The sequence below is a fragment of the Mustela lutreola genome, chromosome 15 (assembly GCF_030435805.1).
Source record: "Mustela lutreola isolate mMusLut2 chromosome 15, mMusLut2.pri, whole genome shotgun sequence".
NCBI lineage: Eukaryota > Metazoa > Chordata > Mammalia > Carnivora > Mustelidae > Mustela > Mustela lutreola.
The window spans coordinates 49,291,326-49,357,276 of record NC_081304.1 but is presented as its reverse complement, the minus strand read 5'-3'; the positions used below and the strand labels follow the sequence as shown (position 1 = coordinate 49,357,276).

Here is a 65,951-nt window from a genome sequence, read left to right as displayed (position 1 = left end):
ACCTTCAGTGGCCAAACTGGAGCAGTTTGAGAAACAAAGTAAATGATGCAGTGTTGGATTATAACCGAAGTATCAGATAAATATGCATGATTCCATGCTGAAATTAAGAAATGACCGAAGAAAGAAACAAAAGAGAAGATACAAGTGTTCACAGAAGAATTCCGAATAGTTTATGTAGCTATTCCCTGCCACGGGAGGGAGAACGAAATCTCCCTGCCCCTTTGAAGGTGGCCTAGACTTAGTGACTACAGTAGGGGAAGGAGAAAAATAAAGTTTACATGGAGAAACCTGGTAAACAGGTTTAACCTTAACCAAGTGACGCTTGACATCACCAGAGTTGTGTAAATGTTATGTACCCCTGATATGATATTTTTGAAAAGGTTTTATTTATTTACTTGTCATAGATCACAAGGAGGCAGAGAGGCAGGCAGAGAGAGAGGGAAAAGCAGGCTCCCTGCCAAGCAGAGAGCCCGATGTGGGGCTCGATTGCAGGACCATGACCTGAGCTGAAAGTAGAGGCTTTAAGCCACCTAGCCACCCAGGCACTCCTGATATATTTTTAAAACATGTATTTATTAGGGCGCCTGGGTGGCTCAGTGGGTTGAGCCTCTGCCTTCGGCTCGGGTCATAATCTCGGGGTTCTGGGATCGAGTTCCACATCAGGCTCTCTGCTTGGCGGGGAGCCTGCTTCCTCCTCTCTCTCTCTCTCTCTCTCTCTGCCTGCCTCTCTGCCTACTTGTGATCTCTCTGTGTCAAATAAATAAATAAATAAATAAATACTTAAAATAAAATAAATAAAAAGTGTATTTCTTTTATTTTTTTAAGGGAGAGAGCAGGGCAAAGGGCAGAAGGAAAGAAGAATGTCAAGCAGACTACCTGCTGAGCACACAGCCTGATGTGGAGCTCAATCCCATGCCCCCAGGATCATGACGCGAGGAAAAATCAAGAGTCAGTCACTCAACAGACTGAGCGACCCAGGCGCATGACATGATTGATGAGAAGGACACTTCACCTCTATTGGTGGCCTTTCCCAAAGCTCCTAAACCCAAATCAAACCTGAGCAAAAAACATCAGAAATCCAGATTGAAGGGCATGCTATCACATTCCACAGGATATCTGGCTGAGGACGTGAAAAAAAGCAAGAACTTAGAAACGGTAAAACAGACCAGCAGATACCGGGGTGCCCTGGACTGGATCCTGAAACAGAAAGTGGAGGTTACTGGAAAAAGTGGTGAAATCCGAATAAAGTCTGGATTTTAATTAATAGTAATACGCTGGGGCGCCTGGGTGGTTCAGTGGACTAAAGCCTTTGCCTTCGGCTCAGGTCATGATCCCAGGGTCCTGGGATTGAGCCCGGCATTGTGCTCTCTGTTCAGCAGGGAACCTGCTTTCCCCCACCTCTCTCTGCCTGCCTCTCTGCCTATTTGTGATCTCTGTCTGTCAAATAAATACTTAAAATATTTTAAAAAATAGTAATACACCAATGTCTGTTTCTTCACTTTGAGAAACGTATGACAGCATTGTAAGACTAACAGTAAGGGAAACTGGAGGAAGAGTAGACGGGAACTCTCTGTGCTGCCTTTGAAACTTTTCAGCAAATCTGAAATCATTCCAAATTAAAAGTTCATTAAAAACATCAAACTTCCACTTTCCATTTGATCCAGGTATCCCACTCCTAAATCTCACCCAACAGAAATGAAAGCATGTGTCTATGTATCTACACAAAGACTTGAACTCAGATGTTCCCAGCAGGTTTATGGGTGATAGCCCAAGCCTAGACACAAAACCAGCGTCCATCACCAGATAAATAACCAAATCTTCACCCATCTATGGATGGAAGACTATTTAGCAGTAAGAATAAATATAAATCAATATAAATGACCACATGGGTGAATTTCAATAAGGTTGAGTGAAAAAAGACACAACAACATATGTACTGTATGGTTCCATGACATGCAATTCTAGGAAAGTCCAACTAGAGTGACAGTAAGTAAATCTGTGGTTGCCTGGAGATGGTGGGAAGGGAAAGGGGTTACCAAAAACACACACCATGATATGTTCATCATCTTAGTGGTGATGTGCAGCTGCATATGTCAAAACTTTTCAGACTGGATGGTTTCCATGAGTATAAATTACTGTATGCCAATTATACTTCAATAACACTGGGTTTTTGTTGTTGTTGTTTGCTTTTCTTTAAAATAGAGATCCTGAGTTTAATTCTGGACCCCCTACTTCCTAGCTGTATGACCAAGAGCGAATTGGTTTATCTCTTTGAGCCTCACTTTTTTCACCTGAACTGATAATACATTTAATACAGAATGAGAAGAGGGACTTCCAGTTATGGCAGCATACAGAGGTAGTCAAGTATGTATCTACACAAAGACTTGAACTCAGATGTTCCCAGCAGGTTTATGGGTAATAGCCCAAGCTATTACACACACAAAATGGGCACACACACAAAAATATAAAATAAAAAACAAACCAAAAAATCCCACTACACACATGCGTGTGCACACGTGTGCGTGCGCGCGCGCGCACACACACACACACACACCCTACTGCTTCAGGGCACCAGAAATCCACCAAAGGCAGACAACCAAATGAGAAGCATCATTTTTTAAAAACTGCTGCAGCTGAGGATAGGAGCAGTGGGAGTCCCTGGCCCTGTCGACTGAGGCTCCTCTCATCCTTCACTCTTCCAGTTTGTCTGGCAAAAAGTGGTGGTTCAGTTGGGAAAAATGAACAAACAAACCTGCAGCCTTGCCAGCTTGACCCTCCAGACCAGTCAGGAATATGACAACAAGATCCCGAAATGGAGAAAACCATAGAAAAGCTGACCTACATGCTCCACCCCTCCCTGGCTAACTGGGGAGCTGTGCAGGAATGAGAGAGGCCAGGGACAAATGAGAGCCAGTGGAGGCTTGAAAGGATTCCTAACCCACAAACAGGTTGGTCAGCAGAGGATGGGGAGTCTTATTGGCTCAAAAGTATTTGGGTTCAACCTCTGCATAAATCTCTGGCTGACTACCACATTAGGAAGACCCAGTGGTGACCTCTAGGAATGAATAAAACGAAGACTTAAAAAAAAAAAAAAAAAAACTAAGCAGACATGCCAATGCCACCCTACAGAGGGAGAGACTCTACATGTTAAGTCCAGGCAAGTTTTCAAATAAAAACAGCCTTACAAAAATAAAATAGAATCCAGAATTGCTCTGCTATATTATCTAAGATGTCCAGTTTGCAACCAAAACTTAATAGACATGCAAAGCAACAGGAAAGTGTGACCAGTGTGTGGGGAACACAGCAGCCAATGCAAACTGACTCTGAGTGGACACAGGTGTTGGAAACAGTAGAAAAAACACTTCAAAGCATGTATTTATAAATAAGTTCAAAGAATTAAAGGAAAATATAATGATAATCAATAGATACTCATTAGAGAAATAGAAATCATTTTTAAAGTCTATGCAAACTGCCAGTTTCCTCAATTGTAACCAACAACTCTGGTTGGAAATGTTATAATGGGGAGGCAGGGGCACCTGGTTAAGCATCCGACTCTTGCTTTCAGCTCAGGTCATGACCATGGGGTCATGGGATCAAACCCTACATTGGGTTCCACACTGGGCATGGAGTCTGTTTAAGATTCTCTCACTCCTTCTTCCTCTGGCCTTCTACTCATGCACACAGGCTCTCTCTCTCTCTCTCTCAAAAAATTGAGAAAAAAATAATGGGGGGAGGCTGTGCCTGTATGGGGACAGAGGATGTATGGGAAATCTCTGTACCTTCCCCTCACTTTTGCAGTAAACCTAAGACTGTTCTTAAGAATTTAATTATTGGGGCACCTGGGTGGCTCAGTCAATTAAGTGTCTGACCTCAGCTCAGGTCCTGATATTGAGGTCCTGAGATCACATCCCACATCAGACTCTGTGCTCAGCATGGAGTCTGCTTGTCCCTCTTCCTCTGCCCCTCCCCCTGCTCATGCTCTGTCTCTCAAATCAATAAATAAAATCTTTAAAAAATAAAGAAATTAAGTCTCTTACATCATGCACAAAAATAAATTCAAAGTGTATTAAAGACCTAAATGTAAGACCTGAAATGATAAAACTTCTCTGACATCAGCTGTAAAAACTTTTTTTCTAGCTATGTCTCCTCAGGCAAGGGAAACAAGAGCAAAAATTAACTATTGGAACCACACTTAAATAAAAAGCTTTTGCACAGGAAAGGAAGCATGAACAAAATTAAAAGGCAATTTATTGAGTGGAAGAAGACATTTGCAAATAATATATCCAATAAGGAGTTAATACCCAAATTCTACACACACACAAAAATTCTGTTTTGGGGCTCCTGGGTGGGTCAGTGGGCTAAAGCCTCTGCCTTCAGCTCAGATCATGATCCCAGGGTCCTGGGATCGAGCCCCACATTGGGCTCTCTGTTCAGCAGGGAGCCTGCTTCTCTCTCTCTCTCTCTCTCTCTGCCTGCCTCTCTGCCTACTTGTGATCTCTGTCTGTCAAATTAAAAAAATCTCTTTTTAAAAATCCGTTTTAAAAAAATGGGCAGAGGAACTGTATAGACATTTTCCCAAAGGAGACATCCAGATGACCAACAGACACATGAAAGAATGCTCAACATCACTCAGCATCAGGGAAGCGCAAAACAAAACCACAGTGAGATACCACCTCACATCTATCATAATGGTTAAAACAAAAAAGACAAGAAATAACAAGTGTTGGTGAGGATGTGGGGAAAAGGAACCCTTGATCACTGTTGGTACAAATGTAAGTTGGTGTGGCCCCTGTGGAAAACAATATGGAGTTCCCTTAAATAATTAAAAATAGAAATACTATACGATCCAGTAATTCCATGACTGCATATTTACCCAAAGAAAGTGAAAACACTAATTCAAAAAGATATATATACCCCCATGTTCATTGAGGCATTATTTACAATAGTTATGCATGTAAGCAGGCCCAGGGTCCATCAAAAGATGAATGGATAGGGCACCTGGGGGGGGGGGTGGTCAGTTGGTTAAGTGACTGCCTTTGGCTCAGGTCATGATCCTGGAGTCCCAGGATCCAGACTCCCTGCTCAGTGAGGAGGCTGTTTCTCCCTCTAACCCACCCCAATCTCATGCTCTCTCTCTCTCTCTCTCTCTCATTCCCTCTCAAATAAATACACAAAATATTTTTTTAAAATGATGAACGGATAAAGAAGATGTGGTATGTATATACAGTGGAATATTACTCGGCCATAGAAAAGGACAAGATCTTGTCATTCACAACAACATGGATGGACCTCAAGGGTATTATGCTGAGTGAAGTAAGTCAACCAGAGAAAGACAAATACCATATGATTTCACTTATGTGTGGAATCTAAACAAACAAGCAAAAACAGAAATAGGCCCATAAATACAGAGAATAAAACCACTCATTGCCAGAAGGACAGAGGTGGAGAAATGGGCAAAATGAGTGAAGGGGCATGGCAAATAGAAGCTTCCAGTTTGGGAGAGTAAGTCATGGGGATGAAAGACACAGCATAGACAATATAGACAGTGATATTGTAATAGGGTTGTAAAGTGACAGATTGTAGCTACATTTGTGCATAATGTGCACACGCGTCCAATCACTATGTTGTACACCTGAGACTAATGTGACACCATGTGTCAACTACAATAAAATAATTTTATTTTTTTAATTTTCTTAAAGATTTTATTTATTGAGAGAGAGAGTGAGAGCGAGGGAGATTACAGAGGGAGAGGGAGAAGCGGACTCCTGCTGAGCAGGGAGCCCAATGTGAGGCTTCATCCCACCACCCTGAGATCATGACCTGAGCTGAAGGCAGAGGCTCAACCGACTAGGCCACCCAGATGCCCCAGCAAAATAATTTTAAGGGGCGCCTGGGTGGCTCAGTGGTTAAGCCGCTGCCTTCGGCTCGGGTCATGATCTCGGGGTCCTGGGATCGAGTCCCGCATCGGGCTCTCTGCTCAGCAGGGAGCCTGCTTCCTTCTCTCTCTCTCTCTGCCTGCCTCTCTGCCTACTTGTGATTTCTCTCTGTCGAATAAATAAATAAAATCTTTAAAAAAAAATAATTTTAAAAATTAAGTTTTTTTAAGAAAATCTATGAAAACCATGTATCAGATAAGAGGTTAGTTTCCAAAAGATACAACTAGAACTCAATAGCTGAAGAACTCAATAGCAGAAGAAAATTAACTCATAGCCTAGAACTCAATAGCAGAAGAAAATGAACTCATATTAAAAAATGGACTAAAGGGCGCCTGGGTGGCTCAGTGGGTTGGGCCGCTGCCTTCGGCTCAGGTCGTGATCTCAGGGTCCTGGGATCGAGTCCCGCATCGGGCTCTCTGCTCAGCAGGGAGCCTGCTTCCTCCTCTCTCTCTCTGCCCGCCTCTCTGCCTACTTGTGATCTCTGTCTGTCAAATAAACAAATAAAATCTTTTTTTAAAAAAATGGACTAAAGACTCAAATAGACACTCTAAAAGAAACATAGAGTTGGCCAACGGGCACATGAAAAGATGCTTAATGTCACTAATCATCAAGGAAATGCCAATCAAGACCACGACAAGACCTCACATGTGTTAGGATGGCTATTATCAAATAACAAAAGACATTGGCAAAGTTGTAGAGAAATTGGAGCCTTTGTACACTGCTGGTGGGAATCCAAATAGTTCAGCTGCTATGGAAAACAATATGGCAGCTCCTCTACAAATTAAAATAGAACTCCCATATAATCCAGCAATCTCCCTTCTGAGTATTTATCCAAAAGAATAAAATCAGGACCTTGAAGAGATATTAGCACTCCAACATTCAGTGCTCCACTATTCATAGGAGCCACAACGTGGATGGAAACAACCTAAGTATCTATCAGAAGTTGAACAGATAAAGAAAATGTGTTGGTGTATACATACAATGGAATATTGTTCAGCCTTAAAAATCAAGGAAATCCTGTGATATACAATGACATGAATGAGACTTGAGAATATTGTGCTTAATGAAACAAGCCAGTATAGAAGGACAAATACTGCATGATTCCACTTACATGAGATGTCTAAGAGTCAAACTCGTAGAATCAAAGTATACAGTGGTGATTGCCAGGGGACTGGATAGAGAAGAAATGGCATTGCTAATCAATGAGCATAAAGTATCAATTGTTCAAGATGAATAAGTTCTAGAAGTCTGCTGTACAACACTGTTCTATAATTAGCATTACTCTATCATACACTTAAAAATTTGTAAACAGGGTAAATCTCGTGCTGTATTTATTATACAATAAAAGGAAGTTTGAAAAAGAAGTCTAACTGGAAATTCTGGATTTAAAAACAATTACAGAAGTAAATTTACTAGAGGGATCTACAGCAGTTTTGAGATGGCAGAAGAATGAGTGACCTCAGAGATAGATGGAGAGAAATCATCTAATCTGAAGAATAGAGGGAAAGTAAACAGATCAGAGGTCTGTAGGACACTGTTGAGCATCTCAACATACCAGCAATGGGAGCCCCAGGAATAAACCTGAATCAATGATGGTTGAAAAAATCCCAGGGGTGCTTGGGAGGCTCAGTTGGTAAGTGTCTGCCTTCGTTCAGGTCATGATCTCAGGGTTCTGGGAACGAGCCCTGAGTCAGGCTCCACACTCAGCAGGGAGTCTGCTTGTTCCTCTCTCTCTCCCTCTTCCCCCCACCTTGTGCTCTCTCTCTCAAACAAATAAATAAAAATTTTTAAAAAGAATGTCCCGGGGCACCTGGGTGGCTCAGTGGGTTAAAGCCTCTGCCTTCTGCTTGGGTCATGATCCCAGGGTCCTGGGATCGAGCCCCACATCGGGCTCTCTGCTCAGCAGGGAGCCTGCTTCCGCCTCTCTCTCTGCCTGCTTATGATCTCTGTCTATCAAATAAATAAATAAATCTTAAAAAAAAAAAAAAGAATGTCCCAAATTTGATTTAAAAAATATTAACTGGGGTGCCTGGGTGGCTCAGTAGCTAAGTGGCTGCCTTTGGCTCAGGTCATGATCCCAGGATCCTAGGATTGAGCCCCCACATCCGGCTTTCTGCTCGGTGGGAAGCCTGCTTCTCCCCCTCCCATTCCCCCTGCTTATGTTCCCTCTCTCGCTGTGTCTCTCTCCATCAAAAAAATAAATAAAATCTTAAAAAAATATATATTAACCTACAGATCCAAGAAGTTTAACAAACTACATGTAGCTCAAATGCAAAAAGACCCCAGAAAGAAGGTGAAAATATTAAAAGCAGAAGAGAAGGGGTGCCTGGGCGGCTCAGTCAATTAGGCGACTGACTCTGGATTTCGTTTAGCTCAGGTCATTGATCTCAGAGTGGTGGGATCAAGCCCCATGTCGGGCTCCATGCTGGCTGCAGATCCTGCTTAGAATCCTCTCTCCCTTTGCCCTCTCAACATCTCTCTCTCTCTCAAAATACTTCTACTACTACTACTACTACTACTACTACTACTACTACTACTACTACTAATTTTAAAAAAAATTTAAAGCACAAGAGAAAAGCAATGCGTGTACGGGAAAAGAACAAGGACCGCATTAGCACAAGCAATTCACATTTGACCAGTTATGAGAAACCATGGAGGAGAGAGTGCAGCGGAGTGATACATTCAGAGTGCGTGAAGAAAGACAAAAAACTATCCACCGAGAATTCTAAGCCAGTGAAAATATTCTTCAAAAATGAAGATGAAATAAAAACATTCGCAGGTAAAAAGGGAGAGGATTCCTTCCCAGCAGGCATGCCCTCCCCAAACCACTGAAGAGCTCCTTCGGGCTAAGTGAAGAGGACACCCGTGGAGCTGAGACCCACAGGAAGAAATGGGGGCACTGGGAATGGTGAAGATAAATGATTGTGATCTGTGTCTTCTCTTCTCTTCTCTTGTTTTCTTTTTAGCACACAAAATAATTTTTTTTAAAATATTTTATTTATTTACTTGAGAGAGAGACAGTGAGAGAGAACATGAACGAGGAGAAGGTCAGAGAGAGAAGCAGACTCCCCATGGAGCTGGGAGTCCAATGCGGGACTCGATCCCGGGACTCAGGATCATGACCTGAGCCGAAGGCAGTCGTCCAACCAACTGAGCCACCCAGGCGTCCCAGCACACAAAATAATTTAAACAATAATTATAGCACTGTATTGTTTGGTTAATGTATACAGATGTAATACACATGATAATAATAGCACAAAGCAGGGAGGAGGAAATGGAGCTGTACTGGAGTAAAGTTGCTACATTTTTCAGAATTAAATCAGCATTAACCTGCAGTAGCTCGTGATAAAAAAAAAATTTTCAAGATGTTATTTGTCCGAGAGAGAGAGAGAGAGAGAGAGCACAAGCGGGGGGAGCGGCAGACAGAGGGAGAGGCAGGATCTCCACCGAGCAGGGAGCCCAGTGTGGCACTAGATCCCAGGACCCCGGGATCATGACCTGAGCCAAAGGCAGAGGCTTTAACCCACTGAGCCACCCAGGCGCCCCTAAGTTGTGATAAATTAAAAGATGCATATTTTAATCCCCAGAGCAACTTAAATAAATAAGTGAACAAACAAATGAATAATAAAACTTTAAAAAAGAGGTTTAAAATAAGAAATTAAAATTATGTACTAAAAATATTCTTTACTCATTCAACAAAAAATGAGGACATTAAAAACAGGAGCAAAAAGACATGAGACACAGTATAAATATAATTATGCCACTGATTTGAACTCTTCTAAATAGTTTAAATGGCAAATTTTAGGTTACATATGTAACCACAGTAAAAACATTTTTAAGTCTTGAGGCGCCTGGGTGGGTCAGTCGTTAAGCATCTGCTTCTGCTCAGGTCATGATCCCGGGGTCCTGGGATCGAGTGCCACACTGGGCTCCCTGCTCGGTGGAGATCCTGCCTCTCCCTCTGTCTGCCGCTCCCCCTGCTTGTGCTCTCTCTCTCTCTCTGCCAAATAATAAAAAATAGATAAATCTAAAAAAAAGATTTTTAAGTCTTAAATATTTTCTGTATGTCATATAGAAACATATAGGCATACAGAAATGGACATAATAAGAGATACAGAAAACAGCAAAATGGCAGCTGTGCATCTAACCACATCAAGGATTCCATTACATGAGGGTAGACCCAGAACTCCAAATCAAAAAGCAGAGAGTATCAGACACACTAAAAAGGCAAGCTCATACATATGCTGTCCACAAGAGACACACTGGAGACTCAAAGACACGAACAGGTTCAAAGTAAGAAGATGAGAAAATATGCACCACTCAGATGGCAACCATGAGAAGTGGACCCGCCATATTGACAGCAGATAAAACAGACTCTAAAACAGTATCCAAAATAAAAAGATAAGACACTAATTTTAGCAGGAGTTAAAAAGAGGTTTTCTCCTTTCATCTTTTTTTTTTTTTTAAGATTATTTATTTATTTGACAGAGAGAGATTACAAGTAGGCAGAGAGGCAGGCAGAGAGAGAGGGGAAAACAGGTTCCCTGCTGAGCAGAGAGCCCGATGCGATGCGGGGCTTGATCCCAGTACCCTGGGATCATGACCTGAGCCGAAGGCAGAGGTTTTAATCCACTGAGCCACTCAGGTGCCCTCCCCTTTCATCTAATTGACATGGCATATTATGCTGATTGTCTTATGTTGAACCATCCTCACATCTCAAGAATAAATCCCACGTGGCCATGATGTACAGTCCTTTTATTATGCTATTTGTTAGTATTTTGTTGAAGATTCTTGCATCACTGTGTATAAGGGATATTCATCTGTCGTTTTCTTGTAGTTTCTTGTCGTTTTCTTGTTTTCCTGGCTTTGGTGTTAGGATTATGGTGGCTCAGAATCCACTAGGAAGTATTCTCTCCTCTTCAAGTTATTGGGAAGTTTGAAAAGATGTGGTATTAGTTGTTCCAGTGTTTTGTAGAATTCACCAGTAAAAAGCAGGACTTTCTTTCTTGGGAGATTTTTTTATTATTATTATTACTGATTCACTCTCCTCACTAGTTATAGGTCTATTTGTATTTTCTGTTCTTCATGACTTTGTCTTGGTAGGTTTGTGTTTCCAGGAATTTGTCCACTTCATCTAGGTTATTCAATTTGTTGGCACACAATTGTTCATAATGCTCTCTTATAATCATTTTAATTTTATTATTTATTATATATATATATATATATATATATATATATTCTTTGTTAGAGGGAGTAATGTCACTTTATTTTTAGATATGTATGTTATTATTTATTAGAATAGGTATAATGTCACTTTCACTTCTGATTTTAATAATTTGAGTCTTCTCTTTATAATTCATCTAGCTAAAGGCTGGTCCATTTTGTTAATCTTTTTGAAGAAACAAATTTTGGTTTCATTAATTTCTCTATTGTCTCTCTGTGCTCTATTTCATTGATCTCTGCTTTTTTTTTTTTTTTAATCCAGAGGCCGGAGTGAGGGAAAAAGAAAGACACAACAAGGAAGAAACAGTCTGATCTTTCTTATTCAGGTTTCAGCTTCCCTGTGCAGTGAGCCTTCCTGCAGCTTCCAATTCAATATCACATTGTTCTCTCATTGCTCTCTCTTGTTCTAGTCACAGTGAACAGTCTCACTTGTCTAAGTTGTTTGTTGTTCAACTTTCTCACAAGATGTTAAGTTTCAAAAGAGCAGGGAGTTGTATATCTAGTCCCAGAATAACGTGTGGTGTTCTTAGGCACTCAAAAATATTGTTGAATGGAGGAATTCAATCAACAAGAAAAAAGAAAGGAAAAGAAGAAGAAGGAAGTAAATAGTGTCACACATAAAAAAAAAGGACAGGAATCGAGAACAATAAACCACTGACTCAGATGTCACTCAAGGCACCAAATCCTCAGCTGTCCCAGAAATCATTCCTTACCAAACAGTTCAAAAAGAACGTTTTGAAAGAACTATGCTTACTACGTAGTCTATGCATTGCAAAATCTTGTTGGATTGCAAGTCAGAACATCAATTGCATTTTACACACAGCGCTATTTTAACTGAAAAGGGGTAGAAGAGACACAACACTTTTTTGATTTTAGATCTTTGTTTTGCTTTGTTTTAATGTAAGCAGTTTTATCTACAAATTTCCCCAGTACTGCTTTGCTGCATCCCATGTTTTGGTATATCGTGTCTTCATTTTCATTCACCTCTGAGTATTTTCTAATTTCCCTTATGAATTCTTCTTTGTCCACTGATTGTTTAAAAGCACGTTGTTTTGGGGCGCCTGGGTGGTTCAGTAATTTGTTTCCAAGTCTTGATCTTAGCTCAGGTTTTGATTTCTGGGCCAAAAGTTCAAGCCTGTCAGGTTCCGTGCTCAGTGGGGAGTCTGCTTAAAGATTCTCCCCCCACTTGTGTACTCTCTGAAATAAAATCTTTCAAAAACGAAAAGCATGTTGTTTAACTTCCACAATTTTGTGAATTTTCCCGTTTCATCTTACTGGCTTCTAACTTCATCCCACTGTGGTCAGAGAAGATACTCTGTATCTTTAAAAATCTACCGAGCTTTAATTTGTGACATCACATATGGTCTACCCTGGCAAATTACCCAAGTGTCCTTGAGAAGAGCATTATGTGCCACTGTTGTTGGGTGGAGTGCTCTGGTCTGTCTGTTAGATCTGGCTGGTTCATTGTGCTTGGCCCTCTAGTTCCTTATCTTCTAAGTCTCATTCTATTCATTACTGAGTAGAGTATTTAAATCTTTTATTATAGAATGGTCTATTCATCCCTTCAATTCCACTTTTTTAAAAGATTTATTTATTTGATAGACAGAGAGCACAAGTAGGCAGAGAGGCAGCCAGAGAGAGAAAGGGGGAAGCAGGTTCCCTGCCAAGCAGAAAGCCCGGTGCAGGGCTCCATCCCAGGACCCCGGGATCATGAGCTGAGCCAAAGGCAGAGGCTTTAACCCACTGAGCCACCCAGGCGCCCCCATCTTATAGGTGTTTTTTTTTTTTTTTTTCTCATTTCCTATACTCCTGTCTTCTTTCAATGCTTTTTTTTTTTTTTTTTTTTTGTAGTGAAATGCTTAAATTCCTTTTTAATTTCCGTTTGTATATAGACTATAGCTATTTTTTCTGTGGTTGCTCTGGGGACTACATTTAACATCCTAAAGTTAGAATGCTCTAATGTGAATTTATAGCAGATTAACTTCAATAACATACAAAAACTTGACTCATTTCCCACTCCTTTTGGTTGCTGATGTCACAAAATTACATCTTTATACACTGTGTACTTCAAAATATAAACTAATAATTCTTCTAAATGCATTAGTCTCCTACATTATGTTGAAAAAAAAAGATCTGGAATTACAAACTAAACTTAAAATAATACTAACTTTTGGGGCGCCTGGGTGGCTCAGTGGGTTAAAGCCTCTGCCTTTGGCTTGGGTCGTGGTTCCATGGTCGTGGAATCCAGCCCTGCATCGGGCTCTCTGCTCAGAGAGGAGCCTGCTTCCCCCACCACTCTCTCTGCTTCTCTCTGCCTACTTGTGATCTGTCAAATAAATACAATCTTTAAAAAAATAAAAAATGGAAAAATTATAATACTTTTACATTACTAATGACTTTTTCTTTAAAAATCATTAGTAATGTTATTAGTAATACTAATTGATTTAGTATTGATTTAGGAAGTATTACTAAGTCATTAATAAGTCTTATTAATCTAAATTAATAAGTGGAAAACAAGGAGTACAGTTATAAGCAATTGCTACAATACTAGCTTCCATAACTGCCCAGGTTCTACGTTTATTGAGATCTTTATTTCTCCACATGGCTTTGAGGTGCTGATGGTATCCTGTCATTTCACCTTCCAGGACTCCTGTGAGCATTTCCTGCAGGGCAGGTCTAGTGGTCACAAACAGTTCCCTTTTATCTGGGGATATCTTGATTTCTACCCCATTTTGAACAGTTTTGCTGGATATATGATTCTTGGTTAATAGGGTTTGTTGTTGTTGTTTGCTTTAGTGCTTTACATACAATGGCAATGCTGTCCTCTGGCCTCCAACATTTCTGATGAGAAATCTCTATGTATTCTGACAATCTCCTGTGAGGGATGATTTGCTTCTCTCTTGCTGCTTTCAAGATTTGCTCTTGTCTTTTGGAAGTTTGATTAGAATGTTTTCACTGTGTCACTGAGTTCATTTTACTTGGGAGTTTCTGAGCTTCTTGTATATTTATGTTCCTGCTTTCACCAAATTTGGGTAGTTTGTTAGCCATTCTTTCTTTGAATGTTCTCTGCCCCTTTCTCTCCTGGGACTTCTGAAATGTACATGTTGATCCTTTTGATGGTGCCCCATAGTTCTCTTAGGTTCTGTTCACTTTTCTTCAGTTTTTCTGTTAGGCGTCAGTGATGTCCACTGTCTTATCTTCATGTTCACTGACTCTTTCTTCTACCTGCTCATATTGGCCTTTGAGCCACTCTTATGAATTCCTCATTTTAGTTGTAGTTTTCAGCTCTGGATTTTGTTTCTTTTTATTTCCATTTTGTTCACACATTTTCTTGGCTTTTTTCACATTTTCCTTTAGTTTTGTGAGCATTTTTAAGACAGTTGTTTTAAAGTCTTTGTTCAGTATATCTGCCATCAAATCTTTCAGAGACAGATTCTGTGGATTTCTTTTCTTTTTGAATGGGACATATTTTCTTTTTCTTTCTATTTATTTGAGAGAGGGAGAGATCACAAGTAGGCAGAGCAGCAGGCAGAGACAGAGCGGGGAAAGCAGGCTCCCCGCCAACACAGAGCCCGAGGCAGACCCCGAGATCATGACCTCAGCTGAAAGCAAGGGCTTAACTGACTGAGCCACCCAGGTGCCCCACTTTCCTTTATCTGGCTTGTGATTTTTTGCTGAACAGTGGACATTTAAATCTAATAATGTGATAACTGAAAATTAGATATTCCTCCTTCCCCAAGGTTCCCTGTTTTTTGTCTTTTATTTTTATGGTTGTAAGCTTTCTCTTTGCCAAGGATCAGACTGAGGTATAAACTTAGATTTTTCTCAGGTCTTTTCTGAGCCTTTGCTTGCACATGCAGTTTCTAATTTCCCCTGTACATGCACTTGTTTTTGAATGCTGTTGCTTTTTTGTCTGAATTTCCTGAAAGGGGAAAGACACACGCACAACTGAAGGAAGGGGAAGGGCATTGGACCATTAAGTCTCCGGGCAGCCAGAGTGGGAGGGGCTTGCAACAATGACTGCCATGATCAGAAGCAGCAACCAGTGATCAAAGCACAGATACCCCCACAACTGTAGTCTAGGGTTCTTTCCACCCACCACAGCTCCCATACGGTATATGCAGCCTGCTCCAGGAATGCCAGCACACCTGCTGGGTGGCTGGGTGGGGGACAGGTAGTGCTTCTGTGCTCTGAGCTGAAATTGATCAGAAGTAACCACAATGTACAGTCTAAGTCTCTTAGAATTTACAACCCTTTAGCAGACCTCAGTTTCAAAATAGTTCTATCACCAGTGTTATTTTAGTCATAATATTTTGTGACTGAACCCACAAAAATTCTAGGTTATCAAATCAATAAAACCATGTAGTCAACAGTTTATAAAAATACATCTTTATTGTGTTTCAATGTTCCTGCATGATAGATACCCAGTCATATAAACTTAGTTTCCATGTTAAATATAAGTTAAGCAAATACACACACACACACACACACACAAATTATAAACAAATCAGCAAAATTGCTGGAAAAATCCCTCCAAGCCATGAATCCTTATTAAAAGTGCACATTGGGATGATTAAACTATCTTAAGTCACCATACTCTGAAAATTGTTACCTGTAGCCAAATCTAAATGTTTAAAGAAGCAATAAAGGGCAAAGTGACTTGGAATAAAACTACAGTTGGTTTCTAAACTTCACGTCCAGTGAGTCAGGAAGTCAAATGGCTCCATCTGACATTTCAGCAAAGTATCATCTTTGTGTAAAAAGGATCAGGGGCCTGTCTGCAAGCCACAGGGAAATGTCAAAGCAACCACAGGAGAGCATGGCCAGAAGACTTCGTAGTCACATGGTTCCAGAACATGAATCCCAAAGATGAGGCAGCATCTACTCCACCCCAGAAGCCACCCCAGCTCAAAACCAGACTGCTAACAATGACTACATGAAAATTCACAACTGCAGCAAAACATACACGCATTCATATTATAAAACCTGGAAAAGTCTTGAATTTCAGAATAGAAAGATTCAAACATGAACCTTGAGAGGTTTGTTACTGCGACCAAAATACCCAGGTTGGGACTGGCCTGGCATGTTTCCCTGTAAATTTTGAGATCTAAATCCTTGAGAGCCGTAAGATGCATGTTCTCCTCAGTCTTCTCTCTCAGGGTGCTCAAACACAAGGGACCCACTGTCCCACGTTTCCCACAGCCCCTTTCAGGGTTAGAACAATTCAAATAGCTTCTGGAAGGGTGCCGAAAACTATACCAGGTCCTAATCCCACACAGAGGGCAAAGTCTGGCCCCCAAAGTTTCCATTGCTCGCTAGGAAAGGGCTCCATGCCGGCAGTTCAGAGACGAAAGCAGTCTGTGACTGCCATCAGAGACCCGTCCGTGAGCTCAGCGGCAAAGATGGCCATCAGCACTTCTCCGAAGGTGAACATGGGATCAGATTCGCACCGTGGGGTCAATTACGAGGCTCTGAGGCTGTGGGGCTGCGGACTGTGGACATGAGGTGCGACTTGTAGGTTTTGCTCAGGCCCGTCATCCAGAACTTAAGCAGCTTGACATTGTCTTCCTCAGATGCTCCGAGAATAGTCAGGAGCTTCTGCGTATCCTCTTTGGGTCGACTGTCCACCTTGGTGAATTTGAAAAGGACCTTCACTTTGCTGAAAAAAACCAAAAACACAACTCTCAGACGCCACAGCAAAATCACCACAGTTCAGGTAGCGAGGCCTGAGGGCTTCAAGACCAGCACACGGAGTGGCCACTCACAGCTGTGTGCTCCAGGACTTCTCCCTGGCCCAGCAGTTCTAACCCCGCGCCGTAAGGCCGCTGCCTCAAAATGGGGGACCCATTTTCTTTCAATTCATTTAAGGACTTTGTTGCTCCTCAGCTTCACTGTATTGCTGGGAATCAGGACAATGTCTGACTGAACTGCATTAAAAATTACTAACAAATTTTATTAAGAAAATAAAGTAACTATTTAACTTTAATAGAAAAGAAACATCTGTTATCTGGCTTTTGGGTTTTTTTTAAAAGATTTTATTTACTTGAAAGAGAAAGAGAGAGAGAGAGAGAGAGAGATGGAAATGGAGCATGAGTGGGAGTGGAGAGAGAAGAAGGAGGAGAGGGAGAAGCAGCTCCCCGCTGAGCAGGGAGCCCAACACGAGACTCGATCCCAGGACCCTGAGATCATGACCTGAGCCAAAGACAGACGCGTAACCAACCACAGCCACCCAGGTGCCCCTGGCTTTCAGATTTTTGAAGTTAATTAAGTAGCAAAAATAACTGCTTCTCTTGGAAGCAGGTGTCACAGGCATCTCATGCAGGAACATCGTGAGGACTAGAAGGGCTGACCTTGCACAAAGTCACTTAGCGGCCAAGATACTACTTGAACCCATGCTCTTAACCTCTGTTCTACCCCATTTCTCAGGGAGGCCACAGCCTTTTTCTGAAAATAGCTCCTGGTTCTTGCCAGCCAAACCCAACGCTCTCGGCTGGCCAGCACCCCCGCGGGGAAGCAGACTCCAGGGGCCAGTGTGGGTGTGCTTACTTCATCCACTCCTCCTTGAGGCAGACAAGGCACTGGTCCACCACGCCCACAGACAGGTTCTGGTTGGTCAAAGCGGCTTCCATCTTATTCAGGATGGTGGGGCCAACTGGGAACAAGGGCGGGTCGTCAGCATGGGGTTGCGAGAGGCAGTCTCAGCGCTCTCGTCCCCACTCACTGTGCTGAAAGGCCGGCCGGCCTGGCGGCACCCACCTCGGTCCGCAGCTACGGGACTTCCACTGGTCACAACAAACTCGTACTTGCTGAGGGACTGGTCCCCCTCGCAGCCAGCTGGGTGGAGGCCAGACCGGGGGGCTGTGTGGGCCTCGACGACGACAGCGAACTCTGCAGCAACACAAAGTGCAGGTGCTGGAAGCATGCCTGTGCCCCGCAGGGACCTGCTTCCCGCTGCTGCCCCTCCCATCAAAGAGCGGAAACCCACCTCTCTCATGCTTGGCCACATCTTGCAGTATGTTTGTCAGTAGAGTTAAGGATTAATTCTTGCCTCAGTTAATGTATTACATTTCAGTAACTAATTATATATCTGAACTCACTTAATGCCAAACAGCCCCGTGACAGCACTCCCAGTGTCAGTCTCATCTTATGACAGGGAAAGAGACTGCTAAGCGCTTCCCGCACACCGCCAATACCCCGGTTAAGAATTTCAAGCTCATCTTCAAAACCGGGAGGCTGTGTTCCAAAAAAAGGTGCGCGTCTCTGGGACTCAGGATCCAGCCTGGGACACTGAACGGAATGGCAGCTCGGGACTGCTGAGCCCCCAACGCTCTGACAGTCTACTTTCTGGCCATCTCTCAGAGTGAGCTTGGAGAAGCCACTGGCTAGCCGGGGGAGGCTGGGATTCACACCGAGGCTGACTCCTGAACTCCTCAAACCAAAAGAAAAGGATGCTCATCAGATTCCTGGCTCTCACTGGTGAATGTCAAGGCTGGATAGGATTTAAGGCACATGTAAGAAAACAGTCGCCTTCCTAATCTTGTCATCACCGACTCAGCTCAGCGTAATAACACGACAAACCTCTGACACCCATCTGTGCTGTTTCCACTCCCGTGACTCTAATCTGCCTTCCACCAAGAACCACACCCAGTAGGCTACCCTCAGAGGCTGTTCTGTCCAACCCTCACCCGTTTTAAAGACAGAAAACCGAGGCCCGAAGCCACTAGGAAAACTGGTCCTCCTGCTTGAGCAGACAGCGTCCTCAGATCCATGGCTAAGACGCAGTTCCACTTCTGAGCCCTGAAGTGCAGGGCTCGGTCCGACAGGAGAGGGACGTACCTGAGGACAGCACGTGGGCGGGGATCTGCACGTGAGGGCTGAGCCCCAGGAAGTTGCAGCGGTAGGCCTCCTCGTACTGGTTGCTATAAGGGATGACGCGGACACAGCCCACTGGCAGCATCGTCTAGAGAGGACACAGTAACACAGACCTGCACCAGCTGAACATCCCCTGCCCGAATCCATCACCCACACCCCACATGCCCTCCGCAGCTTGGGCCAAGCTTCTTTCCTCCCAGAAGGCATTCCTGGTCATGTGGCGCTACTGGGGTGTCTCTCGCGTGGCCCCAGATCCTAACCCGGCAATTGGTCATATGGGACTTACGCTACCTCTTGCTTTGTGGTGTTAATCTATTATTCTTTGACTTCTGAGATGTCTGTCTCTTCCCTCACCCCACAAAGAGATTATAAACTTTTTGAGGGATTCTGGCATATTCACTTTGTGCCCTCGGCAGACCTAGGCAGATATCAGGCATGAATGAGGTTTCTGAGGACATAAACATCATCAGCCAGGCCTGGGCCTTGGCACCCACAACCCCTCTGAGGTGCAGACAGCATGGCAGACACACTCCCACCTGACTCATCAGGAATGTTCTGTGCACAGGGATGTGTGCTGACCAAAAGCTGCTTTTAGGGCAGCTGTGAACCATGCAACGGCTTCTTAGAGGGATCTGGGGGTGAGGGCAGGGGAGTGATCACTCTACCAAGGCAGCACAGACTCCTTCCACTGGAAATAAGTGCCACCGATGACTGCCACTTTCAACAGTGCAGAAAAAGCACGGATCTCAGATTCAGGCATGCACGTCTGGGCTGAGCCATCCCTGCATCCTAACATGAAACCCACCGTCGGGATTTTAAAAAAAGAAAAACAAAAAATCACCAGACAGACACTGTCCCACTAAAAAACACTTACAAGAAAAACTACTCTTACCCGAAGAACCTCAAAAGCTGACTGGACAAGGTCTGCGTCTCTGCTTTTCCATATCACTTGATTCCCCATGAGAACATGCCAGGCCAACATGCGAAAAGACTGGGCACCCAGAACCTGAAAAACACAGTTCAGTGCGTTCTGCCCTGAATTTTCTTTTGTGCAACTGAAGTTATCTGTGTGTTCTCTTTGAGATGAAGGAAGATGGGTCGCGAGAGGGAAGGACCAGCTGACTTGCCCATGGTCAGGAGGAGGAAGGCGGAGGTCTGGATGAGCCCCTGGCAGCCCGATCCCAAGGCCCTGGCACACTGTAAGATCCCAATTTTATTTTTAAGAACTCGAAGCAGAGAACATGTTAGCAATCTGTAACATTCACTTTTTCTCTCATTACTTTGCTAAATCATTTCCAAGTTTGGGACAAGCAGCATGGCACTTCAGGACCCAGGATGGACCGGGGCTCTCCCACAGAACTCCAGTACACACCACCACCAGAAATACCACACAGATGCACCATCAACCCAGTATCTGCAGCCCCAACTCTCTAACGGTGTCCTTGATTGCTGTTTTCTTTCAATCCAGGAGTCACCTGAGGACCAACAACTGTTTCATTTATTCTGCTGTCCATCCTATTTGATGCTAGAACAGTCCCTCTCTCCACCTGACTTTTTTTTTTTTTTTTTTTTTTAAGATTTTATTTATTTATCAGAGAGAGAGAGGGCGAGAGCAAGCACAGGCAGACAGAATGGCAGGCAGAGGCAGAGGGAGAAGCAGGCTCCCTGCCGAGCAAGGAGCCCGATGCGGGACTCGATCCCAGGACGCTGGGATCATGACCTGAGCCGAAGGCAGCTGCTTAACCAACTGAGCCACCCAGGCGTCCCTCCACCTGACTTTTTTTTTTTTTTTTTTTTAAAGATTTTATTTATTTATTTATTTGACAGAGAGAAATCACAATAGGCAGAGAGGCAGGCAGAGAGAGAGGAGGAGGAAGCAGGCTCCCTGCTGAGCAGAGAGCCCGATGCGGAACTCGATCCCAGGACTCTGAGATCATGACCTGAGCCGAAGGCAGCGGCTCAACCACTGAGCCACCCAGGCGCCCATCCACCTGACTTTTTATAACTTCTCTGACACTGGTGTTTCTGAAGAGATCAGTCTGTTATTCTATGACTTATAATGTGGCTTAAAAAAAAAAAAAGGGACGCTAGAAATATACTTTACAAAACTCCTATAGTTTCAAAACACTCCCACCTCCCATGGGACTGAAGATTCCTTCTAACTTTAATCCACACAAGCAACAGACAAGGATGACCTTAGCCAAATACATGATTTTGGTAGGTCAATGTTCCTCATTCAGAAGGCCCACAGAACATCTGCCGTTTAATCAGTCTTTACACCATTTTTCAAAAAGAAAATAACTATCTTTTGTTAAAACTCATGTGCATTGTAAAAATAGTCACAGAGAAACAGGAAAAGGGACTGCCCTTGTAATCTTATCTTCTCGTCTGACCAAATATAACCAGGGCCTACACTGTTGTGTGAGACTCATGTCTCCAATCCGCGTGTATACAAACATGCGTACCAGCCTACATGATACAGTGGATGTTTTCCTCTCTGTACTCAAGGACACACCACTGTTTGGGTGCAATTCCTATGGTTGGACATCAGATTCTCCCCAATCTACTGTACGAAGGGCCAGCATTTCCAGTCTGCTAAGCGTCCGATGCTGCATGCAAAGCAGAAGTGCTCTGAGCAGTGCTTCCTTTAAAAGGTTCCGGCGTGACAAGATCAGAGAAAGGACCATGAGAAGCCAACCATGCGGGCTTTCTGTAAAACAGACACCTAGTCATCAGTAGAAGGGGAGCACTGTGCCTGTGGCCAAGGCAACCCAGCTGTCTTTGGCCAGCCACTGAGGGTTTCTGGTTATTCCTAACCAGTCAGTCCCCACTGGGTCTGAACGTCATGGGCCTAAAGGACAAAGTGTGCTGGATGAGAAGGTGGGGACTGGGCTCTTCTCCAGAGTTTCTGAAGGTGGGTCCATCCCTCGGTCACCTACCTGCCTCATATGCCGAAGGGACTTAAAGACGGACAACTTCCGGGGCTGCCAGTTTCCACAGTCCGAGAGCAAGGACGAATCTGTCGGGCACTTGGTCAGCTCCCGCCCTTCAGCACCCTCTGACAGGACAGGGGCTTTCTCCTCCTCTTCAGCCTCAGAGTTGTCCCAGCTTTCAGATTCCTCTTCCAAGTCTGCAAGACAGACCACAAAGACATTTATGAAACATGCGATCCTTGGATGGGACAGCGTCGTGGTGTCCACCTTAGTCCAAGGCACTCCTGATTGCTAGTTTGGGTCGGCTACCTAGACCGTTTGTCTTCGGAGCCCTGGGGGGAGCGGGGAGGAATCAATCTGTTTATTTACTTAGCCCGGAGCCTCACACTGCACTATGAAGCGGGCACCCATGAGACTATGAGCTGTTTAGGACTGCGGGATAATGCAAAGCAATGACAAGAACGAGCCTAGCTCGGTCACTGCACACTTCCTCGCTCAGGCGCTATTCTAAAGGCTTCCACACATTATTTCATTTCATCCTTTCAACTGCCCTGAGGTCAGTACTATTCTGCCCATTTTACAAATAAAGAAGTATTTGTTATTCCCATGAATCTGTGTGACAACCACAAATAAGGACATCTCTCCATGATCCCAATGAGATCCACAGGGAGGAGGCCTTGTCTGGTCACACAGAATGCATGAGAGCAGCAGAGTCAAGATCTGAAGCCAGATCTGTCCAAATCCAAAGTGTGTGCTTCGACCTAAAATAAAGTCCAACCCGTGACAGAGAGCCCTGCATGCCTGCACATGTATCCTTCCCAGAAGCTCCCACCAACAGACTATCCGTACCATCTTCACTAGCCTAGAAATCTGAAATCTCAGTAAATGGTTCTAGGCCCTGCTGATCTGCGAGGGCATGAAGATACATTGCAAAGGTTTTATCTTTCGGAACATACTCTGCCCTTGCTGAAACTACTCCATTTCTCCCCCTCAGGAAAGCGCTCTGAATCCAAGTGCATGTAAAGTCACCTGAGTGCGGGAATAACCTGGAAACAGCTCCAATTCATTAAGAAGGCCAATTATTTGCGACCCATAGCATGTCAAGTGTTATTAGTAACACACTACACACAACGCACATTGCAAATCTGGTTTACCCAACCCCAACACTGAGGCTGCTGACCTAGGTCACCAAGAATCAAATCATCTCCGGAGGAGGACCACAGACAGGGCCGAGACCAGAGGTTCCTAGGCCGGTACACACCACAGCAGAAAACCCTGTGTAGTTACTTAAAAACACACAGGATCCTGAACCCCAGACATGGAGCTCTCCTCAAAAACCTGGGGAGCATTACCCAGACATTGGTGAGGCTTGGGAACAACCCTTGATGGAAACCCAGGGTCTACCTAAAGCATAACACTTTATTATTGTTCAAGTGTCTAGAAAGGGAAAGAACCTGGGGATCCTAAAACAGGGACGAAACCTTCCATCAACCCATCTTCTCCACAGCCTAGCGGCCCAAATAGCAGACCTTCCTGGGTTGCCCAGGGTGATAGATTCCTTCACATGACTGTCAAGGAAAAGGACCCAGGAAACTACAATAAAAACACTAAGGCTAAATGGCAAGCTCTTACAGATGCTCCCCCTGGGTTACTGATCCTAGGGTCCCCGTCACCAGGATGGAGGGCCGGATGGCTGTGAGACAGCCCCTACAGCCTCCGCAGGCAGAGACGTGCAGCACAAGCACTCCCAGCTCACCTGCAAGCTTCTCCATCTGGACCAAGGTATCCTCAGTGGGCGCGCCCTCTAGGAGCTTCTCAGTCAGCCGGCTGCCGCACGCCTTCAGGAGCCTGCAGAACAGAGCACCACCTGTGATGTCTTCTTCCCAGAAGGAAACAGAACCTGAAGCCTATCACACCTTTTGATCGCACTCCTCGTTCACAGAAAATATGGGCACAAAAGATCATATTGCACACACCACAAACACAGAATCGGCCAAATCCAAAAGGACAATTCTACACGACAAAGGACTCTGATTCTCCAACAAAAGTCCTGGGGAAACCCGTGGCAGAGGCATCAGAGAAACCGCTCCAGACTTAAGTACACAAGGTGCGTGCTGTGAACTGGTGACCTGATCCCACCTGAAAACTCAATCCTGAGGCAAAACAGGAAAACCAAATACGGATTGGGCTGGATGATGCTAAGGAATCTGTCAGTTTTGTCGGATATGGTTTTACATTTGAAATGCTACAACTAAGATTTGCTTACAAAATATTTCCATTCTGTCTGCCTGTGCTCGCTCTCTTCCCCACCCTCTCTCTGATAAATAAATAAAATCTTTAAAAAAAAATTTTTTTTCCAAAAACAGGGGGCAGAAAAAGCAGTGAAATGTTGGCAACCACTATGGCTAAATGATGAAGGAATGCAGCTCATTGTATTATTTCTTCTATTTTGGGTCTGAAAACCTCACCAGATGATTTTATGTCAGCATGGGAGACAGGGACTCTCTAGTTCGCAGGTCCTCGGGAGCTACCCTCAAAGACCTCCGTTTGAGGTTCCTCCTCTGCACTCAGAACTGAATTAGACAATGTAGAGCCACGGCTGCACGAGGAGGAGGATCTGAGGGCGTCTATGGGAGAGGTACATCTTGCAATGGAAGGAAGAGAAACAATCTGAGGCCAGAGGACAGACTGTGGTGATTGTTAGAAGAAGGAGACAATTCCTCCCTCCTGACTAGGCAGGTCAGAGCGCCACAGCACACTCCTAACAGCCTCTGCTGGAAGGGCCCCAACAGCCTGCACCGAGCTGCCAGGGGACTGCAAACCTTGGACCACTGCAGCCCTGAATGACGAACCCCTGAGAAGCTCAGCCAGAACCATCCAGGCCAGTCACCCAAATCCTTGACCCACAATGCTTGTTGGAGACAAGAAAGGGAGATCACTGCTCTTGGTGCGAGAACATCACCTTAAACACTTGGGGAAGGGAGTGCCACCTAAATCCATTTTCCGCATGCCCAGGGGAAGATGCCCAGAGAAAAAGGAGGCAGGTACAGCACAGAGGCCCCCGGGGAACTCAGCCAACAACAGCTTCCCCAGATTCATGCAGCACCCAAGCAATGACTGCTCTCATTCTAACGGGCGCTAAAAGACTGCAAATCTCGTTACCAAGCAAAGGAGGTGTGAAGGCATGCCCACAAGTTGTCATCGCTTGTCAGGGATGTCAGCGAACGGGCCGCGTTGCCGTTGCGCTGGTGCAGGAAGGGCGTGAAGGCCGTGTTCATCCTCTGGGCGCGCTGTGGGCAGCCAAACTGCTCTGCCTCAAACACCTGAAATGCAAAGGGAAAGGGTGGTCTTTGAACCGAACAATGACAGCGGAGCAGCGCAGAGCCAGCTCATTCATAGCCAACTTCCCGGCTCCTGCTCCGGAAGACTCTGTCCCGTTCTGCTGCCCTGATGCACAGAAAGTGCCAGTGGTCTCCTCATTCCAAACAGAATGGTTTCTGTCTCACAGCTTGATTACAAGCCACCGATTTCTCCTGTACCCTATTCCACAACCAACGTGCCAAGCACCTGCGGGTACTCAGGAGGCACACATGCTTGCGTGGCCACTACTGTTATTCTCCACATACTTTCAGTCTCCCCCGGTCCCAGCACATGGAGGCTTTCACTGCAAGACCTTGTGTGTGTGTTTGGGGGCGGGGGTGGACATGTGCCCCATCCTGGCACTGAGGTGAGAGAGAAACGAGGCCCTCCAGCTCCATCTATGCCCTGTCGCAGGAAAATCCGCAACTTTCCAACATGGCTGCCACCCCACCTACTGGGCTGACTACAACGAGGTCTCCCAGTCCCTGCAACGGACTAGAATACGACTGACAACAATAAACCGACACCGACAAACAGTAAACAAATACGACTGACAAACAATAAACAATAAACTGTTGGCGCTGGTGGCTCAGTTGGTTGAGCTCTTGATTTTGGCTCAGGTCATGATCTCAGTGTTGTGCAATCAAGCCCTGGGTCAGACTCCTAGCTGGGGATGGAGGCTGCTTGGGCTTCTCTCTCTCCCTCTGCTCCCACCCTGCTCTATCAAAACAAAAAAACAAAACATAAAAAATAAAAACACCCAAATAAAATAAAACGAACAAAAACCCCAAATCCTGTGGTTTTAACGCACTGAGGTCTGGAGGCTGTTTGTCATCACAGCATAACCTGGCCCATTCTGAGAGATGCGATGCCACAGCTAGAGGTCTATGCTGGCGATGGGTCTACAACATGACTCGTGCACAGGCTTTCAGATGAAGGTCAGAGGAAGCAAAGAAGCCAGGAAGGAAGCAGGACATGTGAGCATAACGAAGAAGCCAGAGCCGAACAAGAAAGGGGACAACAGTGGACTCGAGAGAGCCACTGAGTGAAGCAAGCAGGACTGACTGCCGCAGCCCGACTCTGAAGTCGGAAGACCACAATTCAGACACAGCAACAGCCGCCAGACCTGGAGATCATAAAACCACCCTTGCTCTGACCCCGTCAGTGCCAGGCTCCTCCCCCACTGCCACCCACGCTCCCTCCACGTGGGGTCACCTTGAGCGCCTTGCCCTGCAGCTCATCAATGATCCCTCGGATCTTCCCAAGCAGGAAGGGCCAGGAGTTGATGAGGTAAATCCGGTCCATCATGATGGCGATGATGCTGTACCAGCGCTGGAAGCCCCTGGCCAGGCTGTCCTTGATGAAGAAAGTGTGGCTGAACACGAAACCATGCTGCTCGTCCCCAAAGAAGATGGGGCCTTCCCGGCCAGGGCAGACCTGCGAAAACCAACAGCCATTGCAGGACACAGTCCAGTGCCTGCTCTAGTGACACAACTCCTCCTTCGCTAACCTAGCTTTCTGCGGTAAGTAACTGGCATTAATTATGGGAAGAGCGGGGGAGGTGGGGACAAGACAAGAAAACTGCTCTCCTCTGCTCCTGGGATCAAACTTTCGAAAGATAACATTTATCACCATGGACTGCAAGGGCCAGTCAAGTAGGTTCATAACTTTTTTCTACCCTGAGCCATGAAAAACTCCTGTTCAAATATTGTATCTATTCTGGACCCCAATCTGCCAACATCACTCATTCAGAATACACTGGAGAAGATCAGAGCAGTCACTGTAGTCCATACAATAAAATGTGCATACTTTACGTCTCTCTCGAGACACATTCACTCTTCACACACAATTCACACAATTATCTGCCTCCAGAAGATTAGCAGCAGGAAACCAGAGGGAACCAGCTAAAGACAGGCACCCTGCCACCATACGTTAGAACTGAGAGGAGGGCTCAGCATGTCCCATCAGGTGAAAGGTAACATTTATCACCATGGACTGCAAGGGCCAGTCAAGTAGAAGGGAAGATTTGTAATTGAATCATTAATTCTTCCTGACAGATAAAGAAAAGCTAAGGAGCACCTGGGTGGTACAGTTGGTTGAGCCTCTGACTCTTGGTTTCAGCGAAGGTCATGATCTCAGGGTTGTGAGATCAAGCCCTGCATCAGGCTTGGTGTCCAGCACGGAGTCTGCTTGAGATGCTCTCCCTATCTCCCCTCCCAATCATGCGTGCACAAATACGCACTTTCTCTCTTTCTAAAATAAATAAATCAATCTAAAAAACCCCAGAAAATCAAAAAATATAAAAGCTAAGACTTGAATTCAACAATAGGACCCAGGTAGTTTAGGAACAAACTGATTCACCCTTCAGGAGGTATACATGGTAACCCACTAAAGAATATGATGATGATGGAGATGATAACCACATAACCTAGAAACAGTTAATGTCTTAGAAATATACTCATCAAGAACTGAGATAATGAGGGGCGCCTGGGTGGCTCAGTGGGTTAAGCCGCTGCCTTCGGCTCAGGTCATGATCTCAGGGTCCTGGGATCGAGTCCCGCATCGGGCTCTCTGCTCAGCAGGGAGCCTGCTTCCCTCTCTCTCTCTCTGCCTGCCTCTCCATCTACTTGTGATTTCTCTCTGTCAAATAAATACATAAAATCTTTAAAAAAAAAAAAAAAAAAAAGAATTGAGATAATGAGGGATGCCTGGGTGGCTCAGTTGGTTGGGCTCAGATCATGATCCCAGCGTATAGGGATCAAGTCCCACATCGGGCTCCTTGCTCAGCAGGGAGCCTGCTTCTCCATCTGCCTCTGCCTGCCACTCAGCCTGCCTGTGCTCGCTTGCTCTCTCTCCCTCTCTCTCTCTGACAAATAAATAAATAAAATCTTAAAAAAAAAAAATAATTGAGATAAAAGTCTGGTGCTTGAATGATAAGATAGCAACCATTCAGAACACTGAAGTCTAGCCCAACTTACTCCAGAGTTGGAGAGAACCGGGGCTGCTGCGCGCTCCCTACTCAGTGATCACCCCGTCCTCTTCGTGAAGGACTGACCTCTGCCTTCTTTCCTGTAACTGGTACTGAACCTGTTCAGGGCGTCTGGGAGAGTGTGTCATGTTCCCACAGAGCTCCCTCCAGGGTCACGGTGCTCACCTCACAGCTCAGGCTCCGCACGCAGGCCTGGCGGACAATGCTGAAGAGCTGGGGGTGGTTGGGGTGCTGGTGACTGACATATTTAATCGAGGTCTCTTTATCATGGCTGATATACCCAGGATGTCCGGCAGCAAGGGACCGGCAGCCCTGCCACGGAGAAGGAGAAGAAAACCAATTAGTCAAGAAGTAGGAAACAAACTTTCTTACGCACACCTGAACAAAAAAACCCAATATATTTTCACATAAAAATAACTGCCTTCTAGAGTTACGCTTCTCAAGATTTCAATGTTTCCTGAATAGGAAAACTGAACACCGATCACAAAGACCATCAATGTATGGGTATGAGATGTCAGAGTAGGAGGAAGAGACCGGATCTCCTGGGCACTGCGTAGCAGCTGTTATGAAGGGCTCTGCATACACTGTCTCGTTTAATCCACAGTGCAACCCTATGTGATGATTACAGCCAGAATCCTCACTTTCCAGAAGGCAAAGCTGAGGACCAGGGTTGAAAAGTGGCTCACACAGGGAGTATGCTAGCCTCTGTCCCTGGTCCTGACACAACCACTTTGCAGGGGCCTCAGGAGGCCGCCTGCATTCCCTGGGGTGCGGCACCCTGAGAACATAAACTCAGAGCCTGTGCTAGGGAGTGGACTGGACTGGTGGCCCTGGCTGCTGCGCCCCCTGGAAGCCACCACCACACTGGCACGGAGGCCATGCATCCCAGAGGCCACCCCCACCCAGAGAACGCACAAGATGGGATGAGGCCAGCCCCTCTCTGTGAGATGCGGGACCCTTCCTGTAGCAATGCCAGCTCAAGGAATCTCTCCATCCAGCACTCTTTCTTTCCTTCCCTCCTCACCTGCAGAGATGTCAGACTGGCTCGAAGCGGCAAGGCTCTCCCGACCTTCTACTGCCTCACAAGTGTGTCCAGCAATAAAGAGAGCAATCTTGCGCATGCAGTCTGCCTCTCAGTGCAACCGAACTACAGTGGCTAGACTCCCCTCCACCCTGCAGTGGCAGGTCTAACACCATTCCTGATTTCAGGGCCCGACCCAGGTCTGTCACACAAAGCAGCAGCCTGTTGAGGAAACCTCAGCTTCATTCCCTAGAGCTCACACAATGACACTGAAAGTAACAGCCAGGCCCCCATGAGGAGGACGCTTTCCAAGACACTGGACTGAGGGAAGTGGAGCCGAGGACGGGCTAGTGTGCAGACGGGAGCATGCAGAGGGAAGGGCCGAAAAGCAAATGGCAACTGTCAATTGTGTCAACTGCTGGCACAGGATGCGTGGAAAAAGCTAAAGCTGGGATCACGGGAAAGAACTACAGGGACACAGAGAGAAGTGATCACATTCCATAGGGCCCACGAAGAATGGTCTGCACACATCATAGGAAGCGCACACCTTTCTGTGAGGTCATGTCCACGGTTAAGTTCCACAGGGTCTTCTGCCCACCCTCCAGGTCAAATTCACATCAGCATGAATCCCAGTCAAGAAAGAAACGTCTCCAATACCCTGAGGGACACTTGCCTCACACATGTCTGACTTTTTGGGTCCTGGGCTGCTGGACTCTGCGCTGGCCCCTTCCGCGGGACTGTGAGCGCGGATCCGACTGCTCATTTGAATGCCACCTTCCTCCTCCTCGGCCTGCTCCCCCTGGCCAGGGCTGTCCCCATTCCCAGCCCCCTGAGGAAGCGGGGCGTGCAGAACTTCCGTGCAAAAGAGAGTGCGGGGGCCGTGGAGCTCACAGAAGTGACAGAGAGCGACAATGGCATTCATGGTGTCCTGGAGACAGCAGGAGGCCTGTGTGGGGGAGGAGAGGAAACATCATCAGCTGGCCAGCCTCTGTTCACGCCGCAGAACGCACCCGCTGCTCTGGAGCACAGGGACTGGGCGGGTGTCATCAGCAGGCTTCTCGGCCAGCAAGGCGGGTCACCCAGCTATCCAGCCAGCCAGCCGGCCTCAGCAGACAGAATACAGTGCCTGCCTACTAGGGGTTGCAGTGGAGGAGGGAGAGTATGATCAAAGATCACACAGAAAACCCTTCAGTTAGAGCTGTGACAGGGCTAGGAGGTGGCCAGCCCAGGCAAGAACACAAGGATGAGGGACAATGCGGCAAATATGACACAGATCAAGGGGATCTGGAGGCACTCATTTATTCTATCAAAAGCTGCTGTGCTGGGTGATATGATACTGCCCTCATGGCGCTTACCTTCTAGGAGGGGAGGGACACACGACAAACTGCTTGCTCTCCTGTGGTGACAGCTTTGGGAAGAAATGTATGGCAGGTGGGGGTGGGGGGAGACCCAATGGAGGAGGTGGGATGTGATTTTGGATGCAGGGGCTCTCTGAGTGAGAGCTGAAGGGAAGAAGGGAGCCATGGGGCCAAGGAGGGGGCATGTCAAGGGGTGTGTCTACAGCTGGGGGATAAAGGCAGAAGATTAGAAGCAGGTGGACTTTAGAGACCCTTCTAGGCCGCAGTGAACACTGATTTTCTTCAGACTGGAGAGTCTCTGACAGGTTCTGATGAAAAATATGATAAATGTGAGTACTAGACAGTGGCCAGGATTCAACCCTTCTCTTTTGGGGACCCTCTCCCCCATTGTGGAGCCAAAGAAGATATCTTCTGTCCTCATTCCCCGACATGGGTGTGACCAAGGCATGACAGTCAGACACACCTGCCCAGAAACCCGAACCCAGTGCTCCCATGTCGGGGAGTGAGTCGCAGGTGACCGCATCCTCAAAACCCCACATGGTCTGTCTGTCACCGCATCCTCCCAGCAGCCTCCCTTCTCCAGGCTGCTCGCTAACTCTGCCACCCACCCGGCATCTTGCAGACCACCTCTCAGCTGACATGACCACCACTGCTCCCGTCTGTGCTCCTGAGGAAGGGGTTGGAGCTCAAGTGACAATGGGAACAGCAGAGGCCAACACAAAACAGACAACTCAAGACAAAGTCAGCTGGGCTGATGTGAGTCAGGCAGGCGGATCAGAGGGGGACTTGCGGGTGCCTGGCACGCAGGGAGAGCTGGGGCACAAGATACTGCTAGAGAGAGGTGGGCAGTGGACAGAGTTTGAGAGACAGTAGGACATTTAGCTGGAAAATCCTGAGAGCTCCATGGAGATTCTGGACTACAGAAGCAGAGAGGGCTGCAGAGGACGAAGGTCCAGGACACTCCACAGACCTGCCTGACTCACCATCTCACCACTCACTTCTTCCTCACACGTCCCTGTTGAAGGCCTCCCAAACCAGCTCCCCAGAGCAGCTGCCCACTTACACTGCATCACTCTCTCCCCTCCTCCGCTTTATTTCAGTTCTCCTAGAAACTGTATTGTTCGTGTTTCCCTGCATGAACCTTCCCTAAGATGGGGGTGGGGGTCTAGTTCCTGACACACACTGGGGGTGTGTACTGAAGATGAGTGGGTTTAGGAGCTGCCCACAGAGAGAGGACAGTTGCTGCCACAGAAAGCAGAGAGGTCCTCAAAGATACCTATGGGCAGAACAGCTTCAAGAGCACAAGCATGGGAACACCGGATTCTGAGCACCTAGTGTCATGAGACCCAAACAAGCCAAATTCACTTTTTTTTTTTCTTTTTTTAAGATTTTATCAAACAGCCAAATTTAAACAGAGGTTCCACCAGGCTCACTCTGGTGAGATCAAGGAAAATGACGGTTTAAGCATGTGCTGCGGAAGACGAGCGAGGCAACCAACAATGGAGCAAGAATCCCAGAGGAAGAAGCTTTGAGATCCAAAGGCAGAGGCATTAACCCTGGAGAGGGGCCACGTCTTCCCTTCAGAGGCATAAAAGGGAAATAAGGTTCCCTCCAGCAAAACACCTGCGCGAACATGGCACGAGACGAAGGGCGCACCCCGTTTACCGCAGAGCACCCACACGAGCCTCTATGCTCAGCAAAATTATGTGTGTACCATCCCGCCTAGACAAGAGCACACAAGGCCATGTCCAAATGAGTCGTGCACAGCAGCAGCGGCCACACTGCAGCTCTAAGGCCTGACATTTTCTAGGTAAGAGGGAAAAAAAAGAGCAGATTCTAAGAGCAACGCACTTAGCAGCTTACTTGAAGAGCCACCATCAAGCAGCTTACTGCCAACTTAAAATCAGACCCGGTTTGGGGGTTCCCGAGGCTCTGAATGGCTTAGCAGTCTTCCTGCCTTCTGCTCAGTGACAGCAAACTGGCACTGCAGCCGAACTCTGAGCTGAATTTCTGCACCCCTATGGCATTATTTCATAAAGGATGTCTTTAAACATAAATATATTTACTTCTTTTAAAAATACAAAATATTTACAAACATTAGGTCCTCATCCTTCCTACTTCAGGTTACAAGGGACTGCCCTGGCAGCACCAACACCATGCCAAGTTAACCCTTCAGACCTTAGGCCTACGAGTCTCCCTCCTCCTGGAATGGGATGGACAGACCAGAGGTGAGGTCGCTAAGCTACCTCTCAGCATCCATGGTTAACACAGCAGACTTTCATTAATAGTTTTTTTGTTCTGTTTTGTTTTTTTAAAGAAAAGCAGCTCCAATCACGAGTACCACAGCCTCAGACAGCTAGTGGAAGACAGGGAGGTATCACTTAACTCCAAAACCACACAGAAAAAAGTCTGTCTCCAGCCTTTACGTGCCAGATAATGTCAAACATCTTTCTTATCCCGACAACTACCCTTAAGCTGAGAAACAGAGGCCAATCCGCACCTCTGTCAGGTTAACCCCACAACATGTGCAACAGAATTCTGAGTAGCAGGTGGTCAGTTCCTCTACCCAGCCCACTTCCAATTTGTACCAGATGTTTATGGAAGAAAATAAACTGGCTTGAGTATGCCTAACAGTTCTTCCCTTCCTTCTAACGAGCTTTCCAGAATCCAAAGCAGCAGCAGTAATCTGCCCCCACCCCTTCAACTTTATACTCAAAGCAAGACCCAAACACGTCAAAGGGGTGGGGCCCTTTCCATGGTGCTGGCCTGGCCCTGGGTCTATTTCATTCTCACTTCCTGTGTGGTCTTCTCATAGGACCATGGAGGCTCAAAGAGTACTTTGCCAATAAACACAGCATCACAACGGCTCTTAGCCAGCAACGAGCCCCAGAATTCCCTGCTGCTTCATTACCTAGTCTTCTTCAGGGGAGTCTCATTAGGTCAGCAGCTGCAACCCAGCAAGTCCAAGGTAAAACGTTCCACAGGGGATGACTTCCAACTCAAACCCATTCACACCGCGGTGGCTCCAATATTTCTACCAGCTTCACCTGGATTTCTGTTCATGAAGTTCCCTGATGACACGTGAAGGGCAAACAAGTCACGTACCACTTATTTCTCAATCTCTTCATAACAACGTTGACAATCCAATGCCGGGAGCTGTGCCAGGGAGTCCCTACTGCCACTCTGGCTCGTCACCATGGGTGGTGCCAGCTGTCCACGGGCTGGAGAAGCAGCACCTCTTTTCAGCAAACTCTTTCCTCCTACTTCTCTGCCTCCAGTGGCTGCTGCTGATCACCTGGAACCTCAACCCACAATGCGCCAGTCTTTGGGTAAATACTTTCCTCCAGGTGATAAGGCTCTGTCCAAAGAGACCCGCAAACTGGAAAGAAATGTGGTCTCCTACCCGAGATGGAGAGCACTGATCTGGGCCTATCACTTCATCAGAGTGCGGGCCTCAGAACGCCAGCCTGGGAGAAAAGAAGTCCTGACACACACCCTCTTCCCTAAACCAGAGGCAAGGCAAAACCTGGGTTGGGGGGAAGGCAGAGGGTTCAGTCTCCTGGTAACATTAAAGGGGAAGGAATCGGGGCATCTGGGTGGCTCAGTGGGTTAAAGCCTCTGCCTTTGGCTCAGGTCATGACCCCAGAGTCCTGGGATCGAGCCCCACATCGGGCTGTCTGCTTAGCGGAGAGCCTGCTTCCTCTCTCTCTGCCTGCCTCTCTGCCTACTTGAGACCTGTCAAATAAACAAAACTCTTCAAAAAAAAAAAAAAATGGGGAGGAGGGGAACGAATCAACGACGCTGACGGGGTCTGAACCCAGGTCACGTTCCTCATCCCTTTACCGTCCGTGGATCTGCCCCCCACCCTACATCTCAGGTTCTTAGCCACCCCCTTCGACTCTGGCCCCTCAGCACCCCGGTCGCCAACACCGCACCAAAGCTACCCCGAAGGCTGTCAGGCTTAATCCAAGGCCCTTAGGCCCGAACCATTCCCCCTTCATCGCCCCCCGCGACTCCCGCCCGCCGCCACGACCCGTCCCTTCCAAAACCCTCCTCCCGGAAGCCAGGCTCTCCTCACCCTCCACGAAGCCGCTCCACAGCCCGGGTTCGAACGACTTGGACAAGCCAGGTGGCCGCTCCGGGGACTCGCTCCCACACGGGCACTACCCAACCCCACGGACGCGGCAGAGCCGAATTCCCACCTGCGGGGAGAGCTCAGAGCCCGGCTCCAGCGCTCCGGCCGCGGCGCAACTGACAGCGTCTTCCTCACAGGACTCGCCAAGCGTGTCCTCCTCGAGCCTGTCGTTCCCCGGGCGCCCAGCCCCGCCGGGACGCCAGCCTGGCCCCGCGAGCCTCCCACACCTCCCGTCCGCCCGGGAAGTCCGCTTCGGTCCCGTCCGCCTCACTCACCCCGGACCGCCTAGGCGCGGAGCCCGAGGCGCGTGACTCGGCCGGGACGTACCATCCGCCCACCCCACGGGGGGGCCCGCGGGCTGGCCAGGCGCGGATCGGCACCGCAAAGCGAGGGGAGGCATTGTCCAGCCCGCACACCTAAGAAGACCACGAGAGCCGGACAACTCCGAACTCTGGCGGGGAACCTGAAGCGGCTGCCCGACACCGGCCTCTTCCGCCGCCTGATTTCCGCGCCTCCACCCACCGAGAAGTACGGAATGGTTCCAGCCGCACCAGCCGGGCTAGTGGAGGAAACCATTTCAAGGCGGGGGGGGGGAATACTTAAAATTAAAAAAACATTTCAAAAAGAGATTTGAGGGAAAATGTAGCCAGCCTAGTACACGAGGTCCACATCGAATAGGAAAAGAAACATAACGTCTCGGCTTTATAGAGAGCGGGGCAACAGCTTGTGGTTTCACCTTTGGCTGTCATTAAATTGCCGATGAAACCCGTCTTCTGTGGGACGTGCGGGCAGGTGGCCGGGAGGGGCCGTCACGTGACGTGAGGCTACCGGGCGACGCGGTTGGGAAGCTAGGTGGGTAACTCGGGTTGTGGGGGCCGGCTGACTGCGCATGTGCGTGGCACACGCCTACCCGAACAATAATCCGTCCGAGGTTTTTTAAAACTATGAGTCAGTTTTTAAGTAATACATATTTTTTAACACCTGGGCGCCTGTTAGTCAGCCTGTCCACTTAAAGATTAATTTTGAAGCCCTCAGTGCATGCATGATGTGATGTGGGCCCTCTGAGGGAAGAGCTAGAGGGACTTGAATCGCACTCCGGACGGCAGGAAATTCGTTTGAACTGCGAGACGGTGCTGCCACCTTGTGTCGGGTCGGATCAAAGACGGCCGACCTCCGCTCTGGGCGCCTGTCCGCGGAGTCCTGGTGCTTGTGGCTCCCGCAGGCGGTGTCCAGAGGTGGTTGTAGTCGAGTGTTGGGGAAATAAGCCCCCACCTTTAGGAAGTAGAAGTAGCCGGTTGTTCTGTTCTGTTTTGTTTTGTTTTGTTTTTTAATCACCACGGTCACTTCTTTCTTTGAATTTCCGCGTTACACTGAAGAGAGGAAAGAATGAAATTGCCATTTGTTTTCTGTCTTCCTTTAGTGGTGTGATAAAAGATTAAGGAGTGTGGGAGTTAGGCGGCTAGTCGTTGTCTTTATATGTTTAGTCTTACCAATCCAATTCCTCGTGATATTGGACAGCACAGACTTAATATTGGCTTGTAAGTCGCAAGATAATTTTTGAACCAAACAAAGAAAACCCGCAAGGATATACTGATTTGGAATTCTGTTTTTTATTTTTGCCGTCAACAGTTCAGACACTTGAATTTTATTGAGTTTGCAGAAATTCTTGGAAAGCCTTAGCGGAAAGGTGCAAAAACTGTTTGCAGCCTTCTGGTGTGGCTGGGCCTTTACAATTTCTAAGAGAAAACATCATTTCAACATTTGTCAGAGTGGACAGGATTCACCTTGAAAATGGCCACAGCAGCAATGCTAAATACAAATCTGCTTTGGTGTTTTAATTTGATACTAGTTGCTTGTTAAATATTAAATACCAAGCGCTTCCTTTCCATCTAATAATAAACTTTACCACGTCATTATGGATTCACACTTGTTAAATGCCTTTTACAATTAGCAGAAGTTCTCTGCTCTCAACTTTTGATTTTAGGAAAGGGTAGGATTTTTCTTTGTTTACCACCGTTATTTCAACTGCCTATAAAAGCTACCATTTATTTTTCCTTTTCACAATAATTGATTTACACAGACATTAACCCATTCATTTATTTTCTCCAGGCCTTTTGCAATTGCTCAGACTTGTGTACAAATAATGTTTTCTTCTACAAATTGGTTACCATTTCAAGTCGCACCCCAGAAACTTAGAATGCAGAAAGCCCAAACTGCATCTTTGAAAAGCAAGCAGGGGGTAGAGAATTAGAATACAACGGACCCTTCACATAACTTGAGGAGGGAACTTGAATGAACACCAACATTTCAGCTCCTAAAAACCCAGGACTTAGGTTTCCCCCTCTCCCAAACTGTTTCTTAGAAAAGTATTTGTCCCTGATTAGATTACAAGGCACTTCTCTGTTATTAAGGCACCTTTTACAGTACTATTCTATCACCTACTTTTGTTTGGGGTTTTAATTTGCTAAAAAAAAAAAAAAGGAGGTGCCATCCATACAAGCAGAAAAATCCCACTGCTTTATTGCCCATTGGTACCATTTTAAGGCTCAGAAAACATCTGCCACCATTTAAAAAACATGCAACCAGGTGTTTCTTTAAATAATACCTTGTGCTAGTATATCCCAAATTGGAGCTAATGCAGATTAAGCATACACATTTAAGAAATTCTATACTAAGGGACGCCTGGGTGGCTCAGTGGGTTAAGCCGCTGCCTTCGGCTCAGGTCATGATCTCAGGGTCCTGGGATCGAGTCCCGCATCGGGCTCTCTGCTCAGCAGGGAGCCTGCTTCCCTCTCTCTCTCTGCCTGCCTCTCCATCTACTTGTGATTTCTCTGTCAAATAAATAAATAAAATCTTTAAAAAAAAAAAAAAAAAGAAATTCTATACTAAAAGTTAAAACTCGTCCCTTTAGGTGATTTACTTGGTACCAGTAGAAATAGAAGCATAAATAAATACCTAAGGCAAATACCGACGTCTAAGGGCAATTGTTCTCATTAAGCCAGAGTATTAACATTTGATATGACCATGAAAAGACAGACTTGAGGAAAGTCTGCGGAAACCTGGTAGGTCTGCTAATAAATACCAACCCAAGGCTACATCCCTGCCTTACTTCCCTGGGTGCAAACTCACCATCTTCTGGTGCCATCAAAACACAACAGGTATTCCTAAGCAAACCTTTTCGCAAAATAATTTGCTGCTGAGAATTAACTCAGAGAAACAGCTAAGGGTATCTTAACTATTCTTGCAAACAGTTTCGGCAAGCTGACTACTCAGCAAACAGATTCCGGTTAACTCCAAAAAAACAAAACACAGGCATAGCCAGGTCACATGTTTTCCAGAGGCAGCATGTGTGAAGTCTTCTCTTAGTAACAAATGAGGACACTCATCTCCTTGATTCAAGATTTTCAGAAGTTACTCCTGTCAAGAGAAACCACTCCCTAGTTTAACAGAAATAATTTAATAGATGCCTTAACCAGGTGTTGGAGAAGCGGGGAAACATCTCACCGAGGTAGACACTGCAGAAAGTAGATCCCACCTGTAGGGTTTGCGGGACAGGGGGAAGAGGTTGGCATTAACAGCATTTAGAAGGCTGGAGGTGCCCAGCAGAGCTGGGTCCCCAAGTTACATGGGCAGGTGAGGGAGGCGTGCCTTCTGAGGTCAGCATCTCTCAGTGGGTATGTGGAGCCTAATTCTAGGAGCACAGGAAACACAACAGGGGCCTCACTGTTGCACCGGACCAGGGGCAAAGAGCTGTTGCTGGGGTTTTACTCTTCAACGGGAAGCAAACAGTGGGGAGCCCATGCTTTTTTCTTCCCTAGCCTTCCATTCTGCCTCTTGCTGGCAAAAGAAACGTGGTGTGCAGAGGTCTTGCCCCAGAATCAGAAAATTTGTTAAGGTGGGTATAAAGCTAAGAGCAGCACTAAGGAGGGGCAAGGATGTGTGGTTCACAGATGGCGGGGTTTTAATGAATTATTTTAGGAAAAAATGAACCATGACCACTTCATTAGAATCCCACAAGAGAATTATTCTTAAAGTCGTCATGGCTCATAACTACTAGGATTCTCAAACACATTTTAGGTGATTTTAATTTAGATCCAGGTAAATTAGAAAGTTGTCCAATTTATTTTTTAAAAAGTCTGTAATTCACTAGGCTGATAAAAAGAAAATTTCGTGAAATATTTTTCCTTTCCTAACTATAGATCCACATAAATGTAAGCGGGAATGACGTGGCCCACAAGCGGCACTAATTTGAGCTAGAGGATTTCACAGTTTTGATGAAGGGTTAAATCCAGCCATCTGTCTCTTTTCGAATCTGATTTATTGGCATTCCTGGTCTGTGGCTTCTTTCCTGCCGCAAAGCAGAGTAGGTGCCGCCCCAGACCATATGACCCCAAAGCCTCTTTAGGGACTTTTTACACAACTCATGAGGTGTCACTTTCTGTGAAAAATGAAAACGTGACTGATTAGACAAATTGACATTTTAAAAAGTGAATGTTTCTAGCAAGAGAGAGACATTTTTAAGGACCAAATTCTAATTTAATCTGATCACACTTTACGAAGACCCCACACCGTTCCCTGGCTTAATCAGTGAGTCCTCATCAGACACATTTTCAGACTTTTGTCAAGAGACTCTGAACATAATAATCAAAAGGCAGCCCTGTAGCTTAACTGAAAATGCTCCTGGAAGAAAATGCAAGAAAGTCTGGCATTGATCTCATAAAAAAAGCCATTCCCAAGGCTACAGAAGAGTAGCACACACCACAGGTTTAGCCCAATAGCATCTCCTGAATTGAGTTCATTGTCACCAAAATGCATTTTGATTCTATTTATGAAAAATTAGCTTCTGTGTTATGAACTGAACTCTCCCAGACTTTTTTTTTCCTCTTTAAAGGCAACCAATATCAAACTTCAGATTCAAATCTTCCAAAAATCCCTGAAGTTTAACTATTTCTGTTCACAATGAATATATCCTTTAAAAACTTTCAGAATATATCCTTTAAAAACTTTCAGAGGGGGGAAAAGTGATACAGAAGACACATCAATGTTCGAGTAATTTAAAACAAAAAGGTAGATTTAATGCAAATAACAACATTAATCTGAGGATAAATAAATCCACAACAGACTTTGAAGTTTGGATTTTTTTTTTCCTTTCGTGGCAGAGAGAATGGTTTTCTTAAAGCACATAGGACTGAAGATGTCAAAACAAAATGTAATCTCTTAATGTCCAGGTCAAACAGGCTTGGTCCTCCCTGCTGCCCTCCTAACACGTGCCACTGGCCAAGGTGATAAATTTCTCTCATCTAACTCAGGATGGATGTTAGTTTCAAGAGTAACTAGATGGTTTGTTTCCAGAATCATCTTCTTGTGATCCCATGCTCTGTAAAGGAGAGAGACAATCCATTTATGTTTGCTCTAGTCAAAGGTTTCCCACCAGCCCCGAACAAGCACACCCACTCCTTCCCAAGGACAGTCACCCTGTGTGCAAATGAAGAGGCTGTAGTTTGCAAACTTCCAGACCGTAGTTTGAAAATGCTCTCAGTGAATCTCTCTGTGAACTTAGTGACAAAGATTTTCAAGAAATTTGGGCAATTAAACATTTAACCTCAAATCAAGTTCACATTCCTGATGAGGAAATACCTCTCCTTTTCTACCCAAGCCAAGTCGATTTAATGACGGGAACGCTAGTCACCTTTTGTACGAACTGGGGGTTCACGGTGATCTCCTGATCCATGGCCTTCAGTCGCTCATCCAGCTCAATGCACTTCAGCATCTGGTGAGAGACACATTTGAAGGTTGTTAGTGAGTTTAGGTCCATTTACCTCCTTTTTAACCTTGAGTATTAATATGGGTCCTACAGGTTCACAGTCTCATGATCTGAAACACTGGGGCTACACAGGTTTTGGAATCAGAATTTTTTGAATGCAGAAAGTTAACAGAATATAACTTCTACATATTAACTAACACCCCAGCAGGATCTAGGGAGGCACCCCATAATCAAACACATTAATATTTGAGAAGTGAAACCTAAAAATATGCACACTAAGCAGGATAAAGACCACACATCATTTCGGGTGAAATGTGCCATCACACTGAGTTACCAAAAACCTTCAGTTTTCAGGGGCTTTTGGATTTTAAACTGCAAAAAAGGGAGTGTGGGAGTATACTATGTTACTCTTCATTGCTTTTAGGCTTCGAGATTTATTTATTAAAAAAATTTTTAAAAAGATTTTATTTATTTATTTGACAGACAGAGATCACAAGTAGGCAGAGAGGCAGGCAGAGAGAGGGGAAGGGAAGCAGGCTCCCTGCTGAGCAGAGAGCCCGATGCAGGGCTCAATCCCAGGACCCTGATATCATGTCCTGAGCCGAAGGCAGAGGCCTTAACCCACTGAGCCACCCAGATGCCCCTAGGCTTCTGAGATTTAATGTTAGATGTAAGAAATGCAGACTGGCCACACAGTCCCAACTCATGGCTTGAACCCAGAGGGGCACTCAGAGCAGCACGATCTCAAGAGCCGCAAAGGGGACCCTGCTCCAGCCCTCAGCTGCTGCCTGGGAACGGCGGCATGGCCCTCCTCTCCCAGCTGCCCCGCTCCCTCCCACCTGGACCAGGAATCTCAGTGCACCTTCCTGCAGGAATGAGGCTCTACATAATAAATGGTGGTTGGGTGTGAATAAAATTGTACCCATTGTAAGACCCTAAAGTGTTTTAGTAGCTAAACTAGGCTCTGGTGAGCTGACGGGAAATCCAACCCACCATTTACTTATAATCATACAATCTGGGAGAAGTTGAAGCAATGCCTGTTTTCAAAGTAACTTTTTAGGAATGAAGATGTTCCTAGAAACTAGTTGGGAACTACCTGTAGTTAAAACGAAAATTGTCCTGGAGCACAGTGGCAGTATTTCAAATAGAGCATCTCAAACATCGATCAAAACAAACAAACAAATCAAAATCTGGTGTTCGTATTTACCTCCTGGTCGATGTTATGAAGCATGGCTGGGTTATTATATTTTTCAGGGTTATCATGGAAACTGACCATACCATCCTTCTGATTAATACTTGCAAAAATTTCACCATCCTCTATCTGTCAAAAAAAGAAATCAGGAAAGTAGTTTAGACCCAGATACTTTATAGATCTACAGTGTTTCAATATAATCAGGGGAAAGGACAAATAGCAATAAATTTGTATGTATTTTTAAGCACTATCTGTTCATTCAGTATTTACTGAACACCTACTACGTGCTTAGCACCATTATAGATGCTAAGGGGTGCAAAACACACACACATCCACACACATCTGCCCTTGCAATTTTTTTTATTGAGGTAAGTTTCACATAATATAAAATTAACCATTTTATAAGTGAACAATTCAGGGATGCCTGGGTCGCTCAGTCGGTTAAGTGTCTGCCTTCAGCTCAGGTCATGACCCTGGGGTCCTGGGATGGAGCCCTGTGTCAGGCTCCTGCGTCAGGCTCCCTGCTCAGCAAAGAGTCTGCTTCTCCCTCGTTCTCTCATTGCCACCTCCACCCCTGCCTGCTTATGCTCTCTCTCAAATGCATACATAAAATCTTTAAAAAAATAATAAAGTGAACAATACAGTGTAATTTGTAATGTAACAACCACTTCTATCTAGTTCCAAAACATTTTCGTCACCCAAGAGAAAAGCCTGTATCCGTTGGAGTAGTGTCTCCTTTTCTCATCTTCTTTCGCTCCTCACAACCACCAATCTACTTGTGGACCTGTGCATCTGCCTGCTCTGGACATTTCGTATAAGACACATGGACATATCATACCAGACCGCATATGCTTCTTTTGTTTCCCGCATCACCCAGCACAGTGCTGGCAAAGGGCCTTGCATCTTCACCTGCGAAACCCTAAGACACCCTACTATAAATTCTCTTTGGCTCCTTGAGGAAAATTTTTCTGCTAACGCTGATTCCAAGGTATTTTCAAGGTCTATGTTTGTTTATTTGCCTCAGTGACTGGGGATTTATTTGACTGGCCCTTAGAGCCAAATCCTGTCCAGAAAATTAGACAGTGAGAAACCAGGAAGTCTCATGAAGGTATTATTAGGATTCTTAACACATTGCTCCACATTTAAGCTTTGGAAAGGACAGATGCTACTTATGCAACGGCAACCAGGCTCACGTAGTCAACAGAATACATCACTCTCTGTGTGATCACAGACAGCCGCCTCTTTAAAACACAGGTAGACAATCATCCTACGATCTCACTGATACGAGCATTTTGAGAAACCAGACAGAGTATCATAGGGAAAGGAAGGAAAACTGAAACAAGATGAAACTAAAGAGGGAGACAAACCATAAGAGACTCTTAATCTCTGGAAACAAACAGGGCTGCTGGGGGAGTGGGTGGAAGGGAGGGGGTGGCTGGGTGGGGGACACGGGGCAGGGAACATGTTTTGGGGAGCGCTGTGAATTATGTAAGACTGATGAGTCACAGACCTGCACCCCTGAAGCAAATAATACATTAGATATTAAAAACAAAACAAAATAAAAACAAATACGTGGGTGGACTATACCCGAATAAAACGCAAACCTATGTTTACCACAGTAGTTCTTTTCGTAGTAACCAGAACTAGAAACAACCCAAATGTCCATCTAATTAACGGGAAAGTATACTCACACAGTGAAATACTGTAGCCCTGAAAATGAAGGAAAGCACATGCAACATTTCGCTCATAATATCAAGCAAAAAAAGCCAGACCCAAACAAGTATGTCCTGTACACATCCTTCTGTATAAAGCTAAAAAACAAATACAAACTAAGATGTGAGAAGTCAGGGTAATACCTTTCTAGCCAGGGGCAGGGCTGGAAGCAGGCAGGAGAGATGTTCCTGGGGTGCTGAAACACTCTGCTTTCTGACCTAGGTGTTGCTTTCACCGATGTCTTCTTTTTGTGGAATGTGTTTGGCTATACACTGCAGTGTAAGTTTTCTCTGTGCAGGCTGTATTTCAAAAAAATGTTTCCTTAAAAAAATCCCTAACATACAATCTGAATAGGCCAATATCTATTAAAGAAATTGAATCTGGGGCACCTGGGTAGCTCAGTGGGTTAAGTGTCTGCCCTTGGCTCAGGTCATGATCTCAGGGTCCTGGGATCGAGTCCCACATTGGGTTCTCTGCTCAGCGGGGAGCCTGCTTCCCCCTTTCTCTCTGCCTGCCTCTCTGCCTACTTGTGATCTCTGTCTCTCTGTCATATAAATAAATAAAATCTTAAAAAAAAAACAAAAAAAAAGAAGAGAGAGTCCAGAAATTGGCCTATGTAAATAGTCAACAGATCTCTGACAAAGAGCAAAGGCGAGACAATGGAGCAAAGGTGGCCTTTCCCACAAATGATACTGGTACAACTGGATATCCACATGCAAAAACACAGACCTTACATCCTTAACAAAAATTAATTCAAATGGGTCACAGATCTAAAGGTAAAATGCAAAATTGCAAAATTCCCAGAAGAAAATGTAGGAGAAAACCTAGATGATCTTGGGTGTGATGGTAACTTTTTAGATATAATGCTAACGACACAATTCATGAAAGAAAGAATTGATCGGCTGGGCTCCATTAACATGAAAAGCTTCTCTCTGAAAAACACAATGTCAAGATGAGAAGACAGACCGCAGATGGGGAGAAAGCATTTGCAAAAGGCACATCTGACAAAGAACTGTTATATACAAATACACATAGAACTGGCATAGTTGGCTCAGTGGAGCATGCGACTCCTGAACTCAGGGGTGGTGAGTTCGAGCCTCTCGCTGGGCACAGAGATTAGCTTTAAAAAAAAAAGAAAGAAAGAAAGAAAGAAAAAGATATACAAAGAACTCTTAAAACTCAACAACAACAACAAAACCAAATAGATTAAAAAATAGGCCAAAGACCCAAACAGATACCTTACCAAAGAAGGTATATCAAATGCTACCGAGGACGAGGGCCAATCGGCCCTCTCTTTCATTGCTGGTGGGAACGTAAAATAGTGCTGCCACTTCGGAAGACAGTTTGGCAGCTTCTTACAAAACTAAACATAATCTTACCACATGACCCAGCAATCAGACTCACTGGCATTTACGGAAGCGAGCTGAAGACATACATTCACACAAAACCTGACATGGATGTTTACAGCTGCTTTACCATAATCGCCGAACTTTGAGAGCAACCGAGATGTCCTTCGGGAGGTGAACGGATAAACTGTGCCACATCCAGGCAATGGAACATTACTCAGCACTAAAAGGAAGTGAGCTATCAAGCCATGAAAAGACACTGAGGAACCTTAAATTTTGATACTAAATGGAATAAGCCAATGCAGAAAGGCTACATACTGTAGGATCCCAACTACATGACATTCTGGAAAAAGGAAAACTATGGAGACAATAAACAAGATCAGTGGTTGCCACGGGTGGGAAAGGCAGCGCACAGATTTCTAGGGCAGTAAACAGAGCTCTGCGTGACACCGCAACAATGGCTCCATGCATGTCATTATACGCTTGTCCAAACCTACAGAATGTACACCTCCAAGAGTGAGCCTCACGTAGAGACTCTGAATGACCATGCGTCTGGAGAGGTCCAGCAACTGTAACACAAGCGCAACTCCTGTGAGGGCTGCTGTTAACGGGGAAAGCTGAGAATGTGCGGGGTGCATATGGGAAATCTCTACCTTCCCCCTCAATTTTGCTATGAACTTCAAACTGCTCTAAAAAAATTTTGTCTTATTTAAAAAAAAAAATCCCTGCCCTCATAGACTTTATACTCTAGAGCGAGTCTTGGGCTCACACCGTTGTTGGGCAGTATGGATCTCCTGGGCCGGATCGCTGTCTGCTATGTGATGGTCCTCCGCATTGCAGGATGGAAAGTGGCATCTCTGGTCTCTACCCACTAGATGTTAGCACCCCTAACTGTGACAACCAAAATATCTTCAGACACTGGCAAATGTCCCCTGGCAGACAAAACACTCCTGGTTGATCCAGAGCCTATGAGGCTCTGTCTGGGTTGGTTACACAGGGTTCAAAATCCATCCCTCTCCTTTGATCCCTCAAAGCATATCCCTAGCTCATGAGTCCGTGCAGGTGTCATACACATTTGTGTATTTCTTCTCACCCACCCAAGAATGAGTTTCCTGGGGGCACTATGCGCACTCAGTCTGTGTAAGCCCTGCAGGGTTTACTTAGCAAGGTGTTCTTGACAGGCATTCCAAGGTTGGTCATGTCAGACAGATTTTGTCTGTTTGGGACGTGTGTGTGTGCTCTGAGAACTGGGCTGAAGAAAAATACCTCAACATCTGTACGTTGCATTATGGAAGTAAAATACTCCATTTTCACAAGGGAAAATCGTTTTACTATGACCATTATCCTAATCCTGATATGGCAGCGCTCCTAAAATCAGAGGGGAGATCATTAGCAGAAAAATATAAACTGCTGCCTTGCAACACTCAAGATTTGCCTGACCTGGGTGGAGGATGCAAGTCTGGTTTGATGGATCGGATCAGAGCCACATATTTTCAAAACCGAACAGGGAGGTGGATTACAATGTATCAACTTGCTGGGTCACCATATACTTGTTTATTTATTTTTAAAGATTTTATTTATTTTTTGAGAGACAGAGAGCATGAGTGGGGAGCGGGGGTAGAGGGAGAAGCAGCAGACTCCCCACGGAGCAGGGAGCGTGACCTGGGGCTCACGGCAGACACTTAACCAACTGAGCCACCCAGGCGCCCCTACCATGTACTCATTTAAATGATGCTTATCCGAATTTGGGGAGTGGAGAGATGTAACTGGGACGTTACCAGCAGGGATAACCGTAATATCTGATTTCTGAAGGCAGGTACTGAGATGGGGCCTGCTTTAGCCCCATTTATTGCCACCATCGCTCTAAGTGTGATCATGAACGATGATGGCCCACAAGGAGGGGCTCAAGTCAGATCCCAGTCAACGGCTGTCACCCTCTAGCTGAACAGGACATCCTTGATGTGGGCAGCAATGCCCCGCCCTACACAGGGGCACAAGTTCATGACTTCCTCATGGATCAGCACATTGAGCAGCACTGCTTTATGACTCTTGGTACATGTGAACTATTTCACAAGTGTTTTAAAATTTTAACAGGACACTCCATGTGTATCATATCACGTATCATATGAGTACATAAGACTGAAAAACCCCATAGCTTTTAAGGAAGTAAACCAAAATGTCCAGAGGTTGACTCTGACGTTTTTTTGGATGTCCCGCTCTTTCTTTCTTTCTTTTTTTTTGTTTTTAAGATTTTATTTATTTGACACACAGAGATCACAAGTAGGCAGAGAGGTAGGCAGAGAGAGAGAGAAAGAGAGAGACAGAAGCAGGCTCCTTGCTGAGCGGAGAGCATGATATGGAACTTGATCCCAGGACCCTGGGATTATGACCTGAGCTGAAGGCAGAGGCTTTAACCCACTGAGCTACCCAGGCACCGCCCCCCTTTTTAAAAGATTTTATTTATTTATTTGCCAGAAAGAGAGCGCACAAGCAGGGGAAGTGGCAGGCAGAGGAAAAAACAGAAGCAGGCTCCCTGCTGAGGGATCATGACCTGAGCTGAAGGCAGCCACTTAACCAACTGAACCATAGGCATCCCTCTCTTTTTTGGTATTTCCTATAATGAATATCTATGACCTTTATAGGGACAAAAATTCACTAATTCAGTTTTTAAAAGTGAAAGCACACTCACCATGTGTAGGACATATTTCTCTGCCTCCTGAGGTCCAGATAACTGCACACGACTAGCCATATCTTGTAACGACAATGTTAAAAAGGTCTGAAATTCAGAAGTAGAATTAATCACAGGTAAAACAACTGAGGACATACGTTTTATTAAATGTGTACAGAACTCTACTTAATCACTGAAAACCTGCTTTCCATGACTGTGCAAAGTAATTTTTTGTTGTGAAGATGACTTGAAGTTGATGAAGCCTGTGGCTGTGGTCATCAGTTTCCTAGAGGAGTCATGACCTCCAGATATGTGTCCTGCACACACTTCCCTCTGTGCCTGAGAGACTTACACACTCGTACACACTCAGTTATTTACTACAGCACCGTCTGCGAGAGCAAAGGCCTAGAACCACTTAAATGTCCACTAACAGAGGGCAGGTTGGTGCAGTCCGGTATAATTGCACCAACAGACTCCAACACAGTTGTTAAAAAAAAAAAAAGAGAGAAAAAGCAAGGGTACTTCTCATGGATTGAAAGAGAATCTGAGATGATAAGGTATACTATTAAATATAAAAAAGGAGAATGAATAGGGTGCAAGGCGCAGTGTGTAAATGAAGGGAAAGAGAATGTGTGTATCTGTGAGAGAGGGCGGTGTGCGTGCATGTGTGTTCTGTGCACAGAAAAGCTCTAGAAGTCCACCCTAGAAACTGGTAATGCAGGTTGAAGAAAGAAGAGGGGTGGGCTAGGGTATGGAAACCAGATGGAGGTTTTTTTATCTTTGAATGTTGTATTGTAAATGTATTGCCTATTAAATGTAATTGACAATATCACAGACATTCTTCAAGATTCAAAGCTAAAATGTGTAAACCACGTGGGGGATTAGGAGGAAGCCAGTATTTACCTCTGCTCCATTGGAGACTGGAAAATGTCGCCTTTTGGGAACACATTAAGAGAGCTCTTTTTTAAGGAAAGCTGGCATTATTTATAGCAATGGCCTTTTCAGAGCAGGGCATGTTAAAACCCCGAGGCTGAGAATCTTTAATAAGCCAATCTACATCTACTTTAAATCTATATCTACTTTAGTTCAGAGAGTAGCATCCAAGAAAATGAAATTATTGTTAATTTTTAAAGAAGTACACAGCAGTTTAACCCAAGTGAAGACTTAAATTTCCTATATCCTTGCTTGGCCTACTTGGCTCCAAGACCTCCCCTCCTTACCACTCTCTGGCTTCTCCAGGTCCGCCCACTGTCATATCCTTCACCCAGAGCCCAGCAGCCTTCCCACCACTAGGTCGCCTAGCAACAGACACCTCCTATTCTGGCTCCTCTGCCTCTACACCCTGTCCCACTGCTGCATCTGACTAGACTCCTTCTCAGGAGATAAAAGCAATCCTATAGCTTGAAGCTGCTCTCTGTTTCCTACTACCTGTAAGCCTGGGCCTTTGGAAGTCACCTGAGATTTCATGTTTCCTCTATACTTTTTTGTACTGTTTCAACACTTGGTAATCAGCATGTTTCCTACCATCTGAAACCATCAGCTTTCTTCCATTTTCAAACCAAATATGGCGTGACTGGCCTACCTTCTGCACAGAGCCCATTCAGCTGTGCCTAAGTGGCAATGTCAGGGTAGTGCCATGTCAGGTAAGAAGTTTGAACAGAGATTACACAGCCCGGGTGGCTCCACACTGGTCACAGGGGACTCGTGTGTGCATCATTAGTTCCACGCCCTCCACCCACGGCACTGTTTACCTCTCAGGCTACCTTTCTCTGCCTCCCCATGGAGCCGTATCTCCTACCTGTCTTCCTTGTCACCTGTTCCTCTTCTCAAATACCCTGCTCTAGCCCTGGAAAGACCAAAAGGTATAAATCAAACACTTTCTAAGTCATCAGTTGTAAGAGCTGTTGCTTAGGAGAGACGTCCTGCCACACTCTGTCCCTGTCTCTGCTTCCTCAGCCCTTAGGAGAAGGAGAAAAGAGGGGGAGGCCCCAGGGGAAGAGGAGAGGCCATCTGAGGGTGCCACTTGCCTCACCTTGGTTAGCCTCTGAATATTCTTCTTATAAAGAGAAGACAGGCACTGCTTCACCAGGCCCATGTTGTTGTCACGAGTAAAAGTCTCGCTGTGCTTGTTCACCAGGTTGCGGAGTTCTGAGGGATTATTGGTTGAATAGACTTGTGCTAACTCGTGGTACGCATTGCTAAGAGGCTACAGGTTTAAAGCAAAAAACTGGATTAAAGCAGTAGAGATATACACTTCGTATAGGAAGCAAAAGAAGACGCTACTATGTTTTGAACAAGTACATTCAATATCCTTTTCTGTTCCCTAACAAGTTATAATTTACCCAAGGCGAATGCCTAGTTTTTATACGTGATTACACTGGGGGAAAAAAAGAAGGCAGAATCTTCCAGCACTCTCAAATCTCTTGCACACTTTCTCTCTCTCTCTCTCTCTCACACACACACACACACCCCTCACTGGATGCAACAGGACCATCTGTTCTTTTTTGATAAAAGAAAAGAAGACAGAACAAGAGAACTAACAGCGGCTGAGGGCCTGCTAAGACCCTGAGCTGCCTTAGGGATTTTACAGACATTATGCTCTATTTGAAATATTAAGAAATCGGGGCAGAGGTCTGAGAGAATGAGGGGTGGTCATGAGGGGCACAGGCAGAAACTGGGTTCAAACCTCTGTCTCTACTCTGAAGTCTGTGCTCTTTACTGAGACTGACAGCCTCATAAAAAAACTACTAATGCTTGTGAATGACATCCTGCAGTCATAAAGACATCACTTTATAAAAACACTATTACTGGGACACCTGGGTGGCTCAGTGGGTTAAGCCTCTGTCTTTGGCTGAGGTCACGATCTCAGGGTCCTGGGATCGAGCCCCGCATTGGGCTCTCTGCTTGGGAGTCTGCTTCCCTCTCTCTCTGCCTGCCTCTCTGCCTACCTGTGATCTTTGTCTGTCAAATAAATAAATAAAATCTTTAGAAAACAACAACACTCTCACTAAAATAGGCCAGCTCAAGGGCCACCTGAAGGGGCCATGTAGTTCTCCAAAACAATCTGAGAATGGCTACCCTAAACCTACCCTGCCCATCACTCTTCCATGGGATTCGAGGAACCTCTCTTAACCACCTCTTCCCCCACCCCAATCTGTGACGGGGCAGCCTAGAGCCCTAAGAACCACAATAAGGGTCTTTAGCAAAGAACACTGAGCTATCTTCAACAAGAGAGCATAAAAATCTTCTCACTGGAAGATTTTCTAATTGATATCCTGAAATTTTGAGTTCTATACAACAAAGAACAGGGTTAAAATTGTTATCCAAATGACTGTGACCTCACGACCTCTTGAACTACCCATTTTTATTATAAACCATGAGTATGTATTTCAAAACATTTTTTAAAAAATAATTGTTTTTTAATGTGATTCCAAACCTGGGTCCTCAGTGAAAACAAAAGTTCCGTGAACAGAACTTACGGTTTTTCATATAGGGGCTCTAGAAAGATTTCCCACGCTTGGGCAGATTGAGTTCAATAAAATCAAAACTGCCCTTTTAGCATTTCTGCTAAACTATAATGAGGAATAACAATGACAAAATTACACAACCTTTATAGAAGCCTAAACATCTATGGCAATAATCCCTCAAAGCTAAAGGTTGAAAACAAATTTCTAAGAAACATTCCACCCCAGTCAGGTGGCTCCAGACAGTAAGTGTCTACTATTAAGTTTATCAAAAGTCTGCTAACTTGAAGTTGCTGGGAGAGCTATGTCATTATGAAAGAAAATTACAGAATTAGTTATCATTATAATCTCCTTATAGACTTAACAAGCCACCTAAGACATCAACTCAAAAAAACTCACCTTAATGAATCTACCCACAATTTGAGATGTATACTTCGGTAGCTGTTGTACTTTTCCAAGTAATATCAAAGAAACTAAAATATACTTTTTATAGGATTCCAACATGATGTGACTGACCGCCATGGCAGGAGTAGTTATAGCCTGAGCAACAGGAGAGAGAGCACAACACAGCAGAAAGGGAATCAGCCATATGTATCACTTGAATTAAATAACAATTCTTCCACGTCCTGTATTTTTAATACCATCTTTCTTGAGATGTGATTCTTATGCTGTAAAATGACCCTTTTCAGGTATACTCTTTGAGGCTTTCGGTATATTCACCATGCTGTCCGACGATTTATGACCGTTACATAATTTCAGAACACTTCATCTCTCCAAAAAGAAACCCCACACTCCTCAGCAGTCACTCCCTATTCCCTCTTCCCTCCAGCCCCTGGCAACCATCATTCTACTTTGTCTCTATGGATTTGCCATTCTGGACATGTCGTAGAAATGGGATCATAATAAATATGGGGGCTTTTATGACTGGACCAGCTTCTTTCACTTGTTGTCAAGGCTCGTCCATGTTGTAGCAGTTACTTGGTGGCTGAATCATACACCACTGCATGGCTGGACCACATTTTGTTTACTCTCCTCGGTTGATGGGCACTTGGGTTGTGTCACCGCCTGGCCACTAAGAATAAGGCAGCTGTGAACATCAGTATACAGATTCTGCTGGAACCCTTTGTCTTCGCTTCCCTCAGGTATATTCCTAAGAGTGGAATTGCTGGGTTGTGGTGGTAAGTCTAGGTTGAACATTTTGAGGAACTCTGGACTGTTTTCCACGGTGGCCACACCATTCTACACTCTCATGGGCAGTTTGAGGATCCCAAATTCCCCACCTGCTGGTCAACGCTAGTTATTCTTGGCTGTCACTTTTTCATTCTAGCCGTCCTACTGGGTGTGAACTGATACCACACTGTGGATTTGATTTGCATTTCCTTGACCACTAGCCATGGTGAGTATCTTTCATTTTATTTTTTTTTTTTTAAAGATTTTATCTATTTATTTGACAGAGATCACAAGTATGCAGAGAGGCAGGCAGAGAGGAGGAAGCAGGCTCCCCACTGAGCAGAGAGCCTGATGTGGGGCTTGATCCCAAGACCCTGGGATCATGACCTGAGCTGAAGGCAGAGGCTTTTACCCACTGAGCTACCCAGGGACCCCGTGATGGTGAGTATCTTTTCTTGTATTTATTGGTCGTGTATCACCTTTGGAAAAATGCCTATTCAAATCCATTGACCATTTTTAATTTTCTTTTTTATTTTTTATTGTTGGGTTGTAAGAGGTCTTTGTATATTCTAGCTGCAAGTCTCTTTTCAGAAATGGAATCTGCAAATATCTTCTTCCATTCTGTGGCTGCCTTTCCACATCGTTTCGCCCGGATTTATGAAGGTCATAATATCATACCCAAGTCAGTGCAAATATTTCAAATCAAAACCCAAACCGCTGAGCCTGTGAGGAATTTAGATTCTACAGAAACAGTCACCTAAGTGCATGCACATACACGTACAAGGACTCCTGCCACAACACGGCTCTGACAGTGAAACGTACATTCCCGCTAATCAAGGACTAGTCATTCAAGTAGGTCAATGTGTGATGTGGCATGAGAAGGTGCAGCTGCTTTCACTTCTTGCTTCTATAATGCTGCATGATCTGATTTTTTTCCAGTAAGTACATCTTCCTTTTGGAATTTTTTTAAGCAGTAAAAAAAGAAAATCTGTATCATCTTCTAAAATTAAGGTACTAATGCCATCTATAGCTGCCTGTGTGTTAATCAAACACAGCTGCATGAAGCAGATGAACACTAGACAATGTTTGTCACTAGTGCAGAATCTGGATATAAACACGCTTTCAGGGATAAGGCAGCTATCTATATCAGAAATGTTTTGTTTTTAACATTTCAACTACTTGTGCTAGGGCTTTTTTCCTAAGTGCACTAGTTACTTGCCTGCCTTTTTTAAGGCCCTCATCATCTTGGTATTTCTGGCTCATCAGTATGTTACCAGCTACCATACTGGGCTATAAAACGATCATTCACTCAGTGGCTGCAAGGTATCTTTATCATTTTGGGAAGAACTCAAACTTTTGACTCTGTACTCTGAAACTCTAAAAGAGAAGTCACTTTGAAGATTTTTTTTTTTTTTTAATTTGACAGAGAGAGATCACAAGTAGGCAGAGAGGCAGGCAGAGAGAGAGAGAGAGAGAGGAGGAAGCAGGCTCCCTGCTGAGCAGAGAGCCCGATGCGGGACTCGATCCCAGGACCCTGAGATCATGACCTGAGCCGAAGGCAGCGGCTTAACCCACTGAGCCACCCAGGCGCCCGAAGATTTTTTTTTTTTTTTTTTAAGATTTTATTTATTTATTTGATAGACAGAGATCACAAGTGGGCAGAGAGGCAGGCCAAGACAGAGGAGAAAGCAGGCTCCCTGCCCAGCAGAGAGCCCAATGCAGGGCTTGATTCCAGGACCCTGGGATCATGACCTGAGCCGAAGGCAGAGGCTTTAACCCACTGAGCCCCCCAGGCACCCCTACCTTGAAGATTTTACCTGACCAGACATCATTTTTTGGAATAAGCTCTATATCTAACATGGAGCTTGAACTCAAGACCCCGAGATTAAGAGTGGCACGTCCTACTGACTGAGCCAGCCAGCTGCCCCTGACAATACACATCCTTTAATGACACCATCTAGGCCCGGCTCTTCCCTCTGTCCCCTTAAGTATTTATCAACCCCTCACTCACTGAGGCAATGTTCCGTCAGAGACACATGCCACGCACGCCTATTTATGTGTTAACATTTCAACTAAATTGTGAGTTCCTTTATCCTTTATTACCTTAATGTGTGCTATGAATGTAATAAGAAATATAAACTTCTGGGACGCCTGGGTGGCTCAGTTGGCTGAGTGGCCCAGTGGCTCAGCATCCTGGGATCGAGTCCCACATCGGGCTCCTTGCTTGGCAGGGAGCCTGCTTCTCCCTCTGCCTCTGCCTGCCTCTCTGTCTGCCTGTGCTTGCTCACTCTCTCTCCCTCTGTCCCTAACAAATAAATAAATAAAATCTTTAAAAAATATATATATAAACTTCTGACAAATTTCTTAAAATACTAGTATTAGCCAATGTTGTATCTCTTTCTCAGAATCTAAAAAGTTCTACCAAATTCTGTATCTCATTGCACACACCAGTGGCCATTATAAAGACACAAAGCAGGAAAGGGTTTTCCACATAAGAATGTTTCACTTATGGGGTAGCTGGGTGGCTCAGTGGGTTAAAGCCTCTGCCTTGGGCTTGGGTTATGATCCCAGGGTCCTGGGATCGATCCCCGCATCGGGCTCTCTGCTCTGTGGGGAGCTTGCTTCTCCTTCTCTCTCTGCCTGCCTCTCTGTCTACTTGTGATCTCTGCCAAATAAATAAATAAAACCTTAAAAAAAAAGAGAAGAGTATGTTTTACTTATGAAAATAAATAAAACTCAACAGAACTCCACACATGGTTTTAGAACAAAAAGACACTTCGGACATCATTCAGTTCGCTCTCTCCTCTTTCTGCAGAGCTATAAAGGTCAGGTGATGTACAGAACTTAACCTGAATCAGACAGGGTGTGAACGGCAAGCCTCGATCAGACCCCATGCAGCAGAGCTCCTCCCTCCACTGCCACTGCCCTTCAACTTAAGGAACAGTTTACCACTGTTTACTTAAAGACAGAGAAACAGTGTTTAAAAGGACCTCTACCCAAAACTCAGAGGCCCAACGTCAATCCACTACAGCTGTATACATCTCTGATCACACAAGTTCAACACAACCTTGGGGCATTTAGAGAGATGATTACCTGTTCATAAAAGTACAGTGCTCTTTCGAAGTTCTTCAGCCCGGTGTAGATCATCCCTCCATAATAATAGTAACATAAAAAGTGCTTTGCATCATAGGCTCCATTCTCTTTACAGATATCCATCATGTCCACATCAAGGTATGGAAGGGCAGGCTTAAAGCATTTTGCCAGCAAACAAAGCTGTGAAAAATTTTATATTACATCATCATTTTAATTGTACTTGGCAGGCTGTAGCAGAAGGAGCAAATTCATGATTCCAGAAAGGTCAAGAAAATATTTTAAACCATTTTATTGATTAAAAATGTTCTAAATGTTGACACAGTACCCCATTTTCTTAAGCATTCAGAATAAAACAGCATTTCTTTATACAAGGACAAAGCAGCTATGAGATAAAGTACTCCACAGACGAATGGAAGCACCTATTCATAGCCCACCTAGCACTCATTCTGTTCACAGATGCCCAGACAAGTGAGTCCTTTTTCTCTTTAAAGAGAAGAGAAAGAGGGCGCCTGGGTGGCTCAGTGGGTTAAGCCGCTGCCTTCGGCTCAGGTCATGATCTCAGGGTCCTGGGATCGAGTCCCGCATCAGGCTCTCTGCTCAGCAGGGAGCCTGCTTCCTCCTCTCTCTCTCTGCCTGCCTCTCTGCCTACTTGTAATCTCTCTCTGTCAAATAAATAAATAAAATCTTAAAAAAAAAAAAAAAAAAAGAGAAGAGAAAGAGATCAGTATGGAATGATAAAAATAGAAGTTTCTCTTCAATTATTTCTTTTCAATTGCTAAATCCTGTATGTAAGTAGAGGGAATTGCTCAATTCGAACTCAAGAAGGCAAGCACACAGCAACGTCCTGTGACTGTGCAATGCTGGCACAGGGGCGGATCTAGGTGTAGACACAGAGCTGTGCGTTTAGGACCACGCACTTTACTGTGTGTACGTGATACCTCAATCACCACAGGCTTTTAAAAGCTAAAAAGTAAAGAAAAGCACCTTGATGTGATACTAGACTATGTGTTTGGAATAATCCGGGTGCCATGTTATTAAAGACACAATCTACACCCCATGGGGCTGGTTGAAACCCCCCCACTCCAGTCTTATGGAATACTCTAGAGCTGTAAAGCATTGAAGTGGAGTCCTCTCTAAGACACAGTGAGTAGAAAAAAGACAAGAGTTCATACAGATCATTGCTATTTGTGTTAAAAAAAAAAGAGAGAGAGAGAGAGAAAATGCACACATTTGCTTATGTGGGCACAAAATATCTTCGGAAGGATACACAAAAAACGAACACGGATTTCCTCTGCAGAGAAGAGATGGGTGGCTAGTGAGCAGGGTAGCAGGAAGACTTCATTCCACATCTTCCCTTTTGCCTTCTGGGCTTATAACCACACAAAATAAAATGAGTAACACTTCAAGGTGCAAGAAGTTACCTGTATTTGTTCTCAGGGTCCATTATGCCTTAAAAAGAAAATGACTTGGGACATTCTTAACATCAAACCCAATAATGACTCAGTTTCCTCACATCACAAACCTACTGGCTGAGCCCCACTCTACAGTGTGTGTTCAGCAGCCGCCAGCTGAAAATTCCCTTCCTAACAATGTTAGTGAGTATATTTTTCAACTTCTAGAACCTATCACAGTCTCCACCAATAATGCCCCATGACCAACCTCCCACCTCTGCCTCAGGGTGACTCGCACTCCTCGGTGGCTCACCTGGCAGAGATCGGCGTGTATTGAGGTCAGCTGGTTTGTATTCATCTGCATCTTGTCTATGGCTTGCTTTAGGATGCCAATTCCTCGCAGGGGCTGTCAGAAATGACATCTCTTTCAGATAAGTTCTCAAAGATGGCAGCACATTGGATCTTATGTTGTCACTTACAAATAAAAAATAACACTAATTGATAGGTTCCTTTAAATAACAATATGAGGTTTCCATACTCTTTCAGGAAATTTCTGTCTCTAGTCAATCAGTAAACATTTTCTTAAGCTATTTCTTACGCTATTTTAGAGTAATTCAGCACGATTTTTTAAATCATAAAGCTTTTTTTTTCAATGCAAATTAATAATCAAAAGCAGTATTGCCAAAAAAAAAGGAGTATTACTTTATCAACAGTTCATTATATTTATACTGAAACAAACAAAAAAATTCCAAGTTATTTACAATAAAGAGCCTATGGCTTAGTAAACTTAGCTGTAGAGAAAGATGTCGGCATCTTCCCACAGGGCAGTCTAGGGATCAGCCCAACATCACCATCTCTTACCTGATAATAAATTCCTATTGAAACTAATACCATAACTTATAAACAGACCATTTCTTGCCTTGATTATAAATAATAAGACCGAGTTTCAAGTGAGGTAGTCAGTTTCTGGACAAGAGATGTGACTCTAAAATCACTAAATAACTTAACGTGGGTTTTTTCAATAAAGACTTTTTTTTTAACCATTTCTTTCAAACCACAATTTAATATTCTGACAAAACACCAAATAGTTCTTCCTGTCTTATCTCCTTCCAAGCACTATCTGAAAGTTCAATTTCAAATAATAATTTAAAAGAAAAAAAAAACCCAAATGAAAACTTGTATCACGGAAGTTAAATAAGGACCAAACATCTGTTTCAGATTAAAGCAGATGAAAGAGACAGGACAACCCAATGCAATTCATGATCAGAGATTTTCTTTTGTTGTAAAGGACGTCAGGGAAACCAGCAGCAAAATCTGAATAAGATCAGTAGATTTGTTTAAAGGATCCTGACACCAATCACTGTATTCTGGTTATATATGAGAATGTCCTAATTTGTAGGAAACAGTCATTGAAGTATTTTAGAAAAAGCAGCAAAGTATCTGCAATTTTCTTTCCAATGGCTCAAAAAAAACAAAACAAAAAAGCCAGAGAGAGAAAAGATGGGACGTCTGGGTGGCTCAGTTGGTTAAGCAGCTGCCTTCGGCTCAGGTCATGATCCCAGCGTCCTGGGATCGAGTCCCACATCGGGGGTCCTTGCTCAGCAGGGAGCCTGCTTCTCCCTCTGCCTCTGCCTGCCATTCTGTCTGCCTGTGCTCGCTCTCTCCCCCTCTCTCTCTCTGATAAATAAATAAAATCTTCAAAAAAAAAAAAAAAAAAAAAAGAAAAGAAAAGGTAAGTAAGTGCGGTAAAATAATACTAACATCTGGAGAATCTGGGTGAAAGGTACATGGGGATTCTTCATATTATTCCTGCCACTTTTTGTAAAGCTAAAATGTCATAACCAAAAGTTAAGAGTTCTAGCAAACAAACAAAACCCCAGTATATTACAACAAAACAGGCGCACAAACAAAACCCCAGTATATTACAATAAAACGTGCGCTAGGATAGTAATTCCAGAAACATCCACCTGCAGTAGCAGGCTGCCCTGAGGCACTCCCGATGGAGCCTCACCTGATGGAGGAGCTAGCTGTCCCCACAGCCAATGCTTGGCTACTACACCCATTTGCCAGGGTGCTCAGTACTAAGCTGGAACTTTAACAATTCAGTTCACTGTGTAAGTCAGATTTTAAAATATAACCAGAGGGGACCTGGGTGGCTCAGTGGGTTAAGCCTCTGCCTTCAGCTCAGGTCATGGTCTTGGGGTCATGGGATCGAGTCCTACATCAGGCTCTCTGCTCGGTGGGGAGCCTGCTTCCCCCTCTCTCTCTGCCTGCCTCTCTGCCTACTTGTGAGCTCTTGCTCTCTGTCAAATAAATAAATAAAACTATTTTTAAAAAATGTAACCAGAGGGGTGCCTGGGTGGCTTAGTGGGTTAAAGCCTTTGCCTTCGGCTCAGGTCGTGATCCTAGGGTCCTGGTATTGAGCCCTGCATTGGGCTCTCTGCTCAGCAGGGAGCCTGCTTCCCTCTCTCTCTCTGTCTGCCTCTCTGCCTGCTTGTGATCTCTGTCAAATAAATAAATAAATAAAATCTTAAAAAAAAAAATGTAACCAGAAATACTTGAATAACATTGCTTACCTGTTTCCTTTCCACAAGTGCGTTTGTCAGCTGATGGCAAAGCCCAGCAACTAGAAAGAGCAATGACAAAATGTTGACAACATCAATTGCTAGTCAGGCAAAATGCATTCGGTGGGAAGTAAACAAAGTGTTACTGAGCTTACAAGTGTCTGTTGCGTATCGAATATGCTCCCCATTACAGGTGCTGATGAAAAGCTGAACCTGTGAGAACAGCGTTTCGAAGTCAGGAACACTAGGCATGGAAAACTTCACAAATCTGGAAGAAAGAGAAAAGCATTAATCCATCCTGATATTTCACTGTGGAAACGAAGAAGCAACTGAGGCCAGAAGGTGAGCCAATCTCCAGTGCTCGATGAAGGTAAATGAGCCACAATCTTTTAAAAAACTAAGAAATGCACTGACCTAATTCTTGGCACAATCAAGAACAAAAAACTCCCTCAAATGAGGCCAAACACCATGTGGTCTAATATTCATGAGGGAACTGAATATAAATTTCTACCCCTAAATTTTCAAAACCATTTTTTTTAGAGCACCAAGGCACTTAGGGCTATTTACTCATTTGAAAAGCAGTTGTTGTTGTTCTTGCTCTGAGGACAGACTGAAGGGGGACAAGGACTGAGAGCACCAGACTGGCTAGGGCTGCGGCCCCGGGTCACAGGGTTCTGTGGTCCATCTGGGACAAAGAACCAGCTGATGGGAAGTCCAGAAAGGGGGGGGGTTGGGAGGACATGGATGATCCACCCTGAGTCACTTGGCAACTTGGCAACTTGGCAACTTGGCAACTTTCAACGACACTCTGAGAGCGGGTCAGAGACAGGTTTGGGGAGGAAATCAGATACGTTACTACTGCTCCCGCACTGCGTACAAGTAATCTACAAGCTCTTCTATTTTGCAAATAAATGAATTGCTGAAACTAACTTCAAGAAAAATGAGATGGATATTACTGCTTGAACACACCTGCTTCTACATGTTTCCATTTGTTCTCCTGTCTATGTGTTTATTACCCTACTTAACTGTGTCACCATGTATCTGTAACCAAACTTCTCGTCAAAATGTATCTCAAACGATCTCATTTGGGCTTCAAAATTGGTCCGTATGGCCCTGTGATTTCCATTTTATTAAGTACAAATATGAAGCCCAGGGCCCCACACTTTGTAACTGAAAGCTCATAATTCAAATCCAGGGTACTCAGAAACAAGTTCAGCGTTCTCTCCAGGTTTTAAGATATACCTTCAAGTTTCGAAATGCTTTCCTGTACTTGACTTCCCTTGATACTCATCAACATGGAAGTATGTGTGTGCATAAAACATGCGTGCTATCTGGTTTTAACCAGCAAACACACACAGTAGAAATCTTCACCTGCCAGCACCATCCCAAAAGAACCTTCTGCAACGGTAGAAATGTGCTGTCCAACACAGCAGCTACGTATGGCTACTGGGTACTTGACAAATGGCCAGTGGAACCAAAGGGTTCACATTCATGAATTTACGTTTCAAGAGCCACATGCGGCTAATGGCTACCATATTGTAGCCCACAGCTCCAGACTTATTCTGACGGTCTCCTCTCTAAACTCTATTCTAACACATCTTTGCCTAAGAGTTGCTGGGCCAGTGAGCCAGACCCCTGCTTGAAGTCCATTTCCTCTGGGTTTATTTACAGTGTTTTCAACTTTCACGACAACCATAACATCCCAATTTGTAATACTAAAACATCAAGAGAAAAAGAATTCTGTCAAGCACACAGAGTTACAAGGAACCCTAAATGAAATAAGATCTATTTAATTTGGTCTTGACCAGCTTGGCCTTGTTTGAAGGGAATTGGAAGCAATGTTGCTTTGGATCATTGGTAATTTCACTCGACATGTCCCTGTGTCGACACCGTGCCCTGTGCCATCACTCTTCCCTATTTGCTTTTTGAGGTAAAAAATGTGGACAATTCGACAGATTACATGAAGAAAAGTATTCAGACACATGCAAACCATAGAGCCCACAACTGAGATAGCTGTTTGATTTTTAAAAATAAATTTCAAAATGTGTATAAACATAAACAACAATTGAAAAATTATAAAACTGAAAATACAACACACCATGATTAGCTGGGATGAGGAAAATGTTAACTATGGTGACTTAAATGCATACTTGTGCAAAAGAGCACAATGTTGTTTACACGGTTTACTTTTCTACACCAAAAAAAAAATGACAGCCAGAAAGTGCAGAGCACTCAGGTTTAGCAAGCACAGAACTGTAAAAGAAGATGCCCCTTACAAAACAGCAAGGACGCCTAAGGAGTGCTCTTGTACATCCAGAGCCCCGAGCACAGTGTCCAGATGGGATAAGTTCTTTGCAAGGAGTTCCCCACTCTTGTTGATCAGTTCACAAAGCTGAGTCATTTGCCCTGGAAAACAGGAATAACACTATCATTCAGTTACGGCACTAAGAAACTATAGAAACTCTAACCACAGACTTCATACCCCAGCAAGCTATAACTTTATGATTTCTTATAGCGCCCTCATTTCCAACGAGGACTCAGAAAGGCCAGAGATGTGAAATGGCCTTGACTATGACCTCAAAACTAGACCTCCGATTTCCCACTGGCCCCTGAAAGTTTGCACATTCCGTCCGTTCTCTCTTCCATTCCCCAAGTCAGAAATGTACACATTACTATCACCACTACTCTCATCTCCCTCTCTGTATCCAAAACGTCACCAAATAGAATTTTACTTTTAATTTTACTTCCTAAGTCTCTTAGCTCCATTCCTTTTTCTCTCCCCTGCCTTAATTCAGACCCTTATCATTTCTTGGCCTGGACTACATCATAAATCTTTGAAACCGTCCCCCTGCTTTGCTCTTTCTCTCCTCCAATCCATTCTCTATACTGGTACCTGTGGGATCTTTCCAAAATGTAAAATTCAATCAAATAACTCCAAATGCTTTAAGAAGTATAATCCCTCAGCCGGCTAACAGGGCCCTGAGCTTCCCCAGCCTTACCCTCTGCTGCCCTCCTCCTTTCAACACACACACCTACTCTGGTCATGCCAAGCTCAGAAAATTCAGACAACATGTCGTGTTCTCTGTCATGTTATGTCTCTACACATCCTGTTCTCCATGCTTGGTCTTCCCTCCTTCACTCTGTTCCCCTGGGTCTTCCTCTACCAATTCATACACTTCATTCAACAATCAGTTTGGGTCTTCTTTGGACCCTCCTATCATTCCCTCTCCCCCAGCTAACTTGAAAATGTGTTCTCTCTGTGTCCTCTCTGCATCACCTGGGGTTGTGGTGGTTAGGTCATTTAACATAAAGTCAGGCCGATGGGCCGTGTCATTTCTCCAGTTTCAGAATACAGTGCTTACCAGCCCGTCAATCAACAGCCTGTTACTTAATCTCCAAATTGATCCACTAATTTTTCTCACATCCCAAAATGTTGTTTTAACAAAAGGTATAGAATCTAATTAGGCCTGAGTTGGTACTCTGCAGGAGACTCACTGATTTCGATGGGTTATACAAATAACAGACACCATGGCCACATTCTATACTTCCAAACACTACTAGCTGTCTTTCCGGGGCAAGGGGGTTGGCATGTATGGGTTTATATAAGTCCACAGGCAACAACCTCTTGTCTCCTCCTTTATAGTTCTCTTTTACATTTTGAACTTCAAGCTATACACATCAGCTATTTGTACTTAGTAGCCAAGGGACTTTTTTTCCTTATCAAAAACTCCAAAAGCACTTAAACAGTATAATACTTAAAATCCAAGTGACTATAGCTAGGAGCTTTGGTAATTTTGTTTCTGTGGCTTCCCTACTGTAATTTAAAATTTTCACCAAAAATAAATATACTATATCACATGCACTGCAAAAACAAAACAAAACAAAACAAAAAAAACAACTCACACCTGTGATCTAATAAATTATCATCTTTCAAGATAACACAAGTTGAATAGGGGAAATGCCATCATTTTATCACAAATCTCACTGGTAAATATGAAATAGCTTCTTCTAGTCAAATAATCTGCCTCCCTTTTTTTACTCACTACTCTAAATAAAACTTGAGATGGTACGAAACACACAGAAATAAGCATTTCAGTCCATTATTTCCCCCAATTAAGTAACCAATGCAGAGTTGAGACTTAAAAGCTGGGTCACTATGAAATCCTAAGATAGTTAACTAGTGCGGGCCAAGGAGAGAGGCAAAGGTAGTTCAGTGCCACAGGGTGCTTCTGACATGAGCCTAGAGATGTGGCCAATGAGATTTCCTCTACTCAAAAAAAGCTGGATATTATGAAATTCCCTTTGCTTAAGGTCCACATTAGAAAATTCTGAGTAAGAAGAGAAACCTCATAAACATTTACTATGCAGTGAGCATGAAGCACAGAAGCCACAGGCAGTGGAAGTATCATGTTCATCTCTGCCTGGCAGACTGTGCCTAAAGCAGTGACTTGCACAGCAAGCATACAAAGCTTTCAGAGAAATCTCACTTGACGCTAAACAGTTCCACTTTGTAAGTGAGAAAACTGGCCCAGGGAAATTAAGTGGCTCACACAGGAAGTGACTGACAAGATTCCAACCCAAATCTAAGTAGCTATAGTACATCCCAGGAAGCAGAAGCCAAATAGTTGGTGGCATAAATGAATGAATGAAAGAACGGTTTCTTCATTGCCAAAGACTGCAAGTCTGTGCCTTCCCTGTGAACCTCGTTTCCATCATGAAGGGAAACCAGAAATATTTCGTTAAGCATGGCTTCATACCCGATCAGTTAACTTAAAGTAACAGTGAGCGCACTCCTCCGTTTTTACAAGGGGAAACAGAGACTCAAGAGATTAAAGGTGACATGTCCAAGGTCACATAGCTCCTAGAACTTTACAGTTAACAGCTGCTGGCCATAATTTATAACTGCATCTACTGCACTGCATATAATAGGTACTGTTTCAAATGTTTGTACAGGCTTCCTCTCATTCAATCCCAACACTTCTTTGAAGTAGGGACATATTTTTATTTTAGAGATGAAGAAACGGTGTGGTTAAAGGGCCCTTCACAGCCTGCAGCTAATTACTTTAATTCTGAGTCCAGCATTCTCTATTCAGGTGATGAGATGAATGAACCAAAGGGCATGAACATTTAAGTAATACTGGTCACCATTTCACCCCTGGAAATGGAGCCCTACAAGCAAGAGCTCGCTCGGCACTCTGCCGGACTAAAACAGGCGCGGAGGCTTCCCGAGGGCGCGCCGGCCGGCAGCTGAGGGGCCGGCCAAGGCAAGCCTCCAAGCCAAGGCACCCAGAAAGGATTCGTCTCGCGCCCGCTGCCCGAGGCCTAGTCCAGAGGCGGCCAGGCGCCACTGTGACAGACGAGGCTGTGCACCAATCACCACAGAGAAGGGAGGTCGAAGGGCCAACCGGCGCTCGGGAAGGCGCCAGCGGAAGTCACGCCCCCAAAACTGTCAAGAGAAGCGCCCGGGTGGAAGGGGCCCTGGCCGGGGGGAGGAGGGTCTAGCCAGCCCCAGGGACGGGAGGCGGCCGGGTCGCCGAGCGCACGGAGCGGCAGACGAGAGAGCAACGGAGACCGAGAGCGCGCCCGACCCCTCCGTGGTCTGAGCGCCACAACCGCGAGCCCGGCCCCGGAGACCAGGCTCGGGACGAACAGGGAGGTCCCAGCCGTCCGCGCTGGCGGCTGGGGTTGCAAGCCCGTCCCCGCAGCCCGGAGGGCCCGCCCAGGCCCAGCCCAGCGGCCCAAGGCCTCACCTTGAGCCGAGAGCTGTCGGACACTGTTCACGAACTGCTCCAGGGCAGACGCCATGTTTCCCCGCGGCGGCCCGAGCAGCAGAGGCAGCTCACGCGGGAAAAGGCGGCCGCTCTGGGAGGAGGGGCCGCACCGATCCTCCACAGGGCCTCAACAGCGACCCGACGTCACTTCCGCCGGCTCAAGCACCGCGAGAGCACACCTACCTGGGAACCAGTTACTGTTCCCATGGAAACAGTTCCGCTTCTCCCCGTAGCCGGAAGTTTGCCTTCTTTTCCTTTTCTCTTTAACCCGTGTGCTTGTAAAGTTTCTCCTGGTATTTAATGGGGCGATGGGCAAAGGAAGAAATTAAACTTGTAATTAGGCCTATATTTCTCGCATTTTGCTCGGAATGGCCGTCCCATTTTCCACCCGGCCAAATCCTTCAAGCCTGGCTTAATTCCCACCTCTTCCATGAGGCTCTTCCTGTCACGAAGACTGGAACCAGGCAGGTAGCCTGGATTCAAATCCCTTTCCTACTACTTACCGGCTGTGTGATTTTGGACAAGTAACTTGGCCGTCCTCTGCCTGTTTTCCTCATCTGTAAGATTCTTAACAATGACCTCAGGCACGGAAAACACCTAGAACGGTGCACAGCACAGAGAGAGAACTGCGTTTTCATTCAAGGTATATGTTGAATGAATGAGTCTCCCCGTCTGGAATTGATCTATCCTTCCTCCAGTTGACTCCCAAAGCACTTTGTTCCTCTCATATAGGCAGATCCAGTCTGTTGCAGAAAATTGTCTCCAAAGCCCATACCATAGCCATTGCTCTTAACTGTCATGGAGTTCCTTAAATTCGAGCATCTGCCCTACTTACCTCTGTATCCTCTAAGGGCCTACCATAGCGTTTGGTGCATAGTAGGGACTGAGAAAATAAGCATACATTTTAAATTTCATCCAACATTGGGCGCCTGGGTGGCTCACTGGGTTAAGCCTCTGCCTTCAGCTGGGGTCATGATCTCAGGCTCCT

General features: G+C 45.0%; 2 protein-coding genes across 4 annotated transcripts; both read right to left on the bottom strand.

Annotated features, from left to right (window-relative positions):
* Window positions 1–15,532: 15,532 nt before the first annotated feature.
* Window positions 15,533–35,034, bottom strand: FLCN (folliculin). The gene is made up of 13 exons (XM_059148495.1): window positions 34,895–35,034; window positions 33,604–33,763; window positions 30,008–30,280; window positions 28,479–28,625; window positions 26,540–26,761; window positions 25,127–25,287; window positions 23,721–23,812; window positions 21,971–22,161; window positions 19,924–20,037; window positions 18,996–19,119; window positions 17,916–18,047; window positions 17,706–17,811; window positions 15,533–16,818 (listed from the first exon to the last, which is right to left on the bottom strand). The coding sequence occupies exons 3-13, from the start codon at window positions 30,254–30,256 to the stop codon at window positions 16,617–16,619; spliced, it is 1,740 nt and encodes a 579-aa protein (XP_059004478.1). The 5' UTR covers window positions 30,257–30,280; window positions 33,604–33,763; window positions 34,895–35,034; the 3' UTR covers window positions 15,533–16,616.
* Window positions 35,035–39,877: 4,843 nt separating this feature from the next.
* On the bottom strand, window positions 39,878–65,115 carry COPS3 (COP9 signalosome subunit 3). Of its 3 annotated transcripts, XM_059148487.1 has the most exons (12): window positions 64,943–65,115; window positions 61,469–61,598; window positions 59,348–59,460; window positions 59,205–59,254; window positions 56,942–57,034; window positions 55,238–55,417; window positions 51,374–51,514; window positions 49,543–49,716; window positions 47,532–47,618; window positions 41,799–41,912; window positions 40,517–40,597; window positions 39,878–40,204 (listed from the first exon to the last, which is right to left on the bottom strand). In XM_059148487.1, the coding sequence occupies exons 1-12, from the start codon at window positions 64,995–64,997 to the stop codon at window positions 40,151–40,153; spliced, it is 1,272 nt and encodes a 423-aa protein (XP_059004470.1). In that variant the 5' UTR covers window positions 64,998–65,115; the 3' UTR covers window positions 39,878–40,150. The 3 variants fall into 3 exon arrangements, with proteins under 3 accessions (XP_059004470.1, XP_059004471.1, XP_059004472.1); XM_059148488.1 differs by lacking the exon at window positions 61,469–61,598 and having other exon boundaries at window positions 64,943–65,105; XM_059148489.1 differs by lacking the exons at window positions 61,469–61,598; window positions 64,943–65,115 and having other exon boundaries at window positions 56,942–57,102; window positions 59,348–59,363.
* Window positions 65,116–65,951: the final 836 nt, after the last annotated feature.

Coding starts and splice junctions, on each gene's coding strand:
- FLCN (XM_059148495.1), bottom strand. CDS start 30,256: ATGAATGCCATTGTCGCTCTCTGTCACTTCTGTGAGCTCCACGGCCCC. Junction 20,038..21,970: donor CCCTTCGGCATATGAGGCAG/GTAGGTGACCGA, acceptor TGTGTTTTTCAG/GTTCTGGGTGCCCAGTCTTT. Junction 17,812..17,915: donor TCCCGTAGCTGCGGACCGAG/GTGGGTGCCGCC, acceptor CCTTGTTCCCAG/TTGGCCCCACCATCCTGAAT.
- COPS3 (XM_059148487.1), bottom strand. CDS start 64,997: ATGGCGTCTGCCCTGGAGCAGTTCGTGAACAGTGTCCGACAGCTCTCG. Junction 59,255..59,347: donor TCGATACGCAACAGACACTT/GTAAGCTCAGTA, acceptor TGCTCTTTCTAG/TTGCTGGGCTTTGCCATCAG. Junction 57,035..59,204: donor CACTTGTGGAAAGGAAACAG/GTAAGCAATGTT, acceptor CATTTCTGACAG/CCCCTGCGAGGAATTGGCAT.